At 39.1% G+C, this 71833-nt stretch overlaps 4 protein-coding genes and 1 long non-coding RNA gene across 5 annotated transcripts; 4 read left to right on the top strand and 1 right to left on the bottom strand.

Annotated features, from left to right (window-relative positions):
- The first annotated feature begins 9299 nt into the window (after nt 1-9299).
- On the top strand, nt 9300-10411 carry LOC124207730 (tRNA pseudouridine synthase-like 1). The gene is made up of 3 exons (XM_046605335.1): nt 9300-9424; nt 9482-9631; nt 9694-10411. The coding sequence occupies exons 1-3, from the start codon at nt 9378-9380 to the stop codon at nt 10409-10411; spliced, it is 915 nt and encodes a 304-aa protein (XP_046461291.1). The 5' UTR covers nt 9300-9377.
- Nucleotides 10412-11504: 1093 nt separating this feature from the next.
- LOC124207723 (5'-3' exoribonuclease 2-like) lies at nt 11505-12498 on the top strand. Its single transcript, XM_046605323.1, has 4 exons — nt 11505-11688; nt 11761-12074; nt 12139-12257; nt 12309-12498. Exons 1-4 carry the CDS (start codon nt 11505-11507, stop codon nt 12496-12498), a joined length of 807 nt encoding a protein of 268 aa, XP_046461279.1.
- A 30187-nt stretch (nt 12499-42685) lies between these two features.
- LOC124204501 lies at nt 42686-45091 on the bottom strand. The gene is made up of 4 exons (XM_046601585.1): nt 44408-45091; nt 43929-44341; nt 43627-43870; nt 42686-43569 (listed from the first exon to the last, which is right to left on the bottom strand). The coding sequence occupies exons 1-4, from the start codon at nt 44898-44900 to the stop codon at nt 42701-42703; spliced, it is 2019 nt and encodes a 672-aa protein (XP_046457541.1). The 5' UTR covers nt 44901-45091; the 3' UTR covers nt 42686-42700.
- Nucleotides 45092-48992: 3901 nt separating this feature from the next.
- Nucleotides 48993-51078, top strand: LOC124207717. The gene is made up of 5 exons (XM_046605310.1): nt 48993-49015; nt 49069-49232; nt 49298-49359; nt 50152-50469; nt 50529-51078. The coding sequence occupies exons 1-5, from the start codon at nt 48993-48995 to the stop codon at nt 50631-50633; spliced, it is 672 nt and encodes a 223-aa protein (XP_046461266.1). The 3' UTR covers nt 50634-51078.
- Nucleotides 51079-70254: 19176 nt separating this feature from the next.
- LOC124203064 lies at nt 70255-71044 on the top strand. Its single transcript, XR_006878420.1, has 3 exons — nt 70255-70436; nt 70517-70756; nt 70823-71044. It is a non-coding gene; the product is annotated as an uncharacterized LOC124203064 (long non-coding RNA).
- Nucleotides 71045-71833: the final 789 nt, after the last annotated feature.

The following is a 71833-nucleotide window of genomic DNA, read 5'->3' as shown; positions in this document are numbered from 1 at the left end:
GTTTTGGTTTTTTATTAAAAATTTTTTAGCGTTTACAAAAAAAAACGATGAACCTCATCAAATGAAAGGCTACGATTACACCGAAAATACGTGGGAGCCTTACAGAAATTTTTATTGCACGGATTTGGTAAAGGACTTTCAAAAAAGGTAAGTCAAGTTTAATTTTTACCGACAATTAAAAAGTTATTTGTCAAATAATTTTTTATGGGTTCAGGCTATCGGGCCTGCAAGTGCAACAGCTCACTGATGCCGATGTGCCCAACCTAGGAACCGGAATACCATACACCGACAACGTCATCAATATTGAATATTGATACAATCGATAACGATGTTGTGGAAGTAAATCCACCGGATGCAGTTTTGCTGGAAGTTCAATAAACGTGGATCCATCAAGAAGGATTCATCCTTGGAATGATAAGAAGTTAATTTTTTTAAAGTGCATTATTTATAAATTTCATTAACATGTCAATTTTTTAGGAATATTCTGCTTCATTAACAGCTGTTTCTACTGGGGTTCTCAAACCCACCGTTCGCACCAAAACAATACCTGATTATATGACAACAAATTAAAAAAAATAATAACAATCATCTTTTTATTTGTTTTACCTGCCACACGACAGCCTGCCAAGTGTTTTGATGCAGAAGATCTCCATGGGATGCAATAGTACTAAAGAGTGTTTGGCCAGCTGATTTGCAAACCGGTGGGTGTTCATCGATACGCAACTAACCTAAGCCATGTACAGCATTAAAATTCAAATTAGTAATTATTTCCATCCAAAGAAAAACAAGCATACAGACGATTTATTACCAAGTTTGGTACACATCCAGAGTTTGTCGAAGACTGCCAAAATTGGCACACCAGGAAAGTGCAGGGAAACTTTATTTGTTTCTTCAAACAATGAAGAGCGTAATACTTCTCGATTTTTGATAAAAATTGATGGATATGTTCACCTGAAATCGTACAAAATGGTAGAAAAACAACGACACAAAATTAATTTAAAATGACTTCTACTAAATAAGTGTGATTCTTTCTTTACCATCAAACCTATTTCCGTAAGTGAGACGTTTACATCCTGTGTTTGTGATGCAAATTTTCTTCACCTGAATCACAAATGTTTCAATGGCGACTAGAAGCCACGCCAAAGACAAAGAAGCCCAAGACAAACAAGAAGAAGGTTAGTCTAAACGGCATTCCAAGAGTACCACCAGATATCGACGTGTGACAAAACTGCAATGTGGCAACACTGTTTGTTTTGTTTTTCACGAAATGCTGTCCGAATTTGTCGTCTGGTTTTCCAAAAACAACATCAAGTTCAGGAAAAAAGTGTAATTATAGCTTACAATTGCTATCCGGATCTGCTGTCAATGTAAGTTAAACTTATTCGTCTATTTTGTAGTTATGCTTTTTCGTGTTGTTGTTGTTGAAAGTCCTCACTCACAACAAGATTTTTGCCTTAATTAATACTTTTGATAGCAGAAATTAAGCTATGGCATCTGTATCCGACCCAGGATATGAAGTGTTCGAGGTCGAACAAATCCTGCATAAAGGGTACTATTTTGTGTTGTTGTGCGTTGCAATTTTTTTTAGCGTTTACAAAAGGAAGACTGTGTACCTTGTCAAATGGATAGGCTACGATTAAACTGAAAATACTTGGGAGCCTTCGAGTAATTTGTATTTCAAGGATTTGGTTAAGGACTTTCAAAAATGGTATTTCAAGTTTAATTTTTACCAACAATTAAAAAATTATTTATCAAATAATTTTTTATAGGTTCAGGCTATCGGGCCTGCAAGTAAAACAGCTCACTGATGCCGATGTCCCCACCAACGGACTGGAAAACCGCACACCTACACCGTCATCGATATTGAAACCATCGATGACGATGTTGTGGAAGTTCTTCCACCGGATGAAGTTTTGCTGGAAGCTCAATTAAGGTGGATCCATCAAGAAGGTGTATCCTTGGAATGGTAAGAAGTTAATATCTTTTATAGTTCATTATATATAAATTTCATTAACATGTCAAATTATTAGAAAACTGCCGCTTCATTAGCAGCTGCTTCTAGTCCGCCGGTGCGAGACGAGCACCGGGCGACGGGCGACGGGCCAAACAGTGGTCAAGTGACGACCGTGGCGGTCATTTCAGCGGTGGCTACGGTTGAGCGTCTTGAGGCGGTCATTCCAGCTGCGGCTACGGTTGAGCTGGTGATTAAAATCAATAAAAGGTCATATACAAGTTTAATGAATTGACGAAGAATGGGCTACGGTATTTTTTGTTGACTACGAAAACAGTTACGTCGTAATGACCTCCTTTGCTTTTGCTTTTTTGCCTTGCTTTACCAAAAGAATTTGCGCGACAACCGCCCATGGCTTTCGAATGTGGCTCCAAAAATGATTTCGATTCTACGTTATTTCAAATCTTTTCTGTCAAGTTCTTGAAGTCGTTAAACTGTATTTTATTGGTAAATAAACAAATATCAAGTCATCAAGCGATTTTTAAACAAACTCATTGGATTTTTTAACCCTAGATGTCAAACAGTTTTGTAACTTTTTTACAAATCTGTAAAAAAATTTAATGGCAACAGTGTTGCACTTTGGCAATGTTGCTCAATTTCCCAAAACACTACAGTACAGTGCGATTCTAATGGCCGCCGTCATATCTCACATCATCTCATTTTATTTATTTAATTACGTGTGAGTAAAATAACATTTTTTGTCCATGTTTGTTTTATTAGTGGGCATTCTGTGTCTGACGGGAGTTTTGTCAGACCACATTTACGCATTTTCCATATGGTAAGTTTACTTGTTTCAAACAATGTTTATTTTTGATGGATTTTAAATTTATTCCACCTTTTGCATTAGTTTAATGTTTGGTGGATTCAGTTTTGTTATTGTGTTTAAAAATTAAATGTTTTCTTTATTAATAGGAATGAAGATTCGGATAATTTGAAGAATAATGTGAAGCCAACTAGCCTTCCAGTTGAGGAGGCAGTGCATATCGACTCCTCTGTTGATCCCATTATCTAGGTACATTGAGTTTGTTTGGAGTTTGTTGTGTACATTATCTCCGCTTGTTGGGACGGGGTCAGCCTCTTCCATCCGCCGCTTCTGCTCCGCCTGTTGGGACGGGTTCAGCCTCTTCCATCCGCCGCTGCTGCTCCGCTTGTTGGGACGGGATCAGCCTCTTCCATCCGCCGCTGCTGCTCCGCCTGTTGTAGTATAGTTCTAATGTTAAACTCTTTTTAATATTTGCAGGTATCAACTATGGATGCAGCCAACAAGTTGAAAAAAGTGTCATTGACTAACGGTGGTATCTCGATAACTTTTATAAACATTCCGAATGACAACTTTGAAAAGACTCGAGGCGAGTATACCGGACGGGGTCAGACTCTTCCATCCGCCGCTGCTGCTCCGCCTGTTGGTCAACGTGGACCTAGGTTAGCATGTCATATGATGTTCCAATATGACCTGTTTAACTTCCTGACGCAACAAGTTGGGACATCGGCCATAGTACTGAGTGTGGAAACGGAACATGGATATCTAACTACAGTTACCGTTCCCGGTGATCCCTTTGTGGCCCGATATTTATCAGTAGATAATTACGTTGATGACAACAAAAGAGAAGCTGTGACAATTTTCATGAATCACCTGATTGATTTAGGAGTAGTGACCCTAAACGGACGTAGAGGCCCAAATTTCCAGACATATGTCGAGGGCTTAAATACTGGGAGATGGGGGCAGTACACTCTACATAACGCACGTTGTCTAGTGGAACAGCATCTAGGCACTGGAAATTTTGTTTTCTCTCAAACAGGAACCACGGGCAGATATAATTGCTGCCTTCAGTATTCCCGCTATGGAATAGATAGGGTTCGCGTAGACAAAACTGAAACAAAAAAACGTGATGCACGGAACTTGGCTTTCTTTGAATTTGCCAAGAAACTCTTTGCCGCTGGAATAATTCCAGCAGCTCGCCAAAATTTTTTTTTTCTAAAAATTTGAACTATTTGAAAAACCAATTCCATTTCAATTCCAGCAGAATTGAAAAATTGCGGCGTAAAATAAGTGATCTTCCGGGCAAAATTGTCACATGCTGCACTGATTCTGAGGAGGGATTAATTTCGATAATTCAGGATAATGTTACTGGACAGGGTCATGACCATGGGGTTGCATTGGTTGGGGGGAGATAGGTCGGAAAATGTAGTTGGGGTGGAAAATTCAGATAATGATGAAAATATTGCATATTTGGCCGGAAGAATTGCAGCAGTTGGCAAGAAGAAAAGAGGAACAAAAGGACGAAAAATCAAAAAATGAAGAGGACACCTTGCAATAAGTGCAAAGTTCTAGGCCACTATCCGCGACTGCCCAAACCGTCCGTCCGTCGAGAAATTGTATGTACAAAAACCATACATGACTAATTATGAGATATTTTTTAATGACAAGTTGTATGTAATGTCTTTTTTTTAGGAAAAACAAACTCTAACGGCCAGAAGGTGTTTTTTCCGAAAAACTACAACATTTCCAATAACTGTTTGTCATATTAGTTGGTTCCGGTTCAGCGCAGACAAGCTAGTACCAGCTCAGCTCCAGCTAGTACTGGAGGCTCCAATGGCCAAAATGACAGTTTGGTCTCGAGGCAATATGTACTAAGTAGTACATAATCACGGCAGCACTTTTTCCAGCATTCTGATTGGCTCTTACCATACAGTGTTGCCAGACTGATATAAATCAACGCGGGAAAAAATACAATCTCACTTGGCAACGTTGCCTATGAAGTGCATGCCCCGCTCAAAAGCCAGCAGCCGCTAGAATCGGCAAAATAAAATAGAAGCTTAGTCTGATTCGAGGTCTCTTCAACCATTTCAAGTGATTAGGCGGCTCGCTAACCACTAAACTAATGATTCGATACAGATTTATTTTCAGGTAGGGGGGGGGGGGGTAGGTAGGGCTATGTTTCATTCCTCTGGCCGTTTGATGGCATAACAAGACCAGCCTGAATAAAAAAGTGCAGCCGCGATTGTGGACTAAGTAGTACAGTGTCCTGCACGGAAACTGGGACAGCCGCTAGGTGGTTCTTACGAGTATCCTGCGTAGAATCCCTAGCGGCTGTCCCAGTTTCCGTGCAGGATACTGTACATATTGAGATAGACCATGTTACAAAATGAATACCATGGGGGCAATTCTCAAAGCCATATTGCTAGCCAGAAGGTTCATTTCAGTTCTATCCAAGCGACAATCCAACTCGTTCACCTCTACGTTAATGCCTGTAACATGAAAGGGCATTCGTCAAGAAATTGTCCAAACGTTTCACCAGCTTATAAGTGTCCATCATTATCCTCGGGAAACGCGAGTGCCGGCCAATTTGGGCAAGGTCGGCCAAATTAAGTTCACATGAGATCCCATTCCATTTCTGTCTCCCACTCAGTCCTTAAAGAACAATAGTCCTTTCGCCTTCTTTTAGGCCTCTTGTCTAAGGAGCAAAGATAGATTTTAACTTGGACGAAACAATGGCGGTGAGAATCAACGAGAATCTAGTTAAATCAGCAGAAAAAACCAACATAGTTGCGCTGCTTATTGCGAAGCTGCGCCGGTAATTTTTTGGTATGATAGCTAAACAAGCAAACAACTGCCTAGGACATAGGCTCAATCTAGCCAAGTCTGCAGCATGTTTCGGCTATCCCCCTCCACGGTGCGCACTAGTCGACTAGCCGCACGACTTTTGGCTATGGCGGATACGAAGCAAGTCGAAAGTGGTCTATACGCGAGAAACTAGAGCAGACGATGCCTTCGAACTACTTTCGCTGCGATGCCAGACAGCGGAGGAACACCCTTCACCCTCGTTAGAAATATCCATTTCGCGCTCAATTTCTTCATATGTTGCAATGCTGCCCCCTCATTTGCTACCCTCGCTCAACCCCTTTTCTAACTTTCCTCTCTTTTTTCTAGAACTAGAACTGACCTTGGCTCCGCCGATGTAGGTCGCAGGTTCTTTCTTTCCACGGTTTGAAATTCATCATTGTTCCACAGAGAAAGTTTCTTCATATTCGACTGGGGCAAGGGAGATTTAAGAAACCAATAGGTGTTTCTCAATTTTACTGCTTCCTACCAGCATTTCCAGCCGTAATCTTGAATGATTTAATTACCATTTAAAGCTCTGCTTTACAGGGGAATAAAGATGAGGCAACTTGGGGTTACGAACTAGATGTATTGCTGGTCAAGTACGGGAGTACAAGAGAGTCAATGTCGAGAGGGAGAGCGGGTAGCAGAGACCGAGACAGGGGGGGGGGAAGCGGTGGTTTATATCTGGCGGGATAGCCGGATCAGTATATCTTCCGGTCGGTCTGGGCTGTCTTCATCAGGTCCGGGCTGCAGCGAATTCTCGTGAATTCTTCTCTGATCCATTCGGATAGAGTTTTCCGTTCAGGGGTAACCCCAAACCCTTCTAAATTCGGAGCCGGTATTTCAGGTGAAGGCTGGGCACCTGCCTGTCTTTGTATTTCGTCTACCGTGAATCCAATTTTAGGTGACTGGGGTTCGATCGTGTTCCCCTCTAAGTTTATGACCGGTGGAGAGCCACTCGGGTTTCGGTCTGAGGCCCTGCTCGACGGCCTACTCCTTGGTAGGTTGAGCGTACCGTCGGGATTCTTTCTTGGTGCTCGTCTGGATTTCCTCCAGTATCGTGCTCGCTTTCCGCTATTAGTCGTTCTAAGGCCTCTTCACACTCTGCTTCTAACCGCCCCGTGCCTAACAGATTTTTGCTGGCTTTCGGAAGCGCTAGCCGGTTAGGGGTATCATCCTTACTCCCCTTCCGTTTTGATCGTTTTTTGTCAGAGTGCATCATTTAATCGTATAATGAAAAGACAGACACAGTTCAAATTTTATACAAGTGTATTATTATCGGCAAACACAGGAGTTGTTACAGTAACACGACTCAATGGGTCATGGGCTCTGAAGCTAAGTCGAGCTTCTTCGCCGCCTCTTCGAGCGTATCGACCGCTTTGTCCTGTTTGATCGAACTCAGGGCAGCGTTCTTTAGGGCTTCTTCTTCTTCCTCCTCCACCGTGACTATGAGTTCAGGCTCTGATTCGGAAGATGAGTCCACTAACCGGCGGGATCTTCGAGAGATCGGACCGGGCAGCTCGGTCTGTTCGGAACTTTTGGTCCGAAAGGTTATCATATCATATCAGAGGATTCATTGGTGGGTCTTGTTTTTCTAATTGTGACTTGAGTTCTTCCAGACGCAAATCCATTTCCAAATTCGAATTGCGATCTTTTGTAGATCCCCAGAAATACAGACATGACTCTAGATGACCACGAACTGAGACGTCAGTATAGGTCACGTTGATCAAAATGTTAGATGCCATCATTTTCAATATCTGCAAACGTCAAAAGAAGTAAACATTAAAACGCTTACTTAACTTGGAAAAAACAGAATAAAGACACACACAAAAACAAGGCAAAAAGGAATAATTTTAAAAAAACTTACTTGTTCGAAATTTATGATTTCTTTCTCGGTGGGCTGTTCTTGACTCGCGTCACTAGTTTTGTGTGCTGAATAACTGTTTGCTGTCATCAAGAAAAAATGGCCGATTTCTCTTTTCCAAACATGGAAGCGTTGTCAAATCCTCAACACAACCAAAACCAAATACAACCAAAAAATGTTGTATAGTTGTTTTTTCTGTTCTTCAAAAATTTCTTAAATTATAGATTTGAAAATTAAACCTTTTTTACAATTAGTTAATAAGTACTCACACATTGAATTTTTTGTTTCAAGCAAGTGGTTGTATGTAACGTCGATCTGGCAATGTGTTTTACAATCACATGTTCTAGCCTACTCTCTGGCGAATTTCTTTTGCAATCTTTACTCTCTCATATTTTACGGTAAGGCGTAATACTTTAAATTTATATTAGTTATGTCTGTAGTAAAATTTTCACTGTATTTAGTGCTCAATTCTTAGTATTTGGGTGGAGCTTTCAATAAAAACTAACAATCCAACCGCAAAACATGGCCGACGACGACAGCAGGCGTGGTGTAGCCAGTGTGGGCGATGCCGACTCGGGTGAGCAAAGCACCAACAGCGGTGACAATCTACAGGTGAAAATTAATTTTGTTAATTTGCAACCGAACAGGTCGTTGCAACTGCGGTTTGCTCCTCCGCTGGAGTTGGGGCCTGATTCGGGGCCTTAGTGTGGATCGGCGTCTCCTTGAATAGCTCCTCTTCAGCGCTGTCCGTATCGAACAGCCCCTTCGATTTGCCTTTCAAGTTAACAGGCTCAGTTCCCGGTGTGTTCCCTTTGCCTGGCTCAGGATCTTTGGCAGATCTGAGACTATTGCGTCTCGCCGCCTGTTTTCCTGCCGCTTCTACCAACTCCTTTGAGGGAGGGTTGATAGCTGACTTTCGCCGGGCCTTAGGGAGTATCACCAGCGTAACGCCGAGATTCTCGTCGTCGAACCTTTTGAGGATTAGCTTCAACTCTTTGGCGGGCGTACTCTTGGCGGCGGGCGCGTCTTTCACCACGGGCTTCGGCCAAGCTATCGCCTTGCCTTTCGTTGGTTTGGGGCTAATTGCACTTAGAAGAACCGGAGGGTTAAGGATCTGGGCCTGAACTTCTTTCGAAGCTTCCGCCTTTCTCCTTCCAGCTGCCGGTTGCCTTCTAGGTGTTTTTGCTACCTTTGCCTGGCTTTTCGAGGCCGATGGCTGCGGAGTCTATGCCTGATTCTGGTGCTTAGCCAGCACTGCCAGAATGTCAGAGGTTACCGGGTCGCTTGCCGTACCCGGGATAGGGAATGTTCCTGTGGTGATGGCCGTCCACAGGTTGTGGAAGGAGTCTCCTGGTAGGACCGGGTCTCCGATTGGCGTAACAAACGGAACCGTTACTGGGGCTACCGAGTTACCCTGACCAGCTGTAGGGTTAACCCTACGACGTTTAGAACGCTCGTTCGCCTCTCGCTTGTCTTTCGATTCCTTCTCTACCAGGCGTATCTTAGCCTCTTCCACCGCGTCCCGCTTCCTCTTTTTGGCTGCGCGAACCTCCTGTCGTAGAGCGTTCTGCGTCTCTTTGTCCCTCCGAATGAGCGCTTCGTCCTAGTCGAACTTAGCTCTCTGTTCGGTAGTCAAGAGTGCCAAGGCCTCTCTCACAAACTTTTCCGCTTTGGTGATATCCCACTTGGATTTAGGCTTTTCTTTTTTCAAAGCCCAGGGTGGAGCCGGGGTGTGAGCTCGTAGAACTCAATTGGAAACAGGACCTCGAGCAGTTTCCAGCCCTGTCTCTTTCCGTCGATGATGTCACCGTTGAGGCTAAAGAAATAATCACAAATCACAATGTAATGTGATTCCGTCTATTTTTTATTTTTGCAAAGTTAACAAAGCGAAATTTCTAATGCAGCGTTATCTCATTAAATTCTCGTATTCGGGAACGCGCTTTCGGTACATAAAAGGATATGTGACCATATGTAAAAAAATAACGAATCTTACTTTTCTCAGGGGGTTACAAAGACAGCCTGGAGAAATATACAACGATGAAATTCCATACCGAGCTTCAATTCAGACAATTTTGGAAAAAGGAATTTTAAGATTCCTTCACCACAAAAAGTCAGCTACCTCCTTTGAACCTGGTGTCCAGTTCTCAAGCCGGTAAAAATATCCTGTAATCTTTGTTTATAGTAATATGAAAATTAATTTCCCGTATTGAACAGTACAGATCAAGGAGTGCATTCATTTTGTAATTTAGCTCATGTTGACTTGGAGCTTCTGAAGAATGGTAGTTGCATCCCACCAGTTCAGCTCCAGAAAACTTTGCATGTGTTCTGTCAAAAATCTGACATCAATCTTACAGTGAATAATGTGGAAGCTGTGCCATCAACTTTTCATGCAAGATATTCAAGTTATTCAAGACACTACCTTTACAGGATTGGTATAACCCCACTGAATGTTAAGTGTCATCCTGTCATTGAATGGAGAAAGTGCTACTTCATAGAGAAACCTTTTTGTTTGGACAAAAGTATTGAAGTCTGCAAACTATTTGAAGGAACTAAAGATTTCGCGTCATTCTGTCACGGCATCAGCGGGAGACCACCGGGGTACCCTACTGTTCGAACAATAGATGCTTTCCATATCAAACCTGGAAGACCTTTGTTTGATCCTTTATACGATAATTTGTATTCGGGTATTGATTTTTATGATTTCCACATCAAATCTCGGTCGTTCATGTACAGACAAGTGCGTCGTATGGTGGCTCTGGTAGTGGCTGTAGCTAATGGTCATATGAACCTTGACGAAGCCCGTCAGTTATTTGATCATCCAGGACAGTGGAATCCGAAAGCTATGACAGCTCCGCCGTACGGATTGTATCTTCTAGACGTTGGCTATAAGATTCCTCAAGATGAGCAGCCTCAACATATTATTGAAAACTAAGGGAGAAAATTTGCGCCGAGTGACTACGCGAGTGACTTTACCGAGTGGACGAGTATTTCATGAAGGCGACGGAGTTGCAGTGGAGAGTGAACAATCTTACGGTTTTGTCATCGATAACACACCAGATCTACAGGTTAGGCAAGTGAAGGAAGGCCTTTTTGTCGCTTCTCAAGATGTTGCCAATGATGCAGGATTGATTAAACAGTATGGGATCACCCACGTACTGAACGTTGCCAAAGTTCCATCTCAGAAATTGATTGACCTTCACTATCTCGATGTTCACATTTTGGACTTGCCCGAAGAACCGCTAAGTTGTCATTTTGCAAAGTGTTTTGAGTTTATAGATGAAGCGCTTAAAAACGGCCGTGTGCTTGTCCATTGTAATGCTGGTATTTCTCGTTCCGTTTCAATCGTGGTTGCCTTCCTAATGTGTCGTCGACAAAAGAGTCTTTTTGAGGCTATAAGTCAAGTCAAAGCTGCCAGACCAAGAGCTCAACCTAATGCGGGATTTGTAAAACAGTTGAAGATGTACGAGTCTAGTATTTTGAACAATGATTCAAAACCTAACAGTTAGAGTGAAACCTTCTTAATACACGAATTGCCACATGCCAATTGTCTACAATTTCCTAAAATTCGGGTAGTTGGGATCCACAAGTATGTGAACATTAAGGAAATAATTTACACTCGGACAATCGGAAATATTCGTGAAAGTGATAATTAAAAAATTATTCATTTTTTTATCAATACATATTGAGGGTATTCATTTCATGAAAGGTAATTCACAGAGATTCCACGACCTTATCAAACAATGACTTGTCGTAGTGAAGACATAATCCACGTTGCTAAATCTTCGTTTTGAAAATAATAGAAACTCAGAAACTTTATTAGGTTTTGTTTTTAAAAACAACAATTAACCTGCAAGGCCCAGGAGATCATCATGGATTTGCGATCTTCTTTGTCTGTCGTCTCCATTTTAATACTAACCGACTCCAAATTGAGCAAAAAAAAATTTAAACAAAAGATGCTCAAGTCATCATCTTTAAATCATCATCTTTTATCTGCCAACGTTCCTGGAGAAGGGAAACAAAAAATCATGGACTACATTCGCCGGCAACGAGCACAACCCAGCCACGATCCCAACACCATCCATATCTTGTGCGGTGCTGACGCAGATTTGATCATGCTTGGGTTAGCTACCCATGAGCTGAATTTCACTGGTATGCGTCAAGAATTCAGACCAAACAAACTTATACCATGTGAAATTTGTAACCAGATAGGTAAGCTTGTTTGTTTTTTTCCTGTCAGACATCAGGTGAATAACACTATTTTCTATTTGATGATTCATCAAGGTCACGAGCAGAATGACTGTCAAGGAGTGGAGCACCCAAAGTGTGGAGAGAACGACGAAATCGGTCACAATGTAGCAGCCAAGCAGAACTACATATTCATTCGCCTCAACGTGCTTAGAGAGTGTCTTGAAAGGGAACTGCGGATGCCAAGTATGTCGATTGTGTATGACTTTGAACGTGCCATAGATGATTGGATCTTCATGTGTTTATTCATCCGCAACGACTACCTACCTCATCTTGCATCATTAGAAATTCGAGAAGGTGCTATTGACAGACTCGTAAATCTCTACAAAGAATGTGTCTACAAGACTAAGGTTATTTTTAATAATGCAATATTATTATTTTATTTGGTTTTATCCTCATTGATTTTAATTGCAGGGATGGTTGACAGACAGTGGGTTCGTCAACTTGGATAGATTGCAGATTATTCTATCACAATTTGGATATGCCGAAGACGAAATATTTAAAAAACGTCAAATGGATGAACTCAGTATCAGGTATAGAACTAAAATTTCTAATAATATGGTTGTGGTTTGAATTCTTATAAGTAACGTGAACAGCAGTCGAGCCAACAGTCAAAAGACGAAAGAGGAAAAAGTGGATTTGTCCGGTCGAAATGTCGTTGTTAGCTTTGATTTACGCTGCGCAAATAACCGTCGACAACAACTCACTCCCGCCAATAACGTTCTCAGACCTCACTGTCGAGCTAGCATACTCAAAAGAGAACAATCTATGTAACATTCTGCAGGCGTCGGGCTTTTATATCGGGAAAAGACAAAGAAAAACTCAGGGAAACGGGATTCACGTTCTTTCAAGGCCAGCAAGTGAAAGGGATTTTATAACAATCACTTTTTCCAATTCCAAAAACTTAATGTTATTTTACAAAATTTGGAAAAATTAATTTCTAAATCTAAGAAAATCTAAACGGCATGCGGATATTAGTAACTACTGATTTAAATCGAATTACTATTACCGATATATGATTACGTAGTGTTTTTACCATAAATTAGCTAATGGTTTTGTTGAATATCGCTAGTGGTTGCTTATATTCAATGTTTTATATATATTTTTTCTATTTTTTTTTTTTTAGAATTAGTCAACAGGATTGCTTCCAACCACTGTAGAATTCTACTATTTTAGTACTTATTTAAAAACTTGGGGAATCACAATTCATTAAAGTACCACCACTTATAAATAAGAAACCACTTATGAAAACCGATTAATTTTTAATTGAATAATAACATATATCTTTTCACCTAAACGCCTATCTTTTCATTTTTGTGGTTATCGCTAGTGGTTGCTTATATTGTGCATTTCAAAATACCGCACTAAATATAGAGTTTCGGCGATTCAAGACTAAACATGAATAGCAAATACAAGCGCTTACATTACCAAAAACTATAAGTATCCATCTGTATGTGTATTGTAATTCAATCACAATTTCAGCCAACGACTTGAATAAATACTTCATTATATTTAAGCGACAAGGTACATAAGTTGAATGAAACGACCACAAGGTTGCCCATCGCCGTGGTAATTTGTCGTTTTTTATTACTCCTCTAATATAGTATCGAATGTAAAAATGAAATGTCACTTCATTGATGATCATATTACTCGGATCACAACCAGACTTGGTATGGTATGTGTTCTCTAGAATCAGACAAGGTTCCAAATATGGGCTGAACTGGCCTGTTGGCATCACGATCATAGCTTGGGCAACCTTAACAAATATACAGAATAAACAAAGATTTTTACACAAATGTTGACTTAAATTTACGATTATAAAGAAGGAAAATATGTTACCCGAGACCGTTTTCCATCTTGCAATGCATTACTTTTGGCGGATGGAAAAAAAGGAAGAGACTTTAATGGTGATAGAATTGTGTTGCGTGGAACACTGGTGCTGTTTCCGTAGTCGATAAATAGAATTATTAGCTGCACACATTTTCGATATCTGAAAACTTCAGACTAGAGTTCAACATTAGCACATCCCAACAAGACAAGTGAATGTGCCATATGTTTACATACTGATATCTGAAGAAGTGGGTTGCGTTTAAGGCAATGTTTTACTTGAACTGCTACAACTCCCTACTAACACGGCCCATCCTCTTTATGTAAGATGTAGATAAATATGGGATGGATAGATCCAGGTCGCAATTGTGGGGCGGTAGTATAGCGTAGGTATAAATTTATTCGGATCTAGGATGGGATCAAATAAAGAATATTCATCGTAGATCCACCAGCGTATATTCATTAACATACTGATTGTACATCAAAGTAATATACTCGGGGGTATGATTTTGTTGTGATACCATTTGGTACATACACAGAATGTGCATCACAGTATAACCATATTAGGTACACAGTGGACGAAAAAGCTAAAAAATATCTCAATTTCCATTACTCCCAAACGTTTGTTCCTGAATTGTACGAACAGTTGGTCAAATGGTTAGAGAGGTGAGCTACGGAATTGAAGGTCAGTAGTTCAAGTCTCGGGGAAGACTTTTATCTTTTAATTTCTGACAGAAATCATATCCAAAGATGGATGTTATTTAAGGATACTGTGTATACACAAACCGGTATATTCAAGGGACATACAAATGGTACGTGCGGGGAAGGGGAAATAAGGATAAACATGAAGCATTCCATGGATATGCTGTTTGTATCTCCCTTATCCTTGGGAGTACGCTTCAGTCATATCCATGGAACATCGCTGTGTTAGTAGGGCTTTGACTTTGACTTGAGTAGGCACTCAGGAAATCAAGAAAAAAAACGTCTTAGGTTCTGAGATTCTGATATATGTACACAAGTAAGCATTATGTATCATAACATTCAATCAAAAAACATATCTGTGTCATCAATGCAAATTCAGCATATTCAATCATGCCTTTGAACATCAGTTTGCAGCAATAACTACAATGCATAATGTTGATATCTTTAAAAATCCATTGTGACTTTCATGTTTTCCACATCCACACAACTTCCGCAAAATTTCTGGGTTAGGTTGCTTTCCAGTCATCTTCAACCTGCAATTGGCTATCAATTGCTTTCTCATTAAAAAAAATACTAGTGCTGATAACAAATCTTTGGAACCAACACGATTCAGTAACGCTACACGTGGTGGCAGTACCATTTATCTAAGAAAACGACTTTGGAAAACAAACAGAAAAACTGAGGATCCAGCCTTACAGGAAATTTCTAGAAAGTGACTACACACTAACACCTATTCTACAACAGTAATTCATTCAAAAAAGCAAAAATGAAAATAAAAAAACCGAAAACTCCTGAACTACCTTCCGCTTTTCTCCCATTTTACATATCTCCTCAATTTTCTGTTCAGAATTTTTGAATTATTTCAAAAACATTCAAAAATACAAAAGATTGCATCCAACAATTAAAAACAAATGAACTATAATTTTTTCCTGAATTTCTTTTCCATTCTCTTATTAAAAGCTACAATCTTCAAATAGGCAGCTACACGCGCATGCGCCTGTTTCGTAGGCAACAAGCTATAAGCCAAACGTATTTTTACATGCTAGTGCTTAATGGGTTGCTACTTAAAGCGTTCAAATCTAATCCTGATGTCATATTACCAGACGTATGACCAATACCTCAGTTAGCAGCAAGTCGAACGTAGATGACACCAGCTGTAATTCAGTATCTGAACCATGTAAATCTACGGCTCCGAAAGACCTATGTCGTCCTAGTCCTGTCAATTAACGAACGGGTTTTCCAATTGTTTCTTCGCGTTTGTCATTGGATTCTGAGTCGTCCACCGATAATTATCTTGATGAACTGTGGGCTTCGGATTCTGTAAGCGAAAAATCAGATGGGGATAGAACATTGGAAAAGCACAAGAAAAGAGTAATGTTTATCAGTCAAAATGAACTTTCAAACTGTGATCCCCAATTTCACAATGAAATTAAGATTTCAAGGGCGAATCTCTACAAAGAAATTGTAAAAAAAGAAAATTATCTATGTGTGTTGACAATCAACATTAGATTTTTGAACGATTCGGGTCACAAGAATATAAAAGTTACAAGGAAGGTATAAGAAATAGAAATGGATTCATTTTTCGATGGTAATATGGCGTCACAGGTCTTGTCGTAGCTACCAGAATGGCGTTCTTTAATTTCAGGACGAGTTATTGGAACGGAAAGGAGAAGTGGGGATTTTTTTCCGAGAATCAAAGGCGGCAATACATTTCAGAAAAGTAAGAAATGCCCGTTGGTCAGAAAGAAAGAAGAAACAAAAAATCATAAGGCCTTTATTCGTCTTTATTTGGAAGTAAACTGGACCGAAACAGGCAACTAGCGGATAAAAGAGAGGAAGACAATGAAGATATGTATCAATATGAGCAACTATTAGGTTGAACATCCATTCTATAAGTTATCAATCAACAGTTCGTGTGGCAGGTAATTTTTTTTTTCCAAATTTTGTAATATGAAATATACCACATTATTTATTCTAAATAGTTGACAACTTTGCTACACATTGCAGCTGTGGTGATAGAGATACTGGCCAACGTCGTTGTGCTGGCAATATCTCGATCATCTTCTCAGCACTGGAGAAATTCCTAGAAAACTGCGATCCGGGACCAAGGATTGCTAGCTACCAATCCATGCTCCGTGCGAACCTTGACCCACAAGGAGGTTACAGTACACACAATACTTGGACTACAGTTGAGACATATGCTAGGAAATATCCCACACTGGAGTGAATTGAGCATGGAAAAAATGGGGTCTTCACCGCAAATTTGTTGTTATCGGCCAATGGAAAACAATGGAAAATGTTTTCTTAATTTATGGATAGTTTACAATTCCTTTTTTGAAAATTCTCAGCGAAATCCTTTGGGATTACAAAGAAAACGCCAGAAATGACAATAAGGAGCAGTGGGTGGTGAAGAAAAATATCCGGCTAATCAATTTGAGCAACGTTTAAAGAAGAAGAAGAGATAAAAATTGTTTTTAAGTAATGTATACAAATAAAGTAATATGGTATAGAGAAACAGCGATTTTAATTTTAAAAGCTACCCAACCCATATTGTGGAAAACTATGTTTAAATTTAAGCCCATTTTTTTGGGGGGGGGGAGGGAACAAAGCAAAAGATGGGAAGAAATAAAAAGGAATAATAGGCTCATTTAGCCACTGGCCATCTTCCCCCCCCCCCCAGGCTATCTAGAATTTCTGTAGCGTATAAAAATGAATAACCGAATTGCAATATCTTTAGGCTCACTGTCAATTTGCCGACAAGTGAAGAGAAAGCGAAAAGCTGTAAAAATTATGCATCATTAAGCGGGAAAAAATTCAATTCCCCAACTGAAAGATGCCAGATTGCGGGACTTATACTTGGGCACGGGGGTTGCAAAATTTAGTAACGCTGCCTTGCGTAAAAGTGTTGGAAAAATCTATCATGACGATAGACATCGTGTCATCTGCCCAACATGACTCGTTTTGTTGCGTTGTTTGGTGTGGTATTTCCCGCCCTATATAGTAAACAAGCAGACGACCAAGATAACTGTCTCCTCACGTAGTACAAGAAACACTTTCCTTCCATGCGTGAATTAAACCAAACGTTTGCCTTTGCAAAAAGAAATTATCTTCTGCGTCAACGTAGGGAAATAACTTCACATCAGACATCACGCTTCTCTTCCGATCGAGATGATGAGCCAGCCTGACCACATTCGTCATTTCGATCACTCATCTGTTCTTCTTGGCGATGGTGGAGTTGTTCAGATAGACTAGAATATTGAGAATGAATAATATGTTAAGAAAAATAAAATATTTTGAATGATTATTTTCCAAGAAAATATTTAAAGTGAATAAAAAATATTTTACCGATTACGAAACCTCTGGCGAATTCGAATTCGACTTCGTCGAAGAACTAGGTACAAATCACGTTCCATTTCATGACCCTGTGCCTAATTAAAATCTGCAAAGTAAATTTGTGCCAAATGAAAGCTCATAGGTAAATGCAAACAGCCGGGAGAAGTTGAACAGTGAAAACATAATATTTGAAAATTTAAATACCTGTTAAAGCAGCCGCTAGTGAATATCCTGAACGCTCTATCAGATACATACAAAACAAATAACCCGTCCTGTTTAACCCAAGTGTACAGTGGACCACCAAGACCTTACCTGCAAGATTTGGAAGCAGAAAATATTAATGACTGAACACATGCCCAACAATGTCATTTGAAAGGTTTCGTGCAAATCGTTTAAATAATTAAGGAGAAACACACCTTTTGAACTGACGTTTCAAAGAAAATTTCAGTTACTTCAAAGAATCTTCAAGATTAAGCCAGATAGCCAAAAACATAGGGTGAGAAACAAAATTGTAAAGGAATGTATTGTAAACACAGGGCTTCTTAGCTTCCCACTACGTTGCGATTCGGAATCTCGTCTTGCCCACTGCAAAAAATCGAAAAGTGTCGAATGCCTGTTGCGTAAAAAACCAAAAAAAAAACAACAAACAAACAAACAAACAGCGAAAACTTAAACATTACTAAGAAGAATAAGGTAAACCAAGAAGCACAAACTCATACCCTCGGGTCATAGTTCCGGTTTGTGGCCGTTAATTCAATAACACAACCAACATTGGGTTCCATCTCAATCAGCTTAGCGGGGGGTAAACTTTGCAAACGGATATTATATTAGTATTGAGCATATTGTCATAAATTCGGTTTTGCTTAAGTTTTGCTTAGAACAAAAAATCTTTACCATTGCTCTTTATCAAGTTTGTTCTTTATCAAATACTACATACAAGAAAATTAAGATTTAAAATCAATAAGTTCATAAAAGTTTTAACTTGCACATGTATCAATAAACAAAAGTACCGCAACTTATGAATTCTTATTATCAAACAAACAAGAGTTAAGAGATCCTCGCATTCTCTTCGTTTCCTTGCCATTGCTGTTTTCTTGTGTAGTTCGATGTACAGGGGGCTATAGAGCCCTTTTATGAGAAATCTAGCGACTTTTCGTTCTCTTTCCTCTTTGTTAAGTACTTTCAAACTATCAATCACTGTCTGTTGGATAGAAAATGCACCCTGGATACGTGGTATTTAAGTTAACATTAATAATCGAGGATAAAGACGTTAAAGATTTTTTATAAGCAAATAAGGACGAGTTTACTTCCTATGTTGAGACACCAAATGGAGTACCCAATACATGGTCAAAGCTGAAATACTGTTTATCTGAAATTTTGTTGATTATTATCTTGTTTATGATAGGTTTGGTGCAAACTTCAAAATAAAGTCTCAATGTGATGTTGTCTCGAAAATTTCACAAAGGAAGTGGTTTCGTTGGTCACCCAATATTCGCCAATCCGTATCGATGTAAACAAAAAGGGGCTGAGCAGTGCAACATTTGAATATTTTTTAAGGTTCCCAGCTCCAAAGGCAAAAAAATTAAGTCTTTTGTTTGTTCAAATTAGCACCCAAGAAAAGCCCCCCCCCCTGTACTGCCCAAGTGCCCAATCCTTTGGTAAACAAAATCTGCCCGTCTGCATGAGGCGCCGTGAATTTTCTTCAATTGAATTCAGGGCGTCTCTCAAGATCAATCGTTAAATGTCTAATGAAATGGTAATATTTCTTTGGTTGAGGAGCATTTGCGTTTTGTTGAACATAGAAATGAAAAGTTGACGAGGATTTCACATAGCTGTATTTGATTCACGTGTGGGAACCAGCAATTTTAATTACAAATTTGTTTAGCAAATGGTTTTAATAAAAGCTGGTCAGAAATTACTGGGTACTTAACGTCCATTTAAAATCACTAGACGGAAGGAATTAAGGACTCTAACCCTTTTAGAAGTTTGGTCATTCGCATGTCTTGACCATTTTTCCTAGAATTTCTCACTTTAATTAGGATAAAATAACCGGACTTGAAAAAATTAAACAAATCAACGCAACAAGGACAAAAAACTAGCATAAAACTATCCATGTGTTGTGATCCACTCTGAGCTTTAACATCATCTGCAAGCAATTTTCTTTTTTTGCGACCAACGAAAACCGTGCATTTGTCTATAACCTCGCCAATAATGGTGAAGCAGGAGCGCATTCGCCGATGATACGAAATAAGTTTAGTTGGCTCAGTGGTAAAAGATGCGACGTACGATCCGGCTGGAAGTCATTCGATTCCATGTTGAGTCATGTTATAATAGACGCGCTAATAGAGAAATTTTTTAAATGTAATTTCTCAGGTCGAGGAACTAAAAGAAAAGATAGAGAAAATAAAATAAAATCTTCAACGTCAAATGTGCATATGTTCGTTTCAGTGAAGTAGAAATTCAATGGCCGGATTTCGAAATAGTGGGAGCAGAAAAGGCAGTTTTATTGAGTCAACTCTATACAAGCGGTGCCGAGAACGCTAGTATATAGCATATATAATAATACGTATATAGCACAGCCGGAAAAAAAAACTAAATAAAAGAACCAACAGCACAAATTGTTGTGATTTCACATGCAACCATGCAACCCTAGACGGCAGCACCCTAGATGGCAGCACGCGCGAAGCGGGAGATACCTCGGCCTTCTCTTTCCTACTGTATGAGCCAACAGACTTCATACGTTAACTTGTCTGCTGGCACCACGCTTACTAACAGCTCTCTCATGTAGAGCGTTCTGAAACTTTTTATCAATGTCAGCTCCGGCAGCTGACGAGATTGATATGTAGGTTGCTTCACAGCAGCCATTTCTGTATCGTATATCATTCTCACTGTGTCCTGAACTTCGTGTTCCAATTATATGAGATTTCTGTTTACGTCATCCAAACACAAGTATCTCTATGGTATAATTATCAATAAAATATTATTATCAATCTCCAACACAAATATGGATGTGCTGCGCGTTTTCCTTGTTTACTCACGTCGTTGCACTAAAAAGCGAATGCCCCCTCACAGTGGCGAGTCGTAGGTTGCTGCATAACTGCCGCAATCGCCAACCTTCACCACTCCCAACGCAGAATATGGCGCCCCTAAGTACTGTGATTGAGCGTCTCAGTTGCCGTAATGTTGTTCGAGCCTAAATTTGAATCAAGTTTTTACAAAAGGAAACGAATAAATCAGAAGACGTACAAGTGTTACCTAATTGCTCTTTGTTCCTCCCTTTGAGTGGTCTCCACTGCTTGTATGCTGCACGGCAAGGGTTCATCCTAACCGTCTGCTTTTCTCTGGTTACAACTGCGGCCTGAATTTTGACGTCGACATTCCCCCGCACCATCGTTTCCACCTGCGCGTAAGGGTGGACCAGCCACGGCCCAGTCGATCGGGTTTGCGGAAGACAAAAAAGGAAACAAAACTACAGGACACGGCAGACGAACGAAAAAGGGATGAGGTTATCTCCTGAGGCGATAACCTTGGACACGAGAAAATAAATGAAGAGAACTGAATAAAGCAAAGAACGGAAAATAAAACTGAAAATCGCAAAGGAAGAGACGTCGAGACAAACTAAAAGTGGAAAAAGGCGGATTTCCTAGCAAGAGATAACTAGCGGCAGTCGTTTCCCATAGCCGAAAGAAAAAGCAGAACACGTAATGAAAAGTTGAAAAGCTTACGCCGAATTGGTGGTCCGAAAAAGATTCCACCGTTTTGGTGGAAAATAAAAGGAACGTATTACTAAAATATGTAAAATATTTCAGTAAATGTACTCTAAAAAATGGGTTTATGCACTGGCGCCTCCTTTGAATTTATTCGATGTTGTTTGTGATTCTTTTTGATGCATCATAAAAGGATACTAAAATCACCAACCAAAAGGAAATGAAGTGAAAAATGTTAGTGATAGTAAATATGATAACATTAATACGATGTAATGAATAACTACCTTTCGAATCGGCCAATTGTTCCCTACGCGTAACTTACCAAATGGTTACGTCCAGCAGGAAATATCACGTGTTCTTAATTAATTAATAAATCTAATTTATGTATGAAACATTTACTGTAATATATAAGCTTTTGTTGATCGTAGTAGTCCGAATATTTAAAAAACATGATGCAGAAAGCCAGTTGTCCGTCACAACCAGCTATTCCGCATTCTTGATAATAAGTCTCTATCGACTTTGGCATGGATAGATGAAAAACAAACCGAACATCTAAAAGAAATAAATTATTATGCTGAAGCAAATAATAATTTTAAAATGAATATACCAGGCTTATTGATGCCCATACCAAATGCTATTGTAGCACACATAATCTCAAAATATAATTACAATTAACATTTTCAGATCATTAACAAAAAACCATTTTAAACTTAAACATTAACCACAATAATTTATAATTTCAATAAATTAGAGATAAATTAAAAGTATCGTGTTTAATTACTGTAATTAAAAATTTTTTAAATCTGCAATTCCCCAGTCATCCATTTCTCTTGAGTGTCTTTACGACAATCTTCGTCTAAGCCACTATGATAGCATGAAGCCGAAAGACCAAAAGAAAACAAAAAATTAGCAAAGGTTTCGCAATTGTCTTTCGTGATGATACACAATACCTGACTGGTTTGGAAAATCCTTTGAAATCACATCTTTCATAAAAGTGTCATACAATTCTCATTTGATCTTTTACTTATTAAAGACCATTTAAGATAGGCACGAACACATGGAAATCTAGAACTAAGCAAGAAACGGAAAATCTTTATATAATATTACTAATGAAGATTCAAGTAATATATTTACAGAAATAGTTCTCTTAAATGAAGTTTGAAATAATGTCGCATTGCATTTAAAATGTGGCTGTTCCAAGTAATTCAGTTATTGGCACATCAGGGTAAGTAGTGCGCAATGAAGAAAGTTTTCCATAATCCTTTCTATTATAAAATTTAATTAAAATGAAAATTAATTTGAATTGTTAATAAATTGCCTAAAGTCTAAACCCCAGGTTACAACGCAATGAGCTTCGTCGATGACAAATCGAAGCAGTACGCGATTTCGGTGGAGATTTAGCAAATTTTTTAGCTTATTACTAGTGCCACTTAGGTGGTGACGATTGTATTCTTGTTCTGCTAACTCAAGACAAACACAGGAAAACATTTCAAACGATTGCGCAACGGGCTGTATTTGCCCTCTTGTTGTTGACTCAACGACACGAGGGCAACGACAGCCCGTTGCGCAATCGTTTGGGATGTAACTGTGTTGTGTCCCGTTCTGAAATACAGATTTGTTAGCACATTTTTCTTGTAAAAAGTCTTTCATATCATGTTTAAATTTCACATCGGTCGACCAGGGCCGTGGCTGGCCTCTCCCCTTAAGCCACGTTAAACGTTTTCTTCGCCACTGTAACGGCCGTGGAATCCGTTCCCACAGTTGTCTCCGAATTCAAATTCAAAAATGTATCAGCCGGAGAGTTCTTATCCGAAGCAGTTGCCAAGTCCTGAGCCACAGCGGTTTCTGTTCTGGTGCCCGGTAGGTACCAGCTTTCAAGTCAACATCCAGGGTTGATGCAGTCCGCGTACTGGGTGGTTTTGGTAGAAGAGTCCGCCATGTTGTTGGTTTGAGTCTTCGAAATCGCATCCTAGTTGGTACCAGTCTGCAAGACCTGAGCCATCGCTGGCTCAGACTCCTCTCGATAATCTGTTTCGGGCAGAATCTCTGCTTCCGAATCCATGTCAGGCTCCACCTCACAGTTCCATGCAACCACTTTTTGGGTTGTCAACCCCACTGTCTCATGTAGAGTTACCTCCCAATCACAGCTACGTTCTCGTTCATGTAGACATTTCATCATGGACGTCTTCGACATTCCTAAACAGCGTTCTTTTTCAATAACTAAACAAACGAAGAAGACGAAAAAAATGTATTTTACTATCTCGTAGCCTTACTGTCTCATTCAACAAGTCCCTCATCGTAGGGCCATTGTCGAAATGAGTTAATGTTTCCTTTGCTAGTATCCCAATGGCTCCGGGTAGTCCACACTAAAGAATGCGTTTTAATAAGCGAAACACGAAACACGGAATACGAAATATTATTATTAAGGCGACAAGATTATAACGAACGCAATGCCTGAACTAATTAAATCTCACCATAAGAATTTTGAATGCGTAGTAGATGACGAACGCACCGCAATCTAGAGTTCCTGGTATTGGCCTCCTGCGGCATTAGCTTTGCGAATCGCTTGCTTTACGTAGTCCTTCACAGTAGTAAAAACATGTCTGCGTTCCTCAATTACCAATGTAGCAGAGTAAAAAACAACGAGTGACAATTTACTGAAAAATAGCAGAGTTACAAAACAAGAAAAAACCGAAGACCGAATCACCATACACATAAACGAAAGTTATACATTATGAGCTGACAAGCAATCAAATATCTTAGCCAACTTACCGGTTAACGCCAGCTATGTAAATGACAACAAGAACCCAATGGTCACAATAACAGACTGGTATCAAAACGTTAGTGAACTACAACAGGCCCGGCCCCGGGACCATGCCGTCGGTCATGTCGAGGTTGGGTATCACGACCCCGAAGTTACCAGTAGACAGCAATCTGAAAATGACAGAAGAATATGAATGTAATGCGATACGAGTCAGAGTAGCAGTGCTCCAATCAGATGATACCCTTTTAGTTTTTTTAAGAAAAACGACGAACAAACGAACGGTTGTATATAGTCCGCATTGCAGTAGTAGAGGAATGCAAAAACCAAGAAGTAATCGACGAGACTTTCACAGCCAAAGCAATTACAATAAGTACAAAACAAAGTTAATGTTGAATACGTGCTGAAACCGTGTAGCGTCTAACAAGACACGCACCTGTCGTCCACCCCCGAGCAAGCGGACATCAGTCTCAAACAGAGCTGGAAGACGCATCAGTCTCTTCGCCGGAAGAACAGGAATGTGAGATTGGGTAACTTCTCCAACTGCGGGCTCGTCCAACTTGATGACCGCCGGGACGAATATTTCGCTACTAGCAGCATCCGCGACCCTTACTGTGGTGTGGGTGTCACCAGGTCAAAAATGGACAATTCGCGTGGGAACACTGATGCCGGCGAAAGCAGCAATACATTCTGCAACAACCATAGGGTCAACGACCAATGTGAGCTATACCAAATTGAAAAAAAAATTCACCAATCACCTGCATTAGTTTTAACATTGCCGGCAGTCTCTCCGTCATCAAACTTTTTTTTTGGGGGGGGGGAAGACAGCACAATGCAACGCAGACAAATTCGAAAATGAATTTTTCGTTAAATTCCGTTAAATTGTGTAAAGCACGAAGCGTAGTGAGCCTGATGTTGCAGCTGCATTACGCCATACTTGCGCAACGTAACCGAAGGTCATCGTTGCTTATATCCTCCATTCCGAAATTTATCTCCTCTGAATTCAGACTTGTCATCGGAACTCAAGCACATCTCTTGCCAGAACAAACGGCTGTCGCAATCTCGATAATGATGACCCAGCTCGAAACAATGACGGCAAGGCAAGGACTTGATGTTGGGACACTCTTTACGCCAATGTCCAAATTCACCCCATGTGTGGCATGGTTCGTTTCCTGGAAAACCCGGAAGAAATCAGCAACACTTTATACAGTGAGAAAAATTTACGTACTAAACATGAGGGAATATTTTTTGGGTGTTTTTTCCTAAAAATTTAACTACACCTAACTAGACATCTATATATATGTATATATATGTACTTAACTTAACTACACCAACCTTTACTATCGTTTCAACACAGAATAGAGAATACAATAGACATAAGCAGTGAATCCTGATTAAAATTTATAGGCCTAGTTACCCAGATTTTTAGCCATTTCTCTCTTTCAACGACTCTGGAATGGAAGTAGAGAGGGAGTATTGACACGTTGCCTGTTCTCCCTAGTCGAGAACCTGGAAATGAATGAATGGAGCAGCTGTTGTAAGCAGATGTCAGTAACGGGCTGTAAATTCAGCAATGGACTTGTGTAGTGCTCGTTGTATTTTCAGGTTCCTGATGAGATAATAGTTGGCATACTGAAAGGGAATAAAGTCATGATGCGTAATACCTTTGAACTTTGCAGGACACTCGTGCACAACTGATGGAGAGAGTGATAATGGTGCTACACGTCGATTGGTGTAGATGGTGGCACTGAAAGGAGTGCTATGTCTGTCTGTTGTTGCATCTCTGATAATTTTGGAAGAATAGAAAAATGATAAAGCGTTTTTCCAATCCTCTCGCCCATCATATGACAACTGCTTTGTTCTTCTTAAAGGTTACTTTGGTCTCAATGAAATGTTCAGACAGGCCAACAGCGGTAACAGCAGCAATCGAAATTAAATTGGTGCCAAGATTGGGTACATAAAGGACATTTTCAATAGTGACTATTCGCTTGATGGTACCTACTGAGACAATGAATTCAATACCGTATCCACGCACGAATAGACGAGTAGACCCGATTCCACTAACAGTCCAAGAATCAGGAAGAACTGGTTTAAAGGTTCAGAAAAAGGAACGTTGGTCACTCATGTGCTGTGTGGCACCTGAGTCTGTGAACCAATCTGAATTGCTTCGTCCAATGAAACATGAAGATGAAAAATAAGCGTCGTCATTGAGATGTTGTTCAGGGTTATCAGCATCTTCTTTTTCTTGAGTTGATGCAGCTTTGGCAGCACTTGCGTTGTTCTTTTCTTTCCTTGCATCTTCTTCATCTCGAATTCTTTTTCGACAATCTTCTATGGTGTGGCCAGCAATGTCGCAGCGTCGATATTTGCAAAATCTATACGGTTGTTGTCTGTTGTTAGAACGGCCACCACGTCTGGAACGATCACGACCACGTGAGTTGAGGTTGAAAGTTTGTGGATAAGACGGGTTTTGGTGGGCGAAGAAAGCTGCATCCTGAGCATCCGGTTTTCCAGTAATCCATCTTTTTGCCATCTCTTCCTCTTTTAGTAGACGGGATGTTAATAATGCCATGGTCCTATCTGCAAATGTGACACTATCCCACGCTGTGACAAAACTTCGATAGCTGGGTGGCAAGGTACATATGATCTTCGTCATGATAGAAATGGCGTCGATTTCTGCTCCAATATCAGTAAGTTGTGTGGTCATGGTTTCTATCTCAGTTATATGCGCCATGATGTCCTTGTCTGGCTTGAAACGATACTCAAAGAATCTGTTTTGAAGTACATACCGATTCTCGACAGCATTTCTAAGGTATTGTGCCGATAGTCGTACCCAAATCTCGTGAGATGTGTTGCAGTTGATTAGAGATCTTTGTTGTTGAATTTTAATAGTTGAGATGAGATAACCACGGGCAAGTGTGTCTTTGGTATGCCTACTTGCTATAGCAGCAGCATTAGTGACTACACTACACCTAATGGCTAATACTACACCGAATGGCCGGACTTGCAAAATCTTGACAAAATCTTGGATCTGGATAAAAATAACCAACACATTAAATATTCGAAACTACTTCTTCGAACAAATTTTTTATTCGACATCTTGTTTAACATAATTTTGATAATTTGACAAATCACTCCCATGACAATTTGACAAATCACTCCCATTACAATTTGACAAATAACTCACATGACAAATTGACAAATCACTCACATGACAATTTTAAAAATTGCTCAAATGACAATTTCTACAGTTAACTTTCCTCGACAAAATTGACACTTTACTTGACAACTTCTACAATTTTTTTTTACTTTTTCTGAGTTGCACATGACAACGTTCGACAAACATTTGTTGAGATGGGCTCACCGCGTTGTAAAAATAAGAACACATCGACACAAATAAAAAAAAACTTTCTACGTGCAGGGACTACTTCCTCATGGCTCGTTTCCCCGCAACACCACTCCTCTCCAGATCGTCACTCCTCCATTTTATTTTGACCTCATCACCAAACAAAACATTTTTTTTATTTCTAAAAAAAATTCACAACGCCTGGCTTGTCACTGGTTCCCCCTATCTGAAACCAATCTCTTTATCTCTGCCTACACCACATTTTTTATTCTGAAAAAAAAATGTAATTTTTTTGAAATGAAAAACACACCTCGGCAGTTTGAGATGTAAACAAATAAAATGAATTAACGTACAAATAAATGAAAATTTGACGCCAAATCAAGCTCTTGATGTCGAAGATATTGCAAATGGTTTGACAAAGCCAGGAGTAAGTAAAACAGGGCAGCAATTTAACTTTTTATGAATCAAATAAAAATCAATTATATGGAGATTGGTTCCAGACTAATTGATCTCCCACCTTTCGGAATAAGGTAACTTCCCCTAAACGTACGTAAGTTAGACTCTGATTTAGACATGCAATTGTTTGTCTCACAAAGTTTCACTTAGACAACCCCCCCCCCTTTCTGTAATACAACAAAAAAATGCACGGAACTACCAAATAATGGTTTTTGGACCGGAAATCGCCATAGTAATACCCACAAGGAACCTCACGGAAGACAAGAACGAATCAAATTTGTATATTCCGAACGTAACATTTTACCGCTAAACATTGAAGTAAGAAATCCTTCCACTTTGTGCTGCAACAAAAAGGGGTTTTTATGAGTTTCTTCAATTGCATGAACAAATTTTTCCCCCGGAAAGAATGTGTTGCATGGAACGGTTGCAAATCCTTCGTTTGTCATTTGCACTTCCAATCCATAGCAGAAAAAGATAAGACAGCTGGGAGGAACCTCAAATTTTGGCATAAAGTACAAACTCTGCCTGCAATTTCTTTAACTAAGAAGTTATTGGATTTAAATAAAATCAATTACATACTAGGAAATAGAATGGGCTGAGAGTAAAGTTAGCCAGATAAAACAGAAGAATTTTAATCCTTGTTCCGGGGGGTTATTTTGCCAGAATGCAATCCAACAGGTAAAATATTGGAAGATTATGGGATTTGCAACGGCAGCGTATCATTCCACAAATGGAGCATCTTTCATCGGCAATAGCGTCAAAATGTGGAATAAACTTCTGTCGTAAACTTTTTTTTTGTTTCTTCCTTTTTTCTTACCCCAATAATTAAAGCACCATTCTGCTCTCAAATTACTTTATAAACTAATTTTTTATTGACAACATTACACGCGCTTAGACTTAATTAAGCTATAGCGATTATTCTAGCTTCAAGCTGCTTAATATCCAAATTATTCAAGTGAGATAAAAATTAAACATTTAAAAAAAGAAAACTTTCAATTTGTAGTACATTCGGCTTGGAAACGGTGGGCCGTGTCAGTTCCTTTTTTTACCCCCACTATGTCTTCCAACAACGAGGAGATAATCGTATTGAATTAGGCTGATATGGTCCGTTTTGAAGTTTGGATTTTCAAATGTTATATCCTTGGGTGGCACAAAAAAATATTTTTAGTTTTTATTCTACACATACACAATTTGTTTTCCAAAAGGTAAGTTTGGACTCAACAGTTACTCCATAACTGTAACTGCCACGTCATCAGGCTGGATCTTTTTTGGCCTCCCAGCCAGAAGGAGATGGCGCAGATGGGCAGCCCAGCCAAATTGAGAGAAATTTTTCAACCGTCCTCTCAGCACAGAATGTGGAGGTTATTTATTAAAAATATGGTCGCATTTTTTTCGGTTCAATAACCTTTGTATTTCTTTTTCTAGATTTCCAGCAACAGATTGCCGACTGAAACTCTCCAGGCTGTCAGAATTGTTGAACCCATAATCGAAGAACCTTCTTCAATCGTCCCTTCATCACAACAATCATTAGTCTCAGTGGTATAAAATCAGAACTGATCCTTTTCATGAACTGTTAAATTATCTATTATTTCAACAGGAATAAATCTATGTAATTCGATCTTTTGGATCTCTGCAGTCTGACCAACATGCTGAAGATGACGGGCAGGTCCGACATGAAAATGCAATTGATCAAGACTTTGGTTCTGCTCCAGAAGATTTCTTAATGAAGTGGTCTGGCTATGCAGGAACCAAAATGAATATTGCCCTTCGTAAATTTCAAGTGCAAACATTGACGGCACACTACATTTCAGTAGAGACATCATCATTGTTGAAGTGACGGGTAGCGGAAATTCAACCTGTTTCCAGCTGCCAGCGCTAATGCTGAAAGATGAAGAGTTTTGCCTCGTGTGACCTACTGTTGCATTAGGATGGTATTATTTGAAAGCTTATGAAGATCTTGGACTGAGTGCTACTTATTTAGGCGATGTGTCTACCAAAGAACAATTTGAAGATTTCTTAAGCGAGTCGTTGCCGGTGAAAAATATAAATATTTGGCAATCGGATTCAAAACGCACTCAGCCGTCTTTCCAGTCAACTTAAGTTCATCACGATTGACGAAGTTCACTCGATGATCGAGTGGAACCACACAAGAAATTATTTCAATTATATTAAGCGATTAAAGTCTATGTTCGAGTGCCCAATTTTGACATTGTCAGCCACTTTGAAGCCGAAAGACCTAGCTCGCTAGCTTAAAATGTGACATTCTCCGTAACCCAGTGCTTCATAAAGGATCTGTGAACCGACCCAACGTTGCGCTTCACATCGTTCCATACAATGTTAGCATATCACAGGACGTAGACAAGAAGTGGTTCAATGTTAGCAAACAAATTCACCAAATGATTGATGGGGAAAATACGATTGTCTGTTGTGATTATGCAGCAGATTACGAACCTATTTCTATTGTCTTGTCTTACTTCGGATTGAAGTGTTCTTCTTTAACCGAAAAGAAAAACACCAACAATGAAAAATCAAATTTACTCAAATATGAAGAACGGAAGCATCGACGTCCTCGTCGCCACAAAAGCGTTTGGAGTTGGAGTCAAAATCCCCGCCATCCGGCATGTTATACACATGAGGATTCCCCAAAACTTATCGTGCTTGGTTCAGGAATCAGGTCGCGCTGGACGAGATGGCCATTAGGCGCACAGCTATGTCATGCTATGCGAATATCAAAATATGAAAAAATTCCAGTTCTGGACAACATCTGGTTCGCAACAGAAAATCGAAACCCTTCATGAAGATTACGTAATGATATGGGGATACCTTAGCGCGGCATTTACTGGATCGTGTCTCCACCACTTTATTTTGGATTAATTTAATGACTACACTCAACAGAAGATGGACAACCCCCAACTTTGCTGCACGGGTTGTGTAATCAATGCCACCGTTCCAAAACAAAAATGTGAATTACAAGAGTTGCAAGTTTTGAAGTGCATTTCAACGTGGGAGTCGAAACTTCAGCCAAAGAAAGAATTCATCCATGAAAAGATAATCGTCGAATGGTTGGCCGGTAAAGACACCGAGAAGATTTGGAGATACTCAAATGATAACGAATTGGCTGAAGAGACATCGTTTGAATTTTTTGCTGCCCACACCTTAACTCAAACTGAACTTATAGTGAAAGGTCTTTTGAGGCAATGTCTTTCATTGAACTGTGTACAGTTTCTTTTAAAGTTCTCCCCAGCATACCCATTCTTGCTAAAAACTGGATTCTAAGCGAACTGGGTCGTAAAATTCTCTTAAAAGAATTGGAGCTGCCTTATGAACTTATCGATCCGATGGAAGTTGCTTCTAAATTACTGAGGTAAGATGTTTTTCAATTCGCGAGAATCACTGAGATTAATATCAAACTTTGTATAAACAGGTGGGAAAAATCCTCTTTATCGAAGAAAAAATCTCAATCAAGTCCCAAAAATGGCAACGATCTAGTGAGCCAGGTGATTAGCTTATTGGAAGACGACTCGATGTGGATATTAGTCGAAGAACGAAGGCAGTATGAGATGCTGGGCTTTTTTCATGACCCATCGAAGCTCTTATTTGTCGAGGACTGTTCCAAATTGATTGCTTATCCACTACACGAGCTTCGTCCTGATTTCATGTTGGAATACATCAACCTGACCAAGTGTTCGAGCTTCCCAAAGAAGGATTTGAAAATCGGTGAAGAAGAATTGGTATTACACAGGGCGCATTGTGCAGGGGTCAAGGTAAAGAATTTTTTTTTGTTCTAACAAGTAAACTTAAATTTATTCTCAGTTTTTTGGTTAAGTATTGCGAAGGTACGAATGGTGCACCATGCCCTTTTGCCGTTTTCAACAGAAGACAGGAAAATCGTTGCATCAACCACAAAAACGCAAGACTCATTAAGCAAACCTGCGACTCTTTTTTCATCTACATCCACCCTAAAGATCGAACTGACAATCGGCGTTGGTTAGGATTACTCTCAACTTCAAACGGAAGAGCCGGTCATTGCCACAATTTACAAATTCCCTCAAAAGTTCCGATCAAATTAAAACAAGACATTTGCGAGGAATTGAGGAAAGACCCTACAAAAACTGCAAAGGAGCTGCAACAAGGAGATAGTATTGGATATTCACCTTGTCAATTTGCACCTGCTGCTGCCCACAATGGAACATGAATCAGTATCGTTGGCAAAGAATACAAGAAAACAGAAGCGGGAATGGGAGCTAGAAGTCTTATCAAGAATTTCCACGTCAAAATCAAGAGAAGCATAGATGAGAAAGACCGACAAATCGCTGATAATTTTTACTGCGAAGTTGTTGAATTGTCCTCACCGTATCGCAGGTATGCGTTTTAATCGCTCTGTATCGATTTTTGAATTCTAATTTTGTTTGTTCCCTTTTTCCTTAGGTTATTTAGCTTTGGCGATGAAATCGATATTGTGGTTCTTGCAACGCCGCAAATGTTGCAAGTCCTAGCTGACTCGATGTTTGTCCAAGTTGACGTGACATATCCTGGCTTGACTGCTTTGAAATATTTGATGAATTTTGTCGCATACAATGAGCTCACAATGAGTTTCCAAGTAGTTGGAAGAGTGTTGATGAACCGTGTAAATAAGTTGGCTTACAAAACAACTTACACTGAACTATTTAAAGTAGCGACTGAAACTTTTTCCGAATTTGAAAACGGGTTGTCAGTGAACTCGTGGGTTGTAGACTTTAGCCTAGCTCAGCGAAGGGAATTGTCTAGAATCCTTGGCGAGAAATCTGGGGAACATATAAGAAGGTTGCAGTTCCATTTCTAAAGAAATCTCCAAAACATAGCGGATAAGGTGTGCCCAGACGAAGGGTCGAAGTCTCTGTTTGTAAAAATTGGCCATTTTATTCCAAAGTTGGACAAGAAGCCGACTTGTCCTTGACCTTTCAGATCTTATGTGGTGAGAAATCCCTTCAGGATTGCATTTTTCTAAAACTTTCGGAAGATGAGTGGAAAGCTAATACTGCCAAGTGGTGCAAGGCTACGAAATGAGCCAAATGGTGGACACTCCTCGGATTGCAAAAATGTTTACGACGAGCTGCAAAGAAATGACGGATGCGGACTGGGACATATGCCCGAATAATACGAACGCGGTTGAGTATCACAATAATTGTAGTCAGGCGCACTCTACGATGCTGTCTAACTACCTTAAGAAAATATACATTAAAGATAGAAATACGGTGGTGAAGTCATTGTGTGCCAAGTAGGGAATTAATGTTGGCGTAAGTGCTGAAAAAGAAAACGCATTAATGATCAAAGACGAATTCGGCGAAAACGGCACAAGTTGGTGTGTGATGAAGATGAAGGGAGCGATGATGAGTTAATGATGAGTGATGATGAAGCCACCAGGGGGCAGTTTGAAAGATTACCCGACAATCCCCTCTCCTCCTCCGGTCTTCCCAGCATCAAGCATGTTGCCTCCTCTCGTACTCCCAGCACCAAGCATGTTGCCTCCTCTCGTACTCCCGGCACCCAGCATGTTTCATCTTCCCGTCCTTCAAGCACTAAGCAGGTTTCCTCCCCTCCTTCTTCCAGCACCAAGCATGCCAGCTCAGTGTCCAATAAAACGGTGGAACTTCCTGCTCCCTTAACTTCCTCTTTTTCCGCTTCAGCTAAAACTACTGATCCACACATTGGTGTCGCTTGCTGGGTGACCACAGTGGACGAAGATAACAAGAAGTACGGAAGTTGCTTTGCCTTAATCCGATTTAAGTATAAGTCCGGTGATTGCAAAGCCATTTATCCTCGGATATGGCGGGGAGTGCCATATGCCATATCCTAAGGCTATGCCGCGGGTAGGGAAAGGCCATGCGATAAATTTTTTGGGTGAACCAATATTTCAAAACGATGAATTTACCTATAGAACCCTAACACTTTTTGGAAATTAAAAATCATAAAGATGAAGACTACTTCTTTATCTTCTTTATCTCACCGGGGTGAACCAATACCTGGCGTGGGTACTTTAAGTGTGTACATACTGGGTTGATTCTGATCGCACATTTCAATTCAGCGTGAAAAATTGAGTCAAGAGTGTAATTTACATTTATTTTGGCGGCAGCCTAAGGGATTTAGTTTTTTGCGATCCAATTTTTTTCGGAAAAATTATACCCTGCTAAGGTATGCGAGTTACTGCGCTTTTTCCCGTTTTCAAAATTTGTCGTAAAATGAAATCTCCCGCAAGCTACCTTGTATCCGTATTTATTGCAAATTTTGGCGGAAGCCTGTGGGAGGGCAAAATGTGCTATTAACCCATGGAATCCGGGGAAAGGGGTGGTCCCACCTTCCACAGAACTACAGTATTTGGGCTGGAATAGGTGCCTTACTATCTTTAACGTTTATACGTGTTTTGGCAAGAGCTTGATTTCTACATGAGAACAACGTTTCCCCCTTTTACTCTTTCTCAGGAACTTATTAAAATATCTTTTTAATTAGTTTATCTAGTTATAAGATTAAATTATATATTTAAAAAATTTATTAGATCTGTATTCTGTTGTTTCTCTGTCCTTCTTTTGGCGTGGACTTCTTTTGTAATTGCTGTTTGTCTGAACGATGTCCTTTTTAAGTAGGCTTTGGCAAAACAACTCTTGTCAATATCGCCATTCCTTCGTGCATCTTCAATCTAGAAAACTAATTAAAAATATCTATTCGTGATTGAGAGGTCATCACGAGCCAAATTGCTGCATTGAACAAACTCGGCCATTATGAACCGAATAGTAATATTTTATTTAATGCTGCTCCACGAGGCAGTAAACAAGCCGAGCTACCAAGACGTACCCAATCATTATGAGCATTAACATATTTTGACAACATGTGAGCACAAATCGATTATAACGTTCTACCAACCCATTACACTGAAGTTGGTAGACCATAGATACCAATAAATAGTTATTCTGCAAAGCTTTGAATAATTCTTCCGCAAAATTAGACACTAAACATTTTCCTCTATCACTAATAAGATTAAATTGTGCACTATATTGCAATTCAATACATTTAACAAAAACACTGTGTGCCCACTTTTGGTGATTTTTCACCATTTTTGGGATTTCGGGCTGTCTGATGGTGATCAAATGGTGATAGAAAATAATGGTGATTTTGGGGTGATTTTTGTATTTTTGGGGAATTTTTGCATTTTAAAAAAATTATTTAAGTTGCTCAAATTTAAGGTTGAGATTTTAATTTTTAAAATTTTAAGTGCTAGTCTATATAAGTATATATGATTCTTTAATAATTACAACTAATTCAAAATGAGCTCTGAGTCCACTGACGAAGTCGAGGAAGTTTCGTCAAGCCAGGGCCAGGCTAAGCGAAAGAAAATCAAGTATTGGAGAATATAGTTAGACTAATTAATTTGAATCGGTGTGTAATTGTTAAAACTTTGTAATTGGTTATGATATATCTCTAGGACCTTAGCTAGAATCTCTAGGATCCTAAAAAAAACCAAGACAGTTTAATCCAGATTGGCTATATGAGAATAAGCATCCAAAATTTGCGAAGTGGCTAACGCTGAAACTCAATCCACAGACTGGAGAGAATCAAGCATTTTGTGGAGCTTGGTGCGTTGTTTTATAACAATCATAAGGGAAGCTTTAGTAAAACATTTAGTAACACATTTAGTAAAACATGTTGACAGTACCCAACACAAACGGAACATGGAAAAGCTCCCAGAGTTGCTTTAGCAACAGGATCGTTTAGCCAATTTTGCATCTCCACTTAGAGATCGTATCACTAATCTTGAACTACGAATTTTGGCTCATATATGTGAAAATAGTCAATCAGTGTGTTCTGCTCAAGGAATGCTTGAAGTGATGCAGACAGAAGGAAATGATCCCATACTCAAGAAAGCCACATTAGGATATACAAAAGCAGGCAACTTGATAAGAGAAGGTTGGTAGAATACGTTATACGTAATTTGTATTACTATGAAAACTAATTGATAATTTCTTTCTATACTATTAAACTATTTAGGATTTGGAAAATTTTGTACACAACAGAAAGCAAGTAAACTGAAGAACAAATATTTTTCCATTATATTCGATGAAACCACGGACGTGTCAATCAAAACTAAAATGGTTATTGTAGTTTGCCACTGGTGCCTTGAAAAAGGAAAGCTTTAATTCGATGTTCTTGATCTAGTGGATGTTTCTGATGGGACTGTAGATGGATTGACTAACTGTATTCTTTCAGGGCTGGAAAAACACGGAATTCCTTACGCACGATTTGTTGGGTTTTCAGCTGATACATGCAATGTGAATTTTGGAAGAATCAAATCAGTCTCAACATTGCTGAGAGACCGTTTCCCCAAGCTAGCAACAGTCAAATGTACTTGTCATAACTTTCATTTATGTGCAAAGCACTCTATAAAGCCTTGCCTCCAGAACTTATTGAACTTCTCCATGCTATTCCTGCCCACTTCAGCAATAGTCGTGACAGGCGAGATAAATTAAAGGAGTGTCTTAGATTTCTCAAACTTGATGAGTTGGAAATTCTCAAGCCCGGAGAAACGCGTTGGTTCACTTTTAAAAACTGCGCTGTCCGCATTCTCTAACAATATGACGCTTTAATTTTACATTTCATTTCTGAGGTTGCTGAACCCCATAGTCGCTACCAATAGAAATTTTGTTTCTTTTGCAAGATCCTTTTACTAAAATTCTTCTTGAGTTTTTCATACAAGGAAAAACAAAAACAAATTTCCTCAGTTATTTGAACATTACTAATCAGCATATTTAATTCTTTTTTCAAATCGGCAGGACTTTCTCTTTTTACTGAACTGAATGAATTTTTCCAGTCCAACAAGCCTCTCATTCATGTGATAAAACCTGCGATTGAGTCTCTACTTGTTTCATTGGCTAAGAGCTATATGAACACGGAATACGTTGAAGAACACATGTCTTGTCTGTCCAGTCTTGATCATTTAGACTGCCATGAGTATGTCCCTTTGGAACAAATCTACTAGGTTAGTAGAGTTGATTACGATAAAGCAGTGCCTTAAATTGTTTTGGTAATACTTGATCCTTTTAGTGTTTCCTAAAATCTTTTGATTTTTTTAGAGTTACAGGCTACTGAAACACTGTTTGAGTTGAAATCGAAGCCGAAATCAGCGTTTAAGAACACTGTTTATTTTTCCCAAGAAAGATAAGAAGCTGAAACTAAGGCACAAGAAGACGGCTTGAAATCTGCAGACAAGGCTTTTCCTAAAGAGTCACGAACTTCTGCTAATGAGGCAACGTACAAGCTAAATTATAAGATGACATGCAACGTTTCCTTTGAGCAGAATTTTCAGCCATTCAATCTACTTCTGAAATCATTCAGAAAGTTTTACCAAACTGGTTATTCAGAAGTCACTAAGCGTTTTGACCTGAAGGACGAAGTCTATGAATTTTCTAGTCTAGTACAACCGAAGAATGCCCGAAAGTTGAATCCTGCCTCACTTGCTGAAGATTTCAAACATTTCACACAATTGAAGGAATCTTGTGATCCTAATTTGGCTGACAGCGAATGGAGGAAACACGCAAGTCTGCCCTTATCTCACTTTGGCGTCACTGATCGCTATGCGTTGTATAATATGAAAGTTGACGATTATTGGGAAGCAGTTCTCTCTACTCTAAATCCTTGCGGTGAACCTCTTTTTCCTAATCTAACTGAGTACATGTACCTCTTGTTATGTTTGCCATTTAGTAACGCATCAGCCGAGAGGGTATTTAGTCATTTGAAGGAAGTCAAGGACGATAATTGTAGCAACTTGAGGAGGAAGGTTCTAATGTTTGTATTTAGATAACTGCACTATAATTACACACACAATATGCACGTAGGATGAGGGAGCGCGAGAACAGAAAGAGAAAAAGGGGGAATAGAGAGGGAGGATGGAAAGGGAGAATAGCAAGGGAGAATGAGAGGAAGAACAGCGAGGGAGAGCAGCGGGAAAGGACAGCGGCTACGGAGGAGACTGCTGTCCGGCGGCTGGCGACAGACTGACTGACTCCTACTGACTGGCCGCTAGGATATCGTGGCTGCTGGGTTATATACCAGTAGCCGAGTAGCCTAGTCGGTGCAATTTGGAGATGTTTCCAAATTGCACGGTGATTGACGGGAAATTGGATGAAGGGAAAAGGTACCCCGAAAGGTTTGACAGGAGGGTAATAGGAATATGTATGGGTAATAATAAGGTGAGCGATGGGGTCTGACTCGGCAGAGTCAAAGATATTAATTATAGATTGGTGGGAAGCTGAGGTTGCGGAAAAGGGGAAAGCGATGTGGGAGGAGAAGATCAATAGTTCAAATACGTCACAATAAGCAAAATCGGCAGAGAACTTCTTCTACTGATGCAATTCTCAAAGCAAAATTTTGGATGTTGAATGAAGAAAAGTCAGCTTCTAAAATCCAATTTCCAAAAGAACTTGTCATTTTAGCCAAAAATGTTAAATCGAACGCACCAATTATCGATGAATAGTGCGCCGTTTTCCCTCATTCGTTAACACAGAATACCAAATTTAGAAATTGTTTTTAACACTTACAAGCAATGTTTAACCTGTACCTTTAATTTGAGTGTGTTTTAATTGATACATAAACAAGAATTAACGCTTTTCAACCTTTTAAAACGTTTTTTGTATTAAAAACTAAAAAACATTTGGTGGTGTTTTTTTGGTGATTTTGCCTTTGGCGAATGGTGATTTTTCCGAAAATCTGGCAACTGTTTGGGAATTTCGACTACCAAGCAAGTGGGCACACTGCAAAAACAACTACTTTGCTCCAATTGCCCCCCCCCCCCAAACTGTGGCCCCCCTCCCCCAAAAAAACAAATACGATTGTTGCCCCCGTAACTAAAGCCCCCATTTAATAATAAAAACTACCTCCTTTTCTGTTCAAATAAAGTAATTTAAAGAACTGCGTAGCAATATCTTACTCGTGACATTGTCGCAAATCGCTATTGTCTTTGTTATATCAATATTTGACAATAACGCATTCATTTAAATTAGGGGGACGGTAAAACAAAGGCTTTTGAGGTATTTTCATATTCAATTTGCGCTAAATGAGAAAAACAACATTGATAGGTGTGGTATAAATCTAACGCACCAAAAATCTAAAGCCAATAAATTTAATCTCCAACAAGTTTTATTTGACGAAAGTTGTGTCTGTTGTGGTTCGCCATTTTTAGAAACAAAAAAATATTTAATTTATATCTTTATCAGTTATCTGGCGATAAATTTTTTCGTTTTTGTTTTCCTCAAATTAAATTTGCTTGAATTTAAATTTAAATTTAAATTTACCCATTCAGCCATTCGTGATTTTATTTCGTTCCTGTTCAACATTAACAAAATGTCTTTTAAAGAAGATGAGCACCCAATGATTTAACCCGTAAAAGGAGTCAAGCCATGTGGTACCCGCTACAACTCAGAGAAAGGATTTATTTACTATTTACAGAATACAATGTAAGAAAAATGTTGAAGTTATACTTTCAGCTACTTTTGCTAAATTGTATATTTTTTTTAAGATCTCAACACAATATTTATTATTGCAAGTATCATTAAAAAATTCACGGGGGCTGCAAGGCGAGGGTTATATTAAACGTGGACGATGCGATTTTTACCCGACAGGGTAACGCCCAGCCACAAAGGAAGAAATGAAGGAGATACAACGCCATGTTAAAAAAAAAACTCACAGTGTCACCTCCTTCTAAAAAGTTTCCAGATTGAGAGAATCGTACTCGATGACAAGGGGTGCTAGTTGGGAGAAAGAAAATAGTCGGGGGACTTCTGTTATCAGTCGGTTGTCATGACATTTTGTTTTGACAGTTGTCTGCTTGTTTCATTTCATCAATGGAGCGTGTCACATCACAAAAGAAGAGAAACTGTAATTCCGCAAAAATTAGGGATTGTACTGCCTCCAGGCAAGTTACTAGCTGCTATGCCAGTTGGTGCTATGCATGCAATATTGTACTGAAACAACAACGATTCCATAATTATAAGCATCACAATGCACCACCATCGGCAAATTGTAAAATTGTAATAATTTGTTTTTTTTTAAATAATTACAATTTTGTTTTCTTCTAAGAAGCAATACGGAATGTTAGGTTGTTGCTGATCATGTTTCCCGTTGCCCCATTATGGTGCTAACGGGAACCAGCACTCTCAACACGCAATCCAATATTTCCATGCTTCAGTTAAGGGAACCAACTATGTATTTTTTTGTTGTAGTCTAAATTATTATGTTCAATTTATATCAGTTATTATCTTTTATATTTACATCTGTGCGTCCCTGTGTCCGGGGTAATCTTAAACTTTCAGTGATTAAAAATATTTTAAATGAAAATGCACTCGAATCAATGAAAGTAATGATTTTAAATCATTTTAACGATGAGTGTGGCATTGTTTACTGCCTTTCAAGAAAGAATTGTGATGGTGCAGCCAAATTTGGTTGGTTTTTCTGCCATCTCTTACCATGCTGGTTTTGTTGACGATATCTTAAGTGATATACCAAAAAAGGGGTTGTCTGGGGAAAATAAGATATTCATAGTTAAGTAATTCTAATTTGTTTAAAAAAAATGTCTTTCCATTTATATAAGTTTTTATAATTACTAATGTCTCACTAATAGTTATAAAAAAATGAAATAGTTGGAATGTTATGGTTATGTAATTTTTACAATGTGTCTCGATCTATTGTTATTTTTAAAATTACCAATGTTGTTTTTATTGTGGTTTTCTCTTAATTTAAATAAAATTCTATATTGCTTGTGCTTTATCGCTCTCGGTATGGAAATCAACAAACCCGTTTTTTATGATTTTACTTTCATTTTCTTAATGATATGGTTGGTTTTGTAGTTGTTAGATTTATGTTTCACCACTCAATTCCGAAATCATTGGAATCGTATTACCAAGAATGTGGAAGAGTTGGGTGAGATGGTCAATTGGTATCTTGTGTTATCTACTACCAATACTCTGGCTATTATTTGCAACAAAGTCTCGTTGATTGCGGTAATTTTAATTTACTGCAATCAAACGTCATGAAATAATTACAATTATTTCTTTCTTCTTTCTAATTACAGATCGTTAAGGCTAGAAATCAAAAGAAGTACAGTTAGTTGTTGGAGTCCAAATGTATGAAACGAATATTTGTGAGAATTTGTATTTTCCGCATTTTCCTAATCGCAACATATTTTTGAGAAACAGCGTCTAAATGCGACATCGTTTCAGTTGTTCTTGTAATCTGTTTTTATGAATGCAACATTTTTTCGTCTTTTTTAGCTTGTTGCTTTTTTTAGTTTCCACGGCTCAACCCCTTCTCTTGCAGTTCCTCTATTCCCCTATTGCTATTCCTAGCTGCTGTGACGTTTGCACCAAAAACGTAATTGTAATTGTTATTGGAAGAAATTGCAATCTAATTTTTCTATTTTAATCAAAGAAACGTTTGTGACCTTTGATGTCATGAAAGAAAGTGAATTTTCGTTTTATCTAAGTGCAATGGAGAAAATTCCGATTTGGCTGAGGGTTTAAGCGACGATGAAATGGACACAATTCTCAGCCAAATGGACCTCACCGTCCTCATTGCCCCTCCTACCATGCTAAGCACCTCAAATTCCTTTTTTTACAAAATGACTGAAAATTTTTTAGATGTGATTATAGAAGAAGATTGTAAGCCTGGTTTGCAAACAAATAATTGAACTCAATGCATAAATTTGTTGCTCAAGGATGTTTCAGGCTGCAGACAAAGAAGAATCAAATAATCGGGCCTACAATATTCAACCCTTTCACAGGACAAACCCTTGACAATCCTTTTCAACTCACATCTCCGTTTTATTTTGTTTACTTAAATAATAAAAATGAATCTCTTGAGAATGGAACTGCTGCTCTGTATGAAAAGAAAATTGGAATGGAAGAAAAATGACCATCAGAAATAAATATCTTGTCTTATTTGAAGATCCTCATTTATCTATAATCCGAACACATGATTTTTATGTATGCTGAATCAAGTAATTGGTTGGTCTGAAACAGATTCATGGTGCATCCTTCATGATAGAAATGGAAGATTCTATTCTACACAGTCTTGGAAGTTATAGACTTGAAGAACGCAAAACCAGCAGTGCGTTCAATGAAGAATGGTACTTTGAAGGTGGAAGTAAATACTCAAGAAACAGAGTCATTGAGGCTGTTATTTAGAGGAGAAACTAAGGCATCTTCTGACACTCTAGAAATAAGTTTACTAAAACAATCCTTGATAGAAGTTGAGAGTCGAGGAGTAATGCATGTGTGAATAGTCAAGAATCCATAGTTTGGGAAAAGACGTAGGAAGAAGTGACCTTTTTCCAAATGCTTGTTCAGTTGAGGCAACTCTTTATCGACATTTGTCTCTATCGCAACCCAACCAACGCTCTGCAACTCTTTTTTTAGATGGCGTTACTGATCATTGCCTCGCTGCTCGTCCGGTCGGAGGTGCAAGTGGTCGTCATTAATTTGATTATTTTGACGTCTTGGAAGTCGGATCATTCAAAAGTCAGTCTTAATGTTATAATTCAGTGATTTTCTTTGAAGTTTTGTCAAGGAGGTAAAGTTATGTTTTTGAAGTCTTGTAAGCAGGGTTGTTAATATCGCTAAAATAAAGTATTTCCGATTGCGATAGCAATACTGGTGTTTTTTTTTTATTGCCGACTAACGAACGATGAAGTTTCAAAAAAGTATCGGTGCGATAATCGCCGATAGTCGCCGATACTTTTTACAACGTTGCAAAATTAAAAAAATTCAAATATTTTTATTAACAATTTTTTTTAAAAGCAGAAAAGCTATATTTTAATTTTTTATTTTACAAGCTCGACAGAAAAGAATAATTTGATTTTAAAAACACGATAATTTCAAAATGAGTATCACTTAAAAGAGTTCGGGTAGGGGTCAATACACGACCACCAAGAGAAAACAATCTCTCAACAGCAGCGGAAGATGGAATTCCGGCATTATATTTACAAAACAATGTTTTTAAGTTTGGGAAGGAGTTGAGACTTTGTATATCAGATGTCGTTTTTTCATTTAGATACTTTGTTAATTCAATGTTTCCATTAGAGAGTGGCTGTTGATATTCAGCTGCTTGGCGTAGAGATGCGTAAAAGTCATGAGGCTCGGTAGGAGTGGTTTCTTTGGTGTTGGTAGGCACGGTTAGATCTTGTAAAAGGACTTCTACTTTAGATACTATTTTTTTTCCAAGCTTCAGATCCTTTTCGCTTTTCCCAAGCCAATTAAATTTAAATTGGGGATGCAGCACGGCAGCTAATTGAAAGTGTTCTACATTGAAAAAATTACCAAATCTCTTTTCTAATCCAGCCAATAGTGCGTCAACAAGAGGAAGAGCTACTGAAAGTTGGTTACCACCTTCCAAATGAGAACGTTTTAGGGAATTTAACGAGTTTCTAATGACAACGATTGATGGCAAAACATTTCCAGAAGAAACGCTGTGTTCTCCCTGCAATAGATCTAGACCGATAGCAATGGGCTTCATCACCTCAACATATTCCGAAATAAATTGGTAATCCGTAGAATTGAGGGGTGTGACTTTCAATGCTTCGCAAACAGATTTTAAATTTTTCCTTCCGTTCTTACCCTCGGCAATTTTTTTCACGTGACAAATGGCATCATACCAGGCATTCCAACGGGTGGCATTTGGAATGACAAACAAAACACCTGGGCGAAAATTACAATTACTGCTTGAAATAAAATTGCATGTTTTTGTCTAGGTACCAAGTATCTCTTTCACTTTTTCACTTTGCTGGTCCGACCTACTTTGTTTATTAAACAAAGACTGGAGCTTTGTTAATGCTGAATCAGATGCTAGCTTGAAAGCAGGATTTTCTAAAGCCTTTTCTGCGTCTTTGCGAGCAAGCAAGTTCAACAAATGGGCAACACATTTACAATGCCACGGTAACTTGTACCGATCGTCGGCATCATCGTAATCAAGTAACAAAAATTCGAGATCAGTTCCAACCTTTCAATTTAGAAAAACATTAAAATTTATGCTCTTATTATATTTTCAAATTAAATACCACAGCGTCATCGTCCTCTTCTTCGTCCGTTTCCAATTGTGTCTCAGTCCCATGAGCACCAAAAAGTCTGAATGCCTTTAAAAAATTCGATCCAGAATCCGTGAGAGTTAGCACAGTAATATCGTCTATTCCAAACTCCATATTGATGGACTCTAAAGTTTTCCCCAGCAGATCATATGTGTGCCGACCAAAGATTCTACGAATGGCTAAACAAACACTGATTCTCTTGAGCTTTTTGGGATCAATCCAATGGCATGTCACACCAACATAAGACTTCCCTCTTGCTGACCAGCAATCAGCTGTAGTGCAGACTGCCTTCAGTGTCATTAAATGGGCAACAAGTTTTTCTTTAGCTTCAAGATATCTAGCTTGCAATCGTTTTGAAAGAGTTTGTCGACACATAACCTTATGTTCTATGAAACAAACAAAAAACGAATCAAATAAAAGAACTTTTTCATAAAATAAATTTTAAATAATACCGGGTGAGATAAAACTCATCAGTTTTATGAACGCAGGAGAATCAACATGCTTGAGTGGAAGCAATCCTTCAATGATGTAGTCCAGTACATATCCATCAAACTCTTCTTGAGTATAAAAAGAAATCTTACTTTTCTTCGCAGATTTTGGCTGAAATGCTTCTTCCAGTGTGGCTTGACGACTTTGAATTTCCGCATCCTCAACCTCATCACAATCAGATGCTAGTTTTCTTTTGGTTGGGGTGGTAATGGTATGACTACTTTGCTGACAAGCAGCTTTAAATGATAGAAGCAATCCTGGGTGCACACTTTTCATATGACTAAAAAGGTTTTGTCTGGATTTTTGGTTACAACTATATGTCCATAATGTTCCGTCGGGTTTTTTCTTCGAAGGACAATTTTCACAAATAAAAAGATAATTCCCTGCTTTTCCAGCTGGGCCGTGGTATTTAAAAAAACTTGGATGAACGAAAACACCACTGTATGGCTCGTCCATTTTCAGCTGTCACTTTATGATTCTTAAAAGCAGTCTGCTGAAAAAAAAAACTATCGCTATCGCGTCATCGGCGATGAAAACGCGATTATCGATCGATACTCATTTTGAAACCTATCGCGCGATAATCGCTCGAACAAAAAATTTCATTTCCGATGACGATTTCATCGTTCATCGCGGCGATATTAACAACCCTGCTTGTAAGACTGTTAATGCAAAATTCAGTCATCGCCTTGGAAGTTTTGTCAAGGATGCCAAGTTATGTTTATGAAGTCTTCCGTCTTAGAAGTCTTGTTGTCTAGAAAGACTTTAAATGCAAAATTCATCATCGTCGTCTTGGAAATGTGTCAAGAATGTAAAGTTATGTTTGGAAGTCTTGTCGTCAGTCTCACAAGCATATGTCAAATTGGGAAAGCTCTACTTAATTATACCCTGATTGGTTCAACAGTTACTCCTTTTATTCACATTCTGATGGATGCAGTGAAGAAAGTTCCCGATCCAGGCAATGGGCTCTCTGATGGATTTTCAATTTTTTTATGATTTATGCGGATTAAAGTAAAATCTTTGGCAAGCTGTTAAAACTAATGCTCTAGTTCACACTTCTTTCATAGTAGAATAGTTCAACCCGGCAAATGAAAAGATGACCACATCTTCTGGTAAAATATCTGTTTCTGCTTTTAGATAAAGATCGTTAAATGGAAAATATCTTCCACGGTTTCTAACGTCACATCAGGGAATGTGGCCATCCCATTATTGGAAATTCATTGTGCATGAAGCTAATAATACATGATCATTCATTCTTCCTAGGAAAGAGCCCAAATTTAAATTTTAGGACTGAACTTAAAATTTAAACGGGGGCACAGCTGGTGCAAGTGGCCGTCATTTTTTTTATTTTAAACTCACACATCTAATGTACATAATTTTGTTCTTCATGTGAACAGTTATATTCCATTAAAAACAATTTCTTAAACCGTCTGCTAGTAATTAATGCTGCCAGCTTACACGTTTTGTTGGGAAAACAAAATGTGATGCTTTGAATTCTTTCAATTCCAGTTTGGTACAACGTGTTTTCGACAGACATCATACCAATCGGAAAGGAAGGAATTTCAGTCATTAAAACCTCCAATATAGCAAAATTGTTTGCTCTAATGTGGAAACAACACTTTGACAAGTTGCAAATGTCAAGTGGCAATGAAAGTGTGGCATTAAAATGTCATAATTTGTATTTTAAGCCAAACGAATGCAAAAATCTGAACGAAAGAAGGAGAGGAGAAAGAACTCCTAAAAACACCTTTTGTTTGATGTAAAAGGGAAAAAGCACGATACGGTTCCCTGCAATGACATTTCGTCATCGTGAAAAATACAACAACACCTGTTTTTCTCGGATAGATTCTATGATAGAACTATATGTCGTCTAATTTCTTGGTATAAAATTCCTTACCAGTTAAGTTAATTCGTGTACCAAAGATCGCTGATCTAGTTTTCAGCTTTATGAAGGAAATATTATAGAAACTCTCAAAAACTGGACGCCTGTAAATAAAGGTACCAGACGAAAAGTTAAGTTTTTTTACAGTGACTTTCAACGAGAATACATCGTCTGTATCTAAAAAATTGTTTTCTTGAAATTAAGATTTCATGGTCAAAATTTCAAAGTTCTGTTCAAATAAGTTCAGTTAAAAGTTCCGTTCAGTCAAAAAGGTATAAATGTATGAGTTCAGTTTGAAGAATTTCAGGAAAAAGGAGGATAAAGAACCACGAACTGCGATTTTCAAACTTTGAAGGGTTTCGCTGCTCGACGATGTACGATTTTTATTTCAACGATATATTTTCTTGTAAGTAAATGACGGTTTGTCTATTCTAAAGTCAGTTATTGCAACAAACGAGTCTTTGAAAATGAAACTAGGCAAAGAGAAGTTTTATGCCTGTATCCAGATTTACCAACCACCAACAAAAAAAATGGGAGTCTACCTGGTAGAACATAAAAGGAGAAAGCAACAAGCGAAAGAAAGGAGAAGGCGAGTACATGATGACTGTGACGACTGATGCGGAATTGAGAATGCAGAACATTGCAACTTACAAGGCATATACCGGACAGTTGGATTTCGGTGGCAATGATCCATTATGGTCGGCTGCTTTTCGCCTAGTGGAGATGGCTCAGAAGTGGAGAGTAAGGTAGACTCAGCATAATTTCCGCAGTACGTCATCGATGTGGAATTTCCGCTGATTCAAAGGGACAGTCCAGAGAACTTGTTGTAAGAATTACTGATGTTTTATTTCCAAGAAAAATGTTGTAGTGAAGTTGAATGTGTGTGCATTTATGTGGACATTTACCGTATTTGCGGGAAACATTCGCACCATATCTTACAGAAGATGGTTCCATCAAAGAAATATCCGGTATTAAATTTTTATTGGAAACGTTTTCAAAGCATAACGTGTTTTCCAATTTTCTATTATTACAGTGTGTCTTAAACACATTCCGAGGAGTATGTACAAAATCTACAATCCGCCTAACAATTTTTCATTGGTTCATTTATTAAGCACAAATGATAGCTGTGCTACCCAAGTTGTTGCTCGCTCAGAAATCACCAATCTCATTCCACACCTTGAAAAAATTGGTGGGAGAGTACGTTATTACTCTTGAAACGCGCAAGTTATTTATAGATTTCGCGGGAGCAATGTCGTACTCCCAAGAATTTAAACATTTCTCATCGATCGAAGACGACCTTCCTCAATTCTATCGGTTCCAAAGTCCAAACAAAAGAAAATAAGTTTTTTTTTAAGAATATAGTTTTTTCTGCTATTTATACAGAAATATCTGATCTGAAACCAAAATTGCTCGAAAAGGCTGAACTTGGCCTCACCTATCGTTTATACTTAAACAAATTTTCAAAGGAGTGTGATTAGCTGGCAATAAAGGTAGTCTTAATTTTTTACTTTTTAAAAATTTAAGATTCTAAACTTATTAATTTTTAATACAGGAGCTATTTGCTATGTGGGGTGATCCTGGATTTTCAAATGGTGGTCAATCTTAACTTCCGTTCGTTCATCCTGATTTTCAATGAAAGGGATTCCGTCAACGATGCACAAAAAAGTTATTTAAGAATTTCTTCTTATTTCCACAGTTCTTGCTGTGAAGTAGTACGTGTTTTTACCATGTATATCATCGCTGGTATAAATAACCAGTATAAATAATTAATGCCAGCGTTAGGGAGACTAACGTCAATAACTTCTCCAGCCTACTAACTGTAGCAATTCGAGGGAATCATGGACGACACGGTCCAAGAGGGGCTGGACGTGGTACGTTGGCCGGCGGGGAGTCCAGAGGAGGCGCACCAACTCATCTATCTACCCCAAATTCCAAAGAATATCTTAGCTTGGAAGCCAGTAGTACTCCGTTATCAAGCAGTTGTAGACTATACGACGCAAAATGCCCCAAAATCTGGAGGCCAATATATTTTTCCTTAATGTTAAGTAATAACCCTTCCCCTCTTACCTTTTTTACAGGTCTTGGCAATCATGGAGGACACATTACTCGTGGACGTGGAGCCTGTGGACGTGGAGCCTGTGGACGTGTTATCTAGTCCCCTCACATCCCGCTTGTAAAATTTGGTTGGTCTTACTTTTTTCGAGTTTCCAAGTTTAAGCATGTCCCCCGCCCCCCAATTTTGAAGAAATTTTTTAAATTTTGTGTTTGGTTGCACCCTTTTTAGTTTGGTATTTGTTTGCACCCTTTTTAGTTTTGTGTTTGGTTGGTGTTTGGTTGGTGCTTGCTTTGTGTTTGCTTTGTCCCCTAGGTTTTCCCCTTTATTGTATTCCGGCTACATTTTACTTGATATTCCTTGCTTTGTATAATTCTTTTTTTGCACACGCACTTAGTTTGTATAATTCATTCATACACACCCTTTGTTAGACCTTCCATGCATGCACGCAACCAGGATAACCCCTTTTTATGTAAATTGGGTAATGCAGTCGTTACCTGACTGAATGCTGTCTAGACGGAGCTGTTTGAACTCAGGAAAAAGTTACTCGAGAAGGCAGAGCGATGACCAGTTCACACTACCAATTCCGAAGAAGGATAAAGCAATCGAGGACAAAATGTGCTTTAATCCAATTTTTTGGTAAGTTAACCATTTATTTTTTTATGCTGTAACTAACAGTTTTTTACTTATAGGTACATGTGTGATGATTTCCAGAAGACCGGCTGCGAAAAACCCACATGTCGTGATAACATACTTGAACTTAACTCTAATGCCGTCAAGGGATGGAATTCATTATCCGTGAACATCAAGAAGAAATATGCCCATCGTGCCAAGGAAGAATTTGCATCATACACTGGTAAAATTTTCAATAACAATAACAAAAAAATTTCGAAACAGTAATGAAAAGATGTAAAATTTTAGGATCCACGGTAGGCGACCACGTGTTGGAGGTGATCTTGACTAAAAGTATTCTCCGTGGAAATGTAGATTGGTGAAATTTATTAAGTTGGTGATCTGTAAGACAATATGTCGACTAAAGATCCTAGCGCTTTATTATTTAAATCAATTTTTCATTTCCTGTTCGACTTATGAATACAATTTGGAAGAACCAATTAAAATGTTTACAAATTTTTAAAACGTTAAAAGAGAAAGTATTAGATTTTACTAAGTTATTAAATACGAAGAAAAAAAGAAGCACGAAGGAATTGCGGTATGAAAAAATTTACAGTTCTTTACTTAACATTTCGGTTGGCGTAAAAAAAAGAAGTTCATGGCAGACATTATGTTTGACTCCTTCACAGAAATTTGTTGAGAAATCTTATATTTTTTATGTCTTTTTTTATTCTGTTACAACAGTGGCTGATTATTTATGCAGAAATGTAATCTTAACTTTAATGTTGCAAGAAATGTACTGTTTCATTGATAAACATTACTTTGTCTTAAATTACTTAGACACAGCGAACAAAAAAAGGAAAAGAAATAGCTAAATTGTTACTTTTTTCTATTGTCGGGTATTTCTATTGTAGGGTATTTTTAATAATAGTTAAAAACCTAACGTAAAAAAAATTCTTTGTTTGCGACAGTAGAACTCCAAAAACATAAGCACCAGCCAGCAGACAAGTGAGAGAGAGAAACGGAAAGGCCTATACAGTAGATTAGAGAAGGCCGAGGTATCTCCCGCATCAAGAGTGCTGCCATCTAGGGTGCTGCCATCTAGTGTTGCATGGTTGCATATCAAATCACAACAATATGCTCTTGCTCCCAAATTGTTTAAGGTGTTGACATTTTCGTACGCCCGATATAATGGCATTGTAATTCATCCCAACTGTCCGAAGAATAGTAGTGCTGGAGCCGATTGGTTTACAAATTTCATGAAAAGCCATCCTCGGTTAACACTTAGAAAGCCGGAAGGAACTAGCATAGCGAGAGCCGGGGCCCCAAACAATCCAGTAATGGAGAACTTTTACGACCAAGTTGAGGTCTTGAACAAGAAATACGATTTCACAGATGATGAAATTTTCAACATAAACGAAACGAACGATCCTACTGTTTTAGATTCCGAGAAAGTTATTGTTGAAACAGGAACACATATGGTAATTGATTTTGTTTATGTTTAATTATTTGTTATTTTACTTAGTATATTTATTTCTAGGTTTATTCCAAAAAAGGTTCAGAAAGAGGAATCAATGTTACAATGTTCCCAATGTTTAGTTCTTCTGGAAAATTTTATCCAGGTGTTTTAAATACCCAAGAATGAAAGTGTCTCAACAAATGAAGGACACAGTTCCGCACGGATGGCTTCCGTTGGCAAATAAATACGGGTGGATGGATAAAGGTTGTTTTCTTCTTGTATTGAAGCACCTAAGGAGTCAGATTTTTGGTTCGCCTACAAAGCCAGTCTTGGTGTTTGTTGATGGTCACAGCTTTCATGTTAGATATTCTGTTGTGATGTATTGCAAAGAACAAGGAATAAATAATACTTCAAACATTACCTCCCCACATATCTCATGGTTCTCAAACTTTCTATGGCCCGTTCAGAAGATATCTTAAGCAGGGCCATGATGAATTTATGCGAAGGAATCCAGGCAAGGCTATTACAATTTATGACGTCCCAATCATCTCAAAGTTAGTCATCGAGAAAGCTTTTCCCGAACACACCATCAAAAAATGATTTTCTTCTACTGGAATTTTCCCACTTAATCGTACAGCGATACCATACAAAATGTATTCATTATCAAAGACAAGTGATTTACCAGCTGAAACTATGAAGAAACTATTTTTTTCGTAGACTAAAATTATTTAATGTGTGATTTATAGTTAGTGAACCCACACATTCCCTTCTGTAGACTTCAAGTGATGTGAGGGATGATGTTGCAACATTACTGCTTGTGCTGTAACAAGCAGCAATGCAATATTCTTTAGCCGTTACGGTACATGGACGAATAGTGTTGACTCCAATAGCTCATAGTAGAATGGCTCAGCCGCTACGCCTTAACCAGCCATCACCGTCTTCTTCTTCGTCGTCAGTTCCTTCTACTCTTATTACTCCGTAAGCAGATTATGCCTTGCCGCATACTCGCTCCATTCCAGTTCAGTATTACCAGCACCAAGATAGAATGATCCTTTCTGCTGGATCGTGTACCCCCACACCTACCGTTCCTTTCCCACAAGAAAATGACGAGAGTGACGTTTGACAGTAGCTTCGTCCACTCCAGTCCAGCATTATGAACAGCAGGAACGTTCTGTTTCGTGTACTCCCTCGCCGACTATATCTGTTACAGAAGAAAACGTCGACAGTTCATCTTCAGTGGTTCGTCATTTCGCACCCTGCGACTTACTACCGATTCCCAAGGTGTCAAAAAGTGGGCCACGGCCTTCTTCTCGCGTCGCATGGAGAGAATCCTGCCCCGAGGGGAAAATATAAGAGAGAAAACTTCCGGACCCATTTGTTCTTCCCTATTCTCTTTCCTCCATTCTTCTCCCGGGCAAGGATTTCACCCCTGCACCATGAAAAAAAATCGTCCTTTTTTCTTTAAAAAATCGCCAAAAATCAGCGTTTCATTTATAAAATTTGAATGTTTGCCCAATTGTAGATGACTTTGTCATCTACTGTTGGTGCAAGGTTCAAGAAAAAATTGACAAATTTGAATTTTTGGCAATTTTTTATTGACACACCATTTCATTCGGAAACACTCGTCGTGTTTCCAATCTTAGGGTTCTGTAAATTTCCCACTTTTCCCTTCGATTTAAGTGTTGGAGGGAACGACATTGTTGTAAACCAAACATTGGGTGGCTATAAATGCGCCACTTATACTTAGCTATAGAGTATAGATACTCCAATTGAACGCATATTTACGTTCAGTATTATACGTTCGTTGATTTAACGATAAAAATAGATGATAATGAGAGAATGAAAATGATTATGATGAAATATGTTGTTTGGAGGCGGGATAAGTGGCGATCACCTGTTTCCAGAAATCGATATGGTGGTTGTCCATTTCTAGTTTTCATGGAATACCACATAGGGAAAACCACATCTATCCAATTCAACATATTTGTAATAGATAACATTTTGAATTTTTTTAATATAATTTTTTTTCAATTCAGAACACGTTTTGACACTTTTTGGCTTCCTTTGCATGCATCCCGTCGACAATGAAGGAGAACAACAACCAACGTCAATGCGGTTGATTCATCTGTGTCTGCATTTTGCTGGGTGGCCAGATTCTTCTCTATTGTCAGTAAGGGAAAATCTCTAGCCCGTCGTCCAGCCATTTAAGACGGGAAAATTAATTTATAATAATCTTTCCCTTATTTTCTAATCCGGTACGCTGGTAATTAAATTTAGCCGAAACGTAAGTTGGCGTCGGCCACCAGACTAGCATGTTTTACAACTCGAGCCATCAATCTCTGATTCATTTTCACGTATCGCATTAACACCATTCTTGGTGCGTTGTAAAATTTAAAATTGCATTTGTTTTATAAAAGCAGTGATTTGTGAGAAATTCAACGATTTGAAAAAAGCACTAAAAATGTGAAAAACAGCAGGAAATTAATAATTTTGAAACTCTTCTTTCTTCCTCGATGTAACACGCAGGGTTGTAATTATTACGCCAAGGTGTCAATTAAAAATGTCCACAACCACCCCAAAATGTTGAAGATATGTTAGCCAAATTATATATGTCACCAACAGATAACAATAAAAATTGGTTTGAGGTTGCCATCTTGGATAAGGGAGTGTTCATAAATTACCTCATAATTTTTTTTGGGGGGGTGGAGGAGGAAGTCCTGAGTTTTGTGACGCATTGTGAAGGAGGAAAGGGGGGGGGGGGGTACTAAATAGCGTGTGATGTCGCGCCGGACATGCAATATTACATTCGTTCAGTTGAAATCACAACTATCTGATATAAGATCGAAGTTCCATAAATCTTTTGCATTGCATTTGCAATTTTTATCCAATTCACAATTAATATGGCATGGATAAGCTTAAAAAAACTTTAATTTATAATACGAATTATAACGAATAAAAAATGGGAGGGGTTGGAATATTTTTGAAATAATTTAAAAGGGAAGGTTGCACCTTTGTGACAGATTGTGATGGGGAGGGAGTCAAAAAAGCTTAAAAAGAGTTTGACGGCATTCATGAACGCTCCCTAAGCGGAATTTTTCATGATGAATAGTTCATTATGTTGCTAATGTTCTTTACAAGGATGGGAAATGACGCTGCTATGACGATACTAATCCGCATCTTCCGCTCCATATCTTTTCCGTATAACATTTTTATTCGAATTATGAATATTTTTATTTCTTTGAAAGTGTAGTGTAGCTTTTCTTTGTGTGCCAACCATGCAAAATACAGTGTCTGCATTTACTTAACACAAATGTCTGTAACCCTAAATTTCTTATTATTTTAATTGTGCAAGGAATAAAATAATATGACTTTTGAACTGTTTAATTTGTATTTAAAAATAATTGGGAGATAATTGATATAAATTCGTGGTGGTAGTAACCTAAAATGAGTAAAATAGAGAAAGAGCTTTTCTGGACCAATGAAAAAGAATGATCATAAAAACATTACATCCTTTGGACGCCTAGCAGTGGTCTAATTCAAACGTCCTTACCTATTTGAATATCACAAACGTTAAGGGGTACAAAACGTAATGCACTTTATTTCGGAATAAAAAAGGAATGGAACTTACGGCTTAATGTAGGGCAGTTTTGGAATTTGCAATAGTGTACGGCAGACACATTTCATCCCTAATTGTTTCGATTTTACTGTTTGAATGACTGTAGGTGAGGGCGTCATCGTAATGTCGCTCCCATCATTTTAACAGTGTAAATGTCTTTTTCACGATGGAGGAGCATTTCAGAACGTTTCTGTTGTTCCAACAGTACTTACAGAGTAAGTTTATTTAATTGAATTTGTGATTATGTGCTTATTATTTCAGAGCCATGACAAAATTTCAGTAGGATGTGCCTGTTACGCACGTGTTGAACACGAGCGTCATACAGTTATCTATTTTTCTTTCATTCCCATTTGTTAACATCATGGTTTGTTAACATTCCAGGCCAAAATTCTGTGCCAGGCTTGCCCATGCCAAGTATATCTTCTGTCGCTCAACAAGGTGGCTCATCAGGTATAAACTATACTATTAGTATTTACCTGACAGAGTAATCCATCTATTGAATTAGTTTTTAATGCTGTCTTATGGTATTTTTGACCAAAGGTTTCTTGCAATTAGACTTTTCCAACCAGTCCATAGCTTCTTTTCTAAAGAAAAATGGCGGATTCTTCTCACTTGATCATTTCAAAGATTTAAAAAGAAAAGGACTGGAAAAAAAAAGGAATGGTAAATGCCATAATTGCGACTCAAAAAAACCCCATGTTAAAGATTGCCCGGAACGACCTAAGAAAAAGCAGAAAAAGAAGAATAAGTAGTTCTCGGGTTTGTCTTTGCAATCAGTTGGTTTCGAAAAAGAATATAAATGTTTGTCTGAATAAGCATTGATTTCATATTGAATATTTCATATAGGTTTATTATGCTTTTTATTACAATTTTTGTTGTTTTATTCCTAATAGATTTAGGATTATCCCTAGCAAAAATTTCTGAAATTACAAAAGTGGATGTACACAGATTAAAGTATCTGAAAAAGAAGGAAGGGTTAGGGAATTCAGTCACTGACACGCACAGCTGTGCCTAAATATTTTTCCAATCTTTTCTCACCATTCACTCTTTCTGTGACTTAATTGTAATTGCTGACAAGTAATTGTTTCAACTATCCAAATGTGAGTTTGTCATCTATTGTAACGGGATGCAATTAATGCAAGTTTTGTATTTTCTGTTTTTTTTTCATATGATTTCACACACCGGTTTCCGGAACTAAAACTGAAAACTGATACATTTCATTCTTTCTCTCATTCTCTAGTGGGACCCCCGGACTGTACCTGTAACAGCCAGGAGGAGCAGTGGGCAACAGCCATCGAGTTAATTCGTGATACCTCAAGGTGTTTTGTGGAGGCCCGGGACACCAAAGCGTGCTGGGACCTGTTGGCAAAGCTCTTTGAGCTCCCGTTTTTCGATCTGTTGAAGCTCACAGCCCCATACACCCTTCAAGTGCGACAAGGCAGAGAAGCGTCAAACAAAAACAGGCTTGACCAGGACTTACCTGAGGAAGCCCAACAAGAATTGAGAAAGTGTTAGGAGACGCTTAAAGTGCACTCAGAACTAGTGGACTCACATAAAGCGGTTGTAAAGCTCGCAGCAAAACGAAAGCTCTTGATCTACTCGGAGGCAGAGTTCGCGGAGAAAGAGGCGAAGCTTGAGCGGGAACGCCAAGCGCTTAACATCAAGCGCCGCAGGACCGAGGCCGAAGCTGTCCAACTCAACACCGCAACCGATCGGCATGAGATCTTACGAGCCCACGCAGGGGTAAGTGGTTTTACACGGCAGATCCCCGCCGATCCGTTGGTTACGGCCAGACGGGATTTGATCAACAGAGCATACGTCAAGGATTTACAACCTCCCAAAGTGAGGCAGGGCCTGGTGTCAGCAGGCACCAACCCTAGCAAAGGAAAGCAGCTCGCAGCCCCAGTGGGCATCAGCCTGCTTCTGAAACAAGTGTCGATAGAATTGTCGGCAATCACTTGGTTGGACGTGGAAGATGTGCCGTGCACCCCCCTTGAATCAAATGGAGAATTTCGAGACAGGAAATGAGATGGACAATGTGCGCAACCAGCGCTATCACTCTCGCCGTAAAAGAAAGGAATTTGCCTCATTCATGCATGAAGTCGTCAGGAGATTTCCCTTATCCTCAACGAGGAATGCTATATTGACGAAGGAGGAACGGAACAGGAGTTTCATCCTGGAACATATTCCAGAAGCGGTTTTAGCAAGCCGTGTTTATTTTTTTGTAAATATTTTTGGAACTCTAAGGGACTTCAGTATGGCGAAGCCGAATCGTCGCAGGAGACATCGGGGTACTTCTACTGTCATCGTGGAGTTTGAGAGTGCTGAAGACGGGGCAAGGTTTTTGAAGGAATGCGGAGCCCGTCAGGTTAACATGTTTCAGGCACGTAGGATCCACGATGCTGTTAAAGTTTTTCCACTTCATCACAAAGGTTACGTAAGAAAGTATCTTGAATAGGGTTTCCTCTTATTGTCTGTGTTCTTCCTCTTCATGTCCTGTCTTCTTCCTCCTTCTTTCCGTTGTAGTCCCACTAGGGCATCGTTGGCTGTGGATTTACCGTAGTTAGCCAACGGTGAGTGTTACTGAGTTGTCGGGGTGGGGGTGCACTTTACGGGGTGCACTGCCACACCCTTGTGCCCGTCGAAGATTTCCCGGCAACGTTGGACGTTCAGAGACGCTGCACACGATCAACAGGCAGAGTCGTGCCACCGGCCCAGTCAGTGATAGATAGCTTGTGGGTATCCAAGCGAGGAACCATCCGTCCGCAGGGGCCACAAGGGAGATTTGACCTAACAAAGCCTCCGTTCATCATCGACGGCAAAACTCTCCACCCAGTGATGGAGAGAATCGACCAAGGTAAAAAAAAAATCCGTCTAACGGGTAGATAATATATTTCGTTGTTCTCTAGCATCGACATCTCAGTCACCTACTGTAGCGCAGATAGGACACGTCTTACTTGTACCTACTCAAGAGGCCATTTTAGAGGAGCACCAAGCTACCCCATCAGAGCAGGCTGCACCCTCTCGGGCTAAAGCCGAAGGGAAAATTCTCCTACTGGGGAGTCGCTAATTCTTTCTCTCCTTAGGGAAAGCGGTACGCCCAGTACCTACCGCTGAACTTCCGACCAAGCTTGGCTCAGATAATGAGTCGCTAGAAGTAATTATCTGCGAAATTCTAAATCACATGACTCCCAAGAAAGTCAAAGTTAAGAAAGAGAAAAAACCTAAAAAGAGTGCGAAGGTGCGCAAGGATAAAGCCCCGCGCACTCCGTTGGCGATAAGGAAACCACTGCTGGGAGACCTCCAAGAAGACCTCCAACTTGACAACCTTTTCGGGTCTATGAGTGAGGACGAAGACAACTTATTATCTTCCCCTAAAGCCGGGCCGGGCCATTTACCAACCCCGGAACCGATCGAAATCGACCAAGTCGAGCTAGAGATACACCCAACTCGAGCCGAACTACTCTGCGAGGACGCAGACAGAATTATTTTCAACAAATAATATTTTCTCTTGTATTGCATCTATCTGTCAGTCAGTCATACCTGGACTCAGAAATTCCACTCCTTTGTTACTGTTAAATTTAATTGATGGGCCTGACCCAGTATTCTGTTCTTTACGCCGACTAAAGAAGTCTTAGTCGAAAAAAGTTAACAAGTTTGCATACCAAACAAGTGTATTCTATTTGCAGTATTCAAAAATGGTGGTAAAAGGTAAAGCCAATACAGGCAGAGGGAGAAGTGCGGAACCAGTCACACCGTCACCATCGATGCGTGGCCGGTCCCAAACAGCAGAAGCGAAAGAGGCTAGACGGGCTGAGCAAATAGCCACAGCAACCGGACTACCACTAGACTCGAGCACAAGCTCAAGCTCAAGCTCTAGTCCAAGTCCGACACACCCACCAATCCCACCGGTACAGTCGGAAGGAGCAACAGCGGTGCCAGAGACACAGAACGGGCAAAGATAAGGGTCTCCGGACCTACCATCGTCAAACTTAGAAGGTATTACGGAAGACCTTACCCAACCACTGATGGAGAAGGTCAGAGACAAAGTAAGGATGTGCAATCAAAGGATTACTGATCTAACAGAACACGTCAAAAACACTGACGGGCAAATAACGCCAGTAAACGCCATCCTAAGGGAACAATCCCAAACACTGATAACGTTGACGAATGCTATGCCGGCTATCCAAGAAGGCGTAACAACCCTGAGAACGACAATACAAAACGACGTCGCCTCAAAACTCAGAGATTCTGAAGAGGCTTCCAGGAGAACGTTGGCTGTGTTAAGGAGAGAATCCAACACAACCCTAGCCAACGAAGCAACACAATTAAGAGAGGCAAACAGGGCAATCTCTGCTGGACATTTTGATTCAAGGGTATCTGGATGAAGCCAAAAATACTCTGATTTTTCTGCAACAAGTGGCAGCTTGTCGTGAAATTTTGAACATAATCAGCAGGAGATTTCCAAGTTTCAAAAAAGGAATTTCAGAAACTTACAAGCTCTTATGCTGCATCTTGCATAATTCCCTACCGTTTAGAGGGGTAAGTTAGAAAATTTGAAGATTCACGTAAGCTCTTTTTTCAAAAAATGAAATATTATGCAGGAACTCCCTGTGCCCTTTGGGATGTGGGATTTTGCCCAAGCCCGCCTAATTCGCATCCAAAACTCAGTCAAGAGGCTAAAGTTCTCTAAAGTAGGAGTAAAAAAGGATCCAGAGCCGGAAAGAAACTGAAGAAGGCAAAAAAAAACAGGCGAGGAAAAAAGAACAGAAAAAAAAAGTTCTGACTTGGATTGGCTTTCTTTGATATTGCTATCTGTTGCATTGATTGCTAGAAGATGGAAAGAAAATGAATATTGATATTTATTGATATTAAAATTATATTGAAGACCAAGAACTGGAAAAATGGATGAATATTACAATAAAAAAGTTTTTAAAATGCCGTTAATACTCTGCGTTTTCCCTTGTTTTTAAAGAGAAATTCCTATATAATTCCTTATTTTAATTCCCTAAAATCATTATTAATAAAACAATTAAAGGACTGACGAAAGATGACTGACTCACAGTCTTAGTAGTTTTGCCTTTGTTATACTAGACTTTACTTTTTCCTAACTGAAATTTAACGGTTGGAGCAAATTACCGGACTTATCCAACCAGTGCCAACATAAAAAATGAGAGAATCCGGTGTCGCATCATTCGGATCATTTTCTTCAACAGACAAGGCTAGTACTAGTACTGGAGGCTCTAATGGCCAAAATGACTGGTCTCGAGGCAATATGTACTAAGTAGTACATAATCACAGAAGTACTTTTTCCATCATTCTGATTTGCTCTCACCATACAGTGTTGCCAGATTGATGTAAATCAACGCGTGAAAAAATGCAATCTCACTTGGCAACGTTGCCTATGCAGCGCGCGCTCCGCTCAAAAGCCAGCTTCCGCTACGCAGCCGCTTGAATCAGAAAAGTTAAATAAAAGGCTAATCGGATACGAGGTTCGAACCCTCAACCTTTTGGGAGATTGGGTGGCTCGCTAACCACTTCACCAATGGTACTTTACAGATCTATTTTTAGGTAGGGGGTAGGTAGGGCTATGTTTAATTCCTCTGGCCGTTTGATGGCATAACAAGACCAGCCTGTATAAAAAAGTGCAGCCGCGATTGTGGACTAAGTAGTACATATGGAGTGAGACCATGTTGTAAAATGAAAACCATGGAGGCCACTCTCAAAGCCAGATTGCTAAACCAAAGGTTCATTTCAGTTCTATCCAAGCGACAATCCAACTCGTTCACCTCTACGTTTTTATGCCTGTAACATGAAAGGGATTTTGCAATAAATTGTCCAAACGTTCCAACAGCTTATCAGTGTCCATTTTTGTCCTCGGGAAACGCGAGTGCCAGCCAATTTGGGAAAGGTCGGCCAAATTAAGTTCACATGAGATCCCATTCCATTTCTGTCCTCCAACCAGTCCTTAAAGAACAATAGGTCTTTATGCTCTTTATCGACGTGAGCCAATAAAAGTTTTTTACTTCTAGACGCCACGTAAACAAGGGTTTAGAGGGGATTCACTATAGGGCTTTGTCCGTACAAGAAATAGAAAGATCCAGAGGATCTCGCCACGGATGTCCCTACGGCCGAAAAAGGGTTAGAGGCGTCTTGTCGTAGGAACAAAGATAGATTACAACTTGGATGGAACAACAGTGGTGAGAATCAACGAGAATCTAGTGAAATCAGCAGAAAAAAACCAACACAGTTTTGCCGGTACTTTTTTGTTTCTCATAGTCGTTCTTGCTCTCGCTCAGCATCGCGTTCCCGTTCTCGTTTCCGCTCACGTCGTCACTCACGTTCTCGCTCCAGGTAAAAAAAAATTCTCGAAAGCTTTTAATTGGTTGGATTCATTAAATTATTATTTAGACACGGTTCTCGCCGTCGACCTCGCTCTCGATCATCATCGCGTTCCCGTTCTCGTTGCCACTCACGTCGTCAATCACGTTCTCGCTCCACGTTAAAAAAAAGTCTTTGGGTGGAGTCCCCGTGTACTAATTAAATTTAATGGTTATTCCAATAGGTCAAGAAGCAAGAGCCGTAGTCGTGCAAAGAGGTATGTATCATCATCTATTATTTATGGATTATATTTTAAAACCAGTCTAGTCATTTTATAAATTATTATGTCCATTAAAGGTCTGGAAGTAAAAGGCGCAGCCGCTCTCAATCTTGCGGGCATTCAAAGTCCAGGAGCAAGTCCCGCATAGGTGGATGTGATCGACGTGACTCGCGAAGAGAAGTCGCGTTACATGGACGTGAGGGAGCAAGTTCTTTGCCGTGCAACTGTGACGAAATGAAGAGTAGTGAACGCCATTTCATATCTAGAGATTGTCCCAAGCCTTCCAACAGGGATAAAGGAGGTGTAGAAGGAAGAAGTGGTAGAAGGATTGCTCCCTTTAAGGTTAATTTATTTTAATTTAATTAAGCTTTATTTCGTAATATCTTATATTTTACTTTTTATTTTAGTTTAATGACAACGGGCACAAGTCTAGAGATTCCCCAAATGGAGGCTTGAGTGACAGTCGCTCCCGATGCAATAGAGCGCCTGCCGATGATGATTGGAGAACATCTTCCGCCACCAGCAGCAAGAGTCCATTGGCTACGGTAGCTCCTGCACCTACTCGAGGAGATAGTAGAGCAACACCGAATACTGCAAAATCAAAACACGACGATTTGGGAGCTACTGCCAGCGATTTGACTTTGTCTACTGGAATGAGTGGTGGAAATCGCGTGTCACGATCTAGTAGAAGTGTCGCTCCTTTAGGGGATTCCTTGGACACTAACGCAAACTCCATTTGTTCTACTTCTAGAGGAGATGATGATTGTGGTTCGTCTACAACTGCACCGGGAACAACATCGCGATCTGGGTACAATGTTAATTCTTGATTTATTTAATTGAAAACGAGGTTTTTGTAACTCTTTTTGTTTTATTTCTCAGTGATGGTCGAAGAAGCTCCCGCCCAGGTGGTCGCAGTCCACGTCAGATGGAAATGTGTGAATGTAATGGATGTTTCAGTGGTGAATCACCACTCTTAACTCCACTAAATCCCAAACGTTGAACATTTCTATGTTCCCTTAACTCATTTTTGGATTTCGTTCTTAATCATCTTCCCTACCTGGTTTTGTGTTAATCATCACTAGTACCTTACTTAGATCAGGAAAAATCCTTCTTTGCCAATTCTTATTTATTCCAGCGCCGATCAAGTATTCACACAAGTTAGTACCTTGTTGGTGAATCAATGATGACGCAACTACATGTAGAACTTAATCGACTTCCTTATTGTTTTTAAGTAACTTTTAATTTAATTTCTCCCATAAGTCTTGTCATTTTTAAATTATTAATTTTTTCACTCATACGAAAGAACTGCAAGGCCAATTGTGTTTTTTTTTTAATTTTTTTGTAATGGAATAAATTTGTTAAATTATTTTCATGCAATTTTTTTTCTGTTTCATCTTCATGGGCCATGTCAACTCAGAAGTGTGGTAATGAACGCCACTTTGTGCCATGATGTTATAGAATCAAGCCAAGAGTAATAAATATGTTTTTTAAATCAACTAGATTTAAAACCGTTTGCGTGGTATATATATTTTTTATGGTATGTTTTTGTTATGAGCAATAAACCAATAACCTATAACAAAGGTTTTTGGTTGCCCGCACCCGCACACGAGTGGAATTTGAAAATTTGCGCGAAATTGAGAGACTCATAGAGGAACTACAAGAGAAAAAAACAAAAATCGAAGAGAAAAAGGCTCTCAGAAAAGCTATTATTGTTATTATTACAATTATCATTTATATCATTTTTTTATATTATCGAAATAGTTTTTATTTTTACTTTGTTAAAGCTCATCATCTAATTTACACACGTTTGGTTCTTTTTTAATATGTTTTCCCACCATTCGCGCCCACACTTCTCGTCTTGTCAGTAAAACTTGCTTGAACACGTTGGATGCAAGTAGTCACCGTTACGTAGAAAAATGAATAGAAGATCTCCAAGAAATCTCCAAGCACAAACCACCGGCGCAATTCCGGTAATTTTTTTTTCTAATTTTTATGTGAAATTGTAAATTTATTTATTTTCCAATATAGTCCATCATTGGGAACGGCCTGCCAAAAAAACAGTAATTCTAAAAGTTTTGGTAGGCAACTAGAAAATGTTTTCGTTTCATTTGTAGAGTTTTTACATTTTCTTCTCTTACAATAGGATTACAAAGCTGTAAAGGGTGATAAACAAGATCGTTATCGACTTCTCATCTCTGATGGAAAGTATTCCTATGCATATGGAATAATGGCAACACATCTAAATCATCTTATCGTGGATGGTCAGCTTAAGAATTTCACCATCATCAAAGTCAAAAAGTTTTTCAACAAAGTTGCTACTAAAGTTGATGATGCAAAGGAAAAAAAATCATTCTTTTCATCATTTGGATGTTTAGCCACTTGTGCCTGGTAGTGAAGTGTACGTTCACTTTTCTAAATTTCAAGATCGAAATCAAAACTTCATTTTTAAAAATGCTTGTTTCGGTTGAAGAAAAAATAGGAAATCCTCAGACGCTCAATGATGTTGGAGAGGTTACTGAAGAGGCAGCAGTAAAGCCTGCAAACAACAAGTACAGCAGTATGAGGAACGGTTATGAAATTACTTTCAATCAAAATACTGCAGTATGATTGCTTTTGAATCATTAATCGTAACAGGCTCAATTTCTTTTATCTTTTTTTCAGGTTATTCCTTGCCACAATGATACATGAGATATCCCACCAATCACCTTCATCAATTTTGTTCCCTTTGATCAGCTACCTAACCTGGAAAATGACAGTATTGTTGGTAAGTGGTCTAGTTGCATTAACATTCTAATTTTTCGATTTGAATGGTAACTAAGATATGACCGATTGACCCTGTTTTCAGATGTAAATGGTTTGGTTTTGTATTCAAGTGAATTCGTTTTCATTGACAAGACAAATAAAGTATCGAGGTTTCTAGAAGCTAAGTTGTTGGACAGTACCAACACAGAGGTAAGATTGCATTATTTGTTTAATTGTTGAGGCCCGTTAATTAATCATTCGCGTCTTCAAACGTTAGGTCACGTTGTCTTTATTGGGAATATTGGTCGATCAACATATTGCAGCATTAAAAGGAGTGAAAATTTCGAACAATTTTGGAGGTTGTTATCTAGAAACACTCTCGTCTACCGTCGTGCAGGTAAAATTTAATTGTAAAACTTTCCATTTCTCTGATATACTACTACAGCGCATATTTTTAAAAGGTCAATCCTGCCATGAACGAAGCTCACCAACTAAGAGAGTGGTACAATAACGAGACGCAGAGAAAATTCGACGAAATACTCCAATAATCGCAGAATTTTCGAATGACGCCAATAATGTTTTTCTTTAGTTTGTTTGCAATGGCGGATATCGACAACCTAAGTATTTTCATGTATTTTTTTTCTGTTTCACCTTCATGGGCCATGTCAACGTAGAGGTTTGGTAAGGAACGCCCCTTTGTCATTCCATGATGTTATGTAATCAAGAAGGAAAGAGCAACAATAAATGTTTTAAATGAAGTAGATTTGTTCAAATGCCTTGGTGGTGTAGAACTTAAGAGCGTCGGTGTAGTAGCTTGGAGAAGCGTAGCACTGTAGGGTGCTTCGGTGTAGTTAGTTGGCTCATTAAGATAAAACATAGTAAGATGGGGAAGCAGCAGTGGGGTAGTAAGTCGGGGCAACGTAAGGAAATACGTTGTGAGAGCATAGTCCGACGAATAAATAATAAACAAATGGAAATCAGAGTCTTTGGCAGAAATATATTGTATTGTTCAATGAGAAACATTACACACATGTTATATCGACCAATAAAACACCATCGACCAACTTCAAGAACTTGACAGAAAAGCATTCCAAATCCACGACGATTTCTTCAAATAACTTCGAAGTTGATTCTGAAATTTTGAAGCAATCCTGGCAACATTTGAAAGCCTGGGCCGGTTGTTGCGCAAATTCTTCGGGTTATCCACGCAAATTAAAGGTCTTTACGGCGCAACCGTTGCCGTAGTCAACATTGCTGATTTTGACACAGTCTTCTTTATTGACGGCTTCGAATTTCGCGCGATATCATCGTTTATCGTTCTCGTAGATTGCCAAACATAGTTTGCCAACGGAGGGAATAAAGTTCTTTTGGTTGAGAAACTGAGGATCGAGAGCCAGTTTGTCTAAGCGTTCCACGAAATTTTTCACATAATTTGGAGCAAATTGAATCCAGAATTCGGCTGGTGATTTGAACCACGATAAGGTAGCAGTGGTATAAATAAATTACTGTGGAGCAAAATTCACATCTTGTGCAGCAAACTCCACATCTGCTTCCTTCGATACACGTTCGACGATATTTTTTTCGATCAAATACTAAGACGCATCGCCAATTTTTGGAACTGCCAAATCCACTTCAAAGACTCCATCGTTGTCACCTAAATTACAATAGTGTTTACTAGAGGTTATTTTATAATAAAATAATGAAACCAACCTGAACTTGTCTGATGAAACGAAGCAGAAAGCTCCTCATTGGTTGCAAAGCTTGCGTCGATGTGTTTCTGGAAATTTTGGCAGATTGCGCTCAAAACCTTTACCCCTTTAAGTGTACAGAGCCACGACTATGAAAAAATTTATACATTAGATACAATTACTTTAAATCACAAATGGAATTGAATTACCATTCGTGGCAATTCCGTGAAGCATGGGGTTATTCGCTTTAAATCAGACAGACGAGTGTTCTGTTAATTTCCGTAATCAAAAAATAGGATGTCGGCTATTCCATCAACAATCCTGATGATTTGCGAACGGTAGTATCGACCGTGTTCAGTGAAGCGAGCCACGCAAGGTAATCCTAAACTGGGCTGATCCTCGTGTAAATCATTGGGGGAAAGCGATGAATAGAACTTATCAATTATATAAATGCGTACATTATTTATCAAGTTGCTCCAATTGGTTCTAAGACGAGCAGAAACACACTAACACAACATAAATTTTACTTGTTACAGAACAGGTCTTTGTTTGCAATTTACATTTTCCTGAAACGCATCGTCAATAGGACTCAGATGGAATTGAAATGTGTCTGTTATCACACTAACGATGGGTAACCAACTAACGACGACACTGATTGGTTTATCAGGAACACTGCGACTTGTATACCTGGAACTGTGTGTTGGGATGTTGGTGAAATTTGGCGCTCCGAATTCCTCATTAATAGAAATGCTTCCTTTGTTTTTTCCACCAATCGCACTGGATATTTGCCTCGGGAATCTCGAATAGTGAAAGTCGCGGATAATAATTTTGCCATAGTACGTCCTTCAAACTTCTTCTTTTCTTCTTCTGTCCAATCGCGAGAAGCGTCTACTCCGTCCAGCGTGCACTGATACGCAAGTGGAGGTTGCTTTCTGAAATTGTGTTCAATGCTTTTGATTTGTTTGACTGGGACAAGTTGCGTGTTTTCATAATGGACGAAAAGAACAGTGGCTCCCAGAGGATCACAGTATTTTAGAATTTGTCCGCGATACCAAACATTATCTTCTTCGTATTGAACAACGCATGCCGAGCCGACCTGCGGATCTAAAATTGTAGGTCTGGACTCATCTGTTTTAATGAAAAGCACAAAATTATTTTTTGAATCAGAGAAAATAATATAATAATAACCATCTAGTAATGTGTAAAAGTTTACCTAAATAAACTGTGTTGTTATTGGTTCCTAGTTGTGCAAGGATGGTGCAATATTCAAACAGCTGAAGGTAGAAACTCGACGGGTCGTTTACATGAACAACTTCAACTTGCTGATTTCTTGGAACGTCACTTTGTTCTGGATGACCCAACTGCTGTTGGTGAGTTGTTAACGGCCATGAGCGCCCTGGTGCATCGTAAACTTCCTGAAGTTCTTGATTTGCTGACTTGATTTGAAATAGACAACGGTAGCAGTGTTAGAAAACATTTTCTCTGGAGAAAAGGTCATATCCTGTGCAGTTGACTCTACATCTTTTTCCGGCGATGCTCTTTCGATTACATTCTTTCGATGACATTGGCCGTTGCTGGTACTCTTGATCTGACGACGCCTGACCAAAGCTTGACGGAGGTGGAATTGAGCATCTGCTCCTAACAGGGAATTGGCCAGAAGCTGATTGTTTGAATCCAACAACCTTACACCATGATGTTTACCATACGGTTCAATCATGATAGCTTTCCAGATTTCATTTTCGACATTGACCTTTAGAAACATAAGTGCCGCAGCACTCCAAAGTCGAGAATGAGTAACAATGTCAAATGACAAATGATATCAGCAAGTATGAATTTGAAATGAAAAAAAAGAATTGAAATTTTGTTTTCCAAAAATGTATCAGAGTAATTAAAGTAAGCTAGAATCGTCGAAACCGTTAGTGTGAGAATGCAAAATTTTCTAAGTCCAAACCCCTAGTGATTCATTAATCATTTCTAGTCTGATACATTTGGAAAGATATAAGGAACAATACCTCAGTTAGTAACGTTCTGAGCTAGTAATTTATTAACATGTTGTCCTATGGTTCAAATCTGCCCGATGACTCTAGAAAAAAAGTTTAAATTTTGTTTCCTAATAAATAACTGTTGGGTGGTGATGGTTGATGGTGGGAGTGGGTGGTGGGCGAGTGGTGGGAATGAATATAAGCGAAGGGGAGGTGGGTGATGAGTTAGAAGGGAAAAGTTAACAAGCAAACAACTGCCCAGGACATAGGCTCAATCTAGCCAAGTCTGTACAGCATGTTTCGGCTATCCCCCGCCACGGTGCGGCCTAGTCGACTAGCCGCACGACTTTTGGCTATGGCGGGTACGAAGCAAGTCAAAAGTGGTCTATACGCGAGAAACTAGAGCAGACGATGCCTTCGAACTACTTTCGCTGCGATGCCAGACAGCGGAGGAACACCCTTCACCCTTGTTAGAAATATCCATTTCGCGCTCAATTTCTTCATATGTTGCAATGCTGTCCCCCCTCATTTTGCTACCCACTCTCACCCCCTTTTCTAAATTTCCCCTCTTTGTTCTAGAACTAGAACTGACCTTGGCTCCGCATAGGTAGGTCGCAGGTTCTCTCTTTCCACGCTTTGAAATTCACCATTGTTCCCCAGAGACAGTTTATCCATATCCGACTGGGGCAAGGGAGTTTTTGGAAACCAATAGGTGTTTCTCAATTTTACTGCTTCCTACCAGCATTTCCAGCCGTACTCTTGAATCATTTCATTACCGTGTAAAGCTCCACTTTACAAGGGAATAAAGATGAGGCAACTTGTGGACGTTGGGGTTACGAACTAGATGCATTGCTGGTCAAGTACGGGAGTACAAGAGAGTCAATGTCGAGAGGGAGAGCGGGTAGCAGAGAGCAAGACAGGGGGAAAAAGCGGCGGTTTATATCTGGCGGGCTCGCCAGATCAGCAATTTGCACATTAAAAAATATTATTTCAACAACAAATGTAATTATTGAAAACAAATTACCGAGTCATGTATCCAGAATTTTTAAGATGAGCAATATATGAATCTATACAGTCAGCTTTTGCCAGTTCATATTCTTCACTTGTTGAATAAACAACATTTTTTTCATCTTCTAAAAGAATTTAAGTTATTGAAAAAAATGTTTGAACCATTTTTAATTGCATAATTACCATAAACATGTAGATTTACGAAGAAATCACCATTTAGCTTAAAATTGTGTTCAACCTCATATGAAGTTCCAACTAGACTGGTCAAAAAAACAAATAGCCTATGACTATCTTGTGGTGGACCTCGTGGCACTGAGCTGGACGATCCACATCCATCTCATCCACATCCATTTGATCAACATCCATCTGATCAACATACTTATCCATCACATGATCATCCTCATGCTCAGATCTTAAATCTTCATTCATTGAAGTATTGAATTTTGATTGCTCTGTTTTGGATTTCTTGTCTGAGTTCAATGCAATACACCAGCAGGCGTTAATTATTTTGAACGCGGTGGCATCCAGCAGACACACATTTATGCCCAACCCCATGTTGGTCAGGGCAAAATTGAAAGCCAGTATGATGATGATGAGGGCAGAGAATCCATGGAGAAGGTCCTCTGAGGCCAGCTGGTTCACGTTAGTATTAACATTTCTACGGCGGCGGCGGCGGCGGGTGGGAGAAAATGGATTTTGGCCCTGGACTGGTGACTGCACCCCATGAGACAACACATTTTCAGGAGGAGGAGAAGATTCCATACGTGTTTGGCGATTTGCCAGACGATTTGCCGGACCACGCTGCGAAGTAGTAGCCTGACGACTTGCCGGAACACGTTGCGGAGTAGTGGCCTGATGACGTGCCGGTCGTGTCGGTCGAATAATAATTGGCGGATTGGCTGCTGCCTGGCCCGCCAGCGTGAAGAAAGCGGTTTCCACAGCTCTTCGCTGGGCCTCTCTTTGCTGGGCCGGCGACTGAATCTGCGGCAGCCCGAGTAATTCGATTTCTCCTCCCATGGCGTTCATCATTGAGATCTCTCCGAAAGTATTGGATTTTTCGACACTCCGAAGATTGTACCATGTTTGCTTCGGTAGTGTCTGTGGAGTGTTGTTGTTGGTTTGAGAATCGTATGAGCCGCCGGCTCTGGTGGAGCGTCCCTCATGGTCATATTGGTGAGCAACCATTTCAGCTGTTACTTTCTTGTAGGATTTCCCACCATTCTCTAAGAATATGAAATCAAGGACATAAAAAAGTTAATTGATATAACAAGGAATAGTTATAAATACTTTAATTTACTGTTTTTTGAATTTTTCCGAAATTCCCTGTTGATTCTTAAAAAAAGACTCTGGCTCCCAAGAGTTGTAGCTGTCATCATAATTTGTCCATTTGATAAGGTAAACTGGTTGATTTCGATCAACTAACAGTAATCTAAAAAATATATAAACAGAATGATTAAATTAATTTTGCAAAGCAATTTAAAAATTTACCCTTGGTCCAATATGGATTCAAATTTGTAAGGCTTCGTGGTGGGATAATCCTCGGATATATTTTTCCGATTTTTCCTGATTTGATTATATCTATGCATTTTTCTAGAAAAGAAAAAAAACTTTTTCGATTAGTTAACTATTGAAACAATAAAAAATCGCCAACTTGTGCAAGCTTCCTCTAGATGAGCAATACGCAAATGCCAGCAAGCCAAAATTTGGCGACAGCATTTTTTATAAGACGTATAAAACTAGAGAGACGGCCTTTTCTTTTGCCTTTACGATCGTTTCTTAACGATCCTTGGCGACGATCAAAAAATCGGGAAGACATAATCGGATGATACATAAATTAATCGAATTTTTTTACAGATTTGTTAAAAAGTTACAGAAAATGTTATGCCATCTAGCGTTAAAAATATCAAATTAGTTTGTTGTTTAATCAAAATTTTCACGTGTTCTAAATAAGCAATGGATATACGCCAAAAGTTTGTGGTTGAGAAAATTCTAAATATTGGGTAATTTTGTTTTAAGTTTGTTAATTGTTAAGATCATTTAATTCTTTCTTTTATGTTGTAGAAAATGTTCAAAGGGGAAAATTTGGTATTTGGTAAAATGGCAAGGATACTGTCCAAGATGCAACTGTACTAGTCGTCCAAGTTGAAACTCATCCAAGTTGTTCAAGAGGAAACGTTTCCAGACGTCCAAGAAGAAACTGTTCCCGTTTTCCAAGATGAAACTGTACAAGTCATCGAAGATGAAGCTTTTCCAGTTGTTCAAGAAGCTGTAGAAGCTGTAGAAGGTGAAGCCCTCGAAGGATGAAACATCAGAAGACAAGACTGACAGAGGAGGCAAAAGGCAAAGAGACAGGTAACTGAGATTTTTTAGTGCATCTTTTAAATTCATGTTTTGCATAGTTGCATACTTATGTGTGTTGTTCTTATTTGTAGATCATCAAGTCCAGCCAATGTAAATAAAGTAGCAGAAGGTTCACCTCCTGAAGATGAGCCCGAGTATGATGGAAGTCTCTGGTCCTGCTTGATTGGTATAATTCATATCTCAACTTAACCATAAACAAAACTGATTTCGTTAGTGGCGCTCCGCTAACTGAAGCTGGATTTGCTTACATGTGGGCTGGTGCTCGCGCAACCTATGGCATTGTAAACGGAAAAGTTTTCTATGAAGTGAAGGTACAAATCAGGTTATTTTGAAAACTTTCGTTATCGATGTACGACTATTTATTTTCTTGTTTTCAGGTTACGGAAAATTTAGCAGTTTCTCATCTAGAAGAATCAGAGCCCAATCACCACGTTGTTCATGTTGGATGGTCGATCGACTCTACTACTTATCATTTGGGTAAAATCAAAATATATTGTTATTGCCATGTCACAGTCACTAAATATTTCTTGTATTAGGCGAAGATCCATTTTCTTACGGCTATGGAGGTACGGCAAAAATATTTCAGAACTGTGCATTCAAAGACTACGGGGTGCCTTTCCAATTGAACGACGTTGTTGTTATTTAATGGTAAGCAATCTCGTTTTCTCACGTTACGATGGATTAAATGTAATGTTTTGTTATTTCTAGGACGCTTCTGAAGAAAAAGAATCGGTCGAATTATCTTTTAGCGTCAACGGTGAGACCCAAGGCGTAGCATTCACTCTGCCCCGAGAGGAATTAAATGGCCGAGCACTGTTCCCCCATATCTTGACCAAAAATTGTCGATTTGAGGTTAATTTTGGCCAAAAAGAATAACCTTGGTTCCTACCAACGGAAGGCTACGAGTGGGCTAGCAAAATTCAACAGAAAACAAATGAAACAGGAAAAGAGATGACAGTAATGGGGAACATTTGGAGTTCGCGTGCCGTCTGTATGAGGCATGGAAAATTCCCGATGTCAAGGGGGTCACTTTACAACGTCATCATGATAAACAACAGGAACAAGAGTTGGAAGCCGTAATCGAAAACGTGAATTTGGAAGAAGGTGATGTCAACCGGGTCCCGTTTCATCCTCAGTATGATCTCTTACGACATCATGCTGAGTTGGAGGTTTTCATCGACAATGGAAATTTAGAAGGCGCAGTTGGTGGGGATTATGGTATTATGCATAAAAGGTATTTGGATTGGCTAAATTATAAAATCTTTGTTTCACTTGAAAAATTGTCTGCCACGGTCGGCATAAGTCTGGTGTAATATCGGCATCGGCCTAATGTGTGTAATACGTGTGTTGAATGTTATGTGGCGTCTATGAATTTTGAGAGCAGCACC

The sequence above is a fragment of the Daphnia pulex genome, chromosome 2 (assembly GCF_021134715.1).
Source record: "Daphnia pulex isolate KAP4 chromosome 2, ASM2113471v1".
Taxonomy (NCBI): domain Eukaryota; kingdom Metazoa; phylum Arthropoda; class Branchiopoda; order Diplostraca; family Daphniidae; genus Daphnia; species Daphnia pulex.
Note: the sequence above shows the minus strand (reverse complement) of the source record. Positions and strands in the feature narration are given on the sequence as shown.

Bases quoted from the DNA above. Each gene is read 5' to 3' on its own strand.
- LOC124207723 (XM_046605323.1), top strand. From the start codon at position 11,505: ATGGACTACATTCGCCGGCAACGAGCACAACCCAGCCACGATCCCAAC. The intron at 11,689-11,760 runs GTAAGCTTGTTT...TGATTCATCAAG, and splicing joins TGAAATTTGTAACCAGATAG to GTCACGAGCAGAATGACTGT. The intron at 12,075-12,138 runs GTTATTTTTAAT...TTTTAATTGCAG, and splicing joins AATGTGTCTACAAGACTAAG to GGATGGTTGACAGACAGTGG.
- LOC124207730 (XM_046605335.1), top strand. From the start codon at position 9,378: ATGCAGCGTTATCTCATTAAATTCTCGTATTCGGGAACGCGCTTTCG. The intron at 9,425-9,481 runs GTACATAAAAGG...TACTTTTCTCAG, and splicing joins TATTCGGGAACGCGCTTTCG to GGGGTTACAAAGACAGCCTG. The intron at 9,632-9,693 runs GTAAAAATATCC...CGTATTGAACAG, and splicing joins GGTGTCCAGTTCTCAAGCCG to TACAGATCAAGGAGTGCATT.
- LOC124204501 (XM_046601585.1), bottom strand. From the start codon at position 44,900: ATGGACGAGCCATACAGTGGTGTTTTCGTTCATCCAAGTTTTTTTAAA. The intron at 44,342-44,407 runs GTATTATTTAAA...TTTGTTTCATAG, and splicing joins GATGAGTTTTATCTCACCCG to AACATAAGGTTATGTGTCGA. The intron at 43,570-43,626 runs GTACCTAGACAA...ATTTTCGCCCAG, and splicing joins AAAAGTGAAAGAGATACTTG to GTGTTTTGTTTGTCATTCCA.
- LOC124207717 (XM_046605310.1), top strand. From the start codon at position 48,993: ATGTGCTTTAATCCAATTTTTTG. The intron at 49,016-49,068 runs GTAAGTTAACCA...TTTTACTTATAG, and splicing joins TGCTTTAATCCAATTTTTTG to GTACATGTGTGATGATTTCC. The intron at 49,233-49,297 runs GTAAAATTTTCA...GTAAAATTTTAG, and splicing joins AGAATTTGCATCATACACTG to GATCCACGGTAGGCGACCAC.